General features: G+C 60.1%; 9 protein-coding genes across 12 annotated transcripts; 4 read left to right on the forward strand and 5 right to left on the reverse strand.

The window, feature by feature from the left end:
• Nucleotides 1-551: 551 nt before the first annotated feature.
• On the reverse strand, nucleotides 552-14,200 carry FAF2 (Fas associated factor family member 2). The gene is made up of 11 exons (XM_084295011.1): nucleotides 14,096-14,200; nucleotides 8,417-8,485; nucleotides 7,827-7,961; nucleotides 7,022-7,098; nucleotides 6,117-6,255; nucleotides 4,717-4,802; nucleotides 4,546-4,637; nucleotides 2,937-3,114; nucleotides 2,136-2,307; nucleotides 1,797-1,940; nucleotides 552-1,331 (listed from the first exon to the last, which is right to left on the reverse strand). The coding sequence occupies exons 1-11, from the start codon at nucleotides 14,156-14,158 to the stop codon at nucleotides 1,149-1,151; spliced, it is 1,338 nt and encodes a 445-aa protein (XP_084151137.1). The 5' UTR covers nucleotides 14,159-14,200; the 3' UTR covers nucleotides 552-1,148.
• Nucleotides 14,201-14,706: 506 nt separating this feature from the next.
• CLTB (clathrin light chain B) lies at nucleotides 14,707-18,703 on the forward strand. Of its 2 annotated transcripts, XM_084295571.1 has the most exons (6): nucleotides 14,707-15,015; nucleotides 16,537-16,583; nucleotides 17,304-17,421; nucleotides 17,613-17,724; nucleotides 18,058-18,111; nucleotides 18,427-18,703. In XM_084295571.1, exons 1-6 carry the CDS (start codon nucleotides 14,832-14,834, stop codon nucleotides 18,596-18,598), a joined length of 687 nt encoding a protein of 228 aa, XP_084151697.1. In that variant the 5' UTR covers nucleotides 14,707-14,831; the 3' UTR covers nucleotides 18,599-18,703. The 2 variants fall into 2 exon arrangements, with proteins under 2 accessions (XP_084151697.1, XP_084151698.1); XM_084295572.1 differs by lacking the exon at nucleotides 18,058-18,111 and having other exon boundaries at nucleotides 14,709-15,015.
• A 1,334-nt stretch (nucleotides 18,704-20,037) lies between these two features.
• HIGD2A (HIG1 hypoxia inducible domain family member 2A) lies at nucleotides 20,038-21,228 on the reverse strand. Its single transcript, XM_084295297.1, has 2 exons — nucleotides 21,069-21,228; nucleotides 20,038-20,264 (listed from the first exon to the last, which is right to left on the reverse strand). The coding sequence occupies exons 1-2, from the start codon at nucleotides 21,181-21,183 to the stop codon at nucleotides 20,098-20,100; spliced, it is 282 nt and encodes a 93-aa protein (XP_084151423.1). The 5' UTR covers nucleotides 21,184-21,228; the 3' UTR covers nucleotides 20,038-20,097.
• A 120-nt stretch (nucleotides 21,229-21,348) lies between these two features.
• Nucleotides 21,349-24,398, forward strand: NOP16 (NOP16 nucleolar protein). The gene is made up of 5 exons (XM_084295564.1): nucleotides 21,349-21,487; nucleotides 22,133-22,247; nucleotides 22,722-22,791; nucleotides 23,544-23,650; nucleotides 23,925-24,398. Exons 1-5 carry the CDS (start codon nucleotides 21,381-21,383, stop codon nucleotides 24,066-24,068), a joined length of 543 nt encoding a protein of 180 aa, XP_084151690.1. The 5' UTR covers nucleotides 21,349-21,380; the 3' UTR covers nucleotides 24,069-24,398.
• Nucleotides 24,399-25,554: 1,156 nt separating this feature from the next.
• ARL10 (ARF like GTPase 10) lies at nucleotides 25,555-27,181 on the reverse strand (the record flags this gene model as incomplete). The annotated part of the gene is made up of 4 exons (XM_084295041.1): nucleotides 25,555-25,731; nucleotides 26,186-26,361; nucleotides 26,465-26,627; nucleotides 26,996-27,181. 4 exons carry the CDS (start codon nucleotides 27,179-27,181, stop codon nucleotides 25,555-25,557), a joined length of 702 nt encoding a protein of 233 aa, XP_084151167.1.
• Nucleotides 27,182-28,196: 1,015 nt separating this feature from the next.
• On the forward strand, nucleotides 28,197-44,553 carry KIAA1191. Of its 3 annotated transcripts, none has more exons than XR_014618851.1 (8): nucleotides 28,197-28,321; nucleotides 28,400-28,590; nucleotides 29,488-29,614; nucleotides 31,236-31,360; nucleotides 33,354-33,460; nucleotides 33,769-33,908; nucleotides 34,125-34,823; nucleotides 44,535-44,553. XR_014618851.1 is itself a non-coding variant. In XM_084295266.1 (7 exons), exons 1-7 carry the CDS (start codon nucleotides 28,294-28,296, stop codon nucleotides 34,331-34,333), a joined length of 927 nt encoding a protein of 308 aa, XP_084151392.1. In that variant the 5' UTR covers nucleotides 28,197-28,293; the 3' UTR covers nucleotides 34,334-35,913. The 3 variants fall into 3 exon arrangements, 1 of the variants encoding a protein (XP_084151392.1); XR_014618852.1 differs by lacking the exon at nucleotides 44,535-44,553 and adding an exon at nucleotides 36,929-37,069; XM_084295266.1 differs by lacking the exon at nucleotides 44,535-44,553 and having other exon boundaries at nucleotides 34,125-35,913.
• SIMC1 (SUMO interacting motifs containing 1) lies at nucleotides 37,092-43,596 on the reverse strand. The gene is made up of 10 exons (XM_084295264.1): nucleotides 43,383-43,596; nucleotides 41,970-42,716; nucleotides 41,574-41,794; nucleotides 40,992-41,061; nucleotides 40,737-40,882; nucleotides 40,111-40,281; nucleotides 39,502-39,630; nucleotides 38,399-38,555; nucleotides 38,233-38,317; nucleotides 37,092-37,316 (listed from the first exon to the last, which is right to left on the reverse strand). The coding sequence occupies exons 1-10, from the start codon at nucleotides 43,494-43,496 to the stop codon at nucleotides 37,096-37,098; spliced, it is 2,061 nt and encodes a 686-aa protein (XP_084151390.1). The 5' UTR covers nucleotides 43,497-43,596; the 3' UTR covers nucleotides 37,092-37,095.
• Nucleotides 43,580-47,407, forward strand: THOC3 (THO complex subunit 3; the record flags this gene model as incomplete). Its single annotated transcript, XM_084295265.1, has 6 exons — nucleotides 43,580-43,762; nucleotides 44,535-44,691; nucleotides 45,563-45,767; nucleotides 46,119-46,280; nucleotides 46,370-46,470; nucleotides 46,781-47,407. 6 exons carry the CDS (start codon nucleotides 43,580-43,582, stop codon nucleotides 46,942-46,944), a joined length of 972 nt encoding a protein of 323 aa, XP_084151391.1. The 3' UTR covers nucleotides 46,945-47,407.
• A 2,320-nt stretch (nucleotides 47,408-49,727) lies between these two features.
• CPLX2 (complexin 2) lies at nucleotides 49,728-61,771 on the reverse strand. The gene is made up of 5 exons (XM_084295221.1): nucleotides 61,704-61,771; nucleotides 57,490-57,588; nucleotides 50,807-50,914; nucleotides 50,199-50,374; nucleotides 49,728-50,070 (listed from the first exon to the last, which is right to left on the reverse strand). The coding sequence occupies exons 3-5, from the start codon at nucleotides 50,835-50,837 to the stop codon at nucleotides 49,873-49,875; spliced, it is 405 nt and encodes a 134-aa protein (XP_084151347.1). The 5' UTR covers nucleotides 50,838-50,914; nucleotides 57,490-57,588; nucleotides 61,704-61,771; the 3' UTR covers nucleotides 49,728-49,872.
• Nucleotides 61,772-64,385: the final 2,614 nt, after the last annotated feature.

A 64,385-nucleotide genomic window follows, 5' to 3' on the forward strand; every position in this document is an offset into this window, starting at 1 on the left:
ATCCCACATTGGAAGGGACCCACAAGGATTATCAGGTCCAACCCTTCAGAAACACGAGCAGGACAGGGTGAAGGGGCCTCTTCTCCCCTCAGTGTTTCATGCAGGTGTTTACACAGATGTGGGTGCTGTACTTAAGCAAAAAAAAAACAACACAGCCACCTGCCCCCAAAGGTGATTGGGAGGTAGGGAAGGCAGAGGCTCCTGCCAGTTCCCCCTTCCCAGCTCCCCTGACAGAAAACTCAGGGATCAGGAACTTACACCCACCCTCCACACCACATCCTGGGTGTCCTTTCACCCCATCTACCTCGCTCCAGGAGGGTCGTCCCTGAGCAATCCCAGCCCTGCTGTACACTGTGTATTACTCCAGCAGCTCAGCTGTCACAAAATAACAAAGAGCTGGCCTCGGAGCAGGCCAGAAGTTGAGCAAATCCCCCACCAGCAGCAGCCAGAGACCCCCAGCAGCTGGAACCCCCTCCCCAGTGCTCAGTTCCAGCTGGGCAGCACGCTGTGTGTGGCACGAGCAGGAAGCAGGGGCGCAGACATGCTAGAGGCAGAGTTTATTACACTATGCAGGCTAAGAACCCTGGGCAAGATCCCACACGGGTAAGAATCGAACCAGCTCTTTATCAAAAAGTTAATACTAGAGTCAACCCCCTTCTCCTTTGGTCATTACAAAGCAAGAGAAATATTAAAAGAAAGGTATTTATACACAGAGGGAAGCTGAAGAGGTTCTGTCCAGCCCTTTCCCCCACCCCACTCCCAGCACGTTCAGGTGCCTGGTCTTCTGGCTGTCAGGAGCAGCAGAGGATCAAATCTTCACGAGATGTCAGGTTGTCGGGGTTTTATTATTATTCTTGTCAATAAAAGCAATAATTACCGAGAGCTGCCATTCCTGTTCTTCCCCAGGGAGGGCGGAGGGGCGACACCCGCTCCCCTCCCTCTCTGCCCTCCGAGTGTAGGGGATGGCTGTGTACAGGGGTGTGTGAGGACGTGCACACACTTCCTCTTGCCAGCGCGCGCCCACGGCACAGCTGGCACAGGCGATGTGGTCTCTGATCCCTTGTTTGTACGCAGTCTTTTTTAAAAAAAATATCGTATTATAATAATAATATGAATTTCTCTTCCAATCTGTGGCTTCTGGAAAAGTGTCAATCGTCCGTGAGGTCCTGCACAAAGAGGACTTCCGTGTGGCTGAGTCCGGCCTCCTGCAGCGTGGGTGGGTTGGGCCACTCCTCTGTCGGGAGGCAGGGCAGGACGCGGCGAGGGAAGTTGGCTTCGATCTGGAACTTCTCCGGGCTTTCTTTCAGGGAGAACAGGAAGTCGTGGATCACCTGGGGAAGAAGCAGAGGAATAGCTGCCAGCCCGGGGAGCGATGACACAGCCAGGCTGCACCCGTGGTATTGCACAGGGGAGGGGTTAAAGCAGCAGATTTGCACCATCACTGCCTTGTGGGCAATACAGGCATTTTATTAGTGTGCACAACGCTGGACTTGTCACAGAACACCTGGGGAGTACTGCTTCTGGCTCTTCCTATACCCCTATTTAACAGGGGGTGACAATAACCTCAGCTTTTCAGGAGAAGAGCATCTATTTTTCTTGTGATCCTCCTCTTCCAAAGTGGAGAGACCAGGTCCAAGGACACCCTTCCTCACCCAGGAAGGATTCTGCCTGCTAAGGCTCTAGGTAAAGGTCATCAAGTGGCAAAGGCCAATGCAACCAAAGCTCTGGTGAGCCACCTGTAGAGTTTCCCAACCTCTTCCACTCTGGGAAGCCCGTCAGCTCTGCCCCAAGCTCACCGTCAATGACTGTGTGAAGTGGAATCGCCGCTCCACCCTGGAATCGTTAGGCAGCTTGAAAATGATCTTAACGCTCTCTGGGTCATCGGGATGTGGCTCAGGAGGAAGGCATTCGGACTTCCGCTCCTTCTCCTCCTGCAGCGTCTGCAACGTAAAGAGGGAGCAGGAGCAATGGGTGTGCACCGGGCTGCCCTCGCAGCACGGTTGGAGGCCGTGCAAGCCCCAAGCAGGACAAGCAACTCCAGTCCGACAGGAAAACCCTACTACAGGCACCGCTCCTACACACCGCGAGCATCCAGGAGAGCACAGCAGCCTCTCCAGCGCTCAGCTTGCTCTCACCTGCCGCCGTCTCTCCTCTGCTAGCTTTTGCTGCTGTACTTCCTCCTCCTTCTTCTTCTTCCTCTCCCGTTCCTCCTTCTTCTTGCGCTCCTTTTCCTGGTCTGCACGTAAGGATGCCAGATACGCCTCGTCCTGCTGCTGCCTCAGGACTTGGGTTTGGTTTCTCTCTTCCCTATAAATGTGAGCAGGGAGTGGTCAGGGCTGGGAGGCCCCTCAGTAAAAGCAGGACAGGCTGAGGGCACACCTGAGGGTGCAGGTACAGCACACGCAGCAGGTAATGCCTCATTTAGAGCACAGACTACCACACGCTCACAGAAGGTGAGCTGAGTCTCTAGAGCCCCTACCACACAAACTGTTTCCCTAGGTTGGGTGGCAGAGAACTGAACAAAAAGACTTCTCACCCACTGCAGCCTGACGGAGAGGACAGACACCCCGTAAGCAGTGCCTGGGGTTTCAGCACCACACCTGACACTCTTCATGGCTTTATCTCCATCAGATAGCTCCTTGTATATTTTAAAAACCAGGAGCATCAAAACACGTTACAACATCCCCCACAGAGAAGGGGCAGACCAGAAGGTGCTGTGCTACCTTGGACACGGCCTGCAGATCCCTACAGAGGGATCAGGGGCAGGAGCTCCTCTTAGCAAGGCACCAGCAGCCATGCAGCAAATGCCATCAGGCTGGGAGCTGGCCTGGGAGCACCATGGACCAGCAGCTGGCTGCAGACACCAGCTCTTCTGCAGCCCCAGCACACTGCAGGTGTAAGGTTTGCTCCAGCAGTCAGCTCAGAGCCTGCCGTACCTCTCCAGGCGTTCAGACACCAGGTAGGTCTGGTTGGCATCCATGATGAATATCAGTTGATTAATGAGGTCATCAGCCTGGATGAGGCCCTCTAGCCGCCCAACGACCGTCATCCTGCGATCTTTCAGCATGATCACAGCCAGGAAGGGGTACGTGTTCTCCCGCAGAGCCTGGGAGACTGGAAGAGAGGCACAACCATCATCCCTTCCAGAAGGATCAACAAGGGTTACAGCACGGATACTTTCATCACCAAGGGCCTAGAAAAGCAGCCTCCACAGCCACCATCTCATCCACAGCAGAAAAGGCCTCTATATTGTCAAATGAAACCTAAGTTAGAGCAAGGAGAGGTGACCTGGAGCATAGACACAGAGTGGATAAAAAGCTTTCAAGTACCTAAAAAGGTTCTTGAATGCGAGCAGAAGGAAATAAATTGCTTCAAATGTCCATTCAGAATGGGACAAGAAGCCCTGGCTTTAAACTGCAGAAACACAGGTTAAACACCTGCTACTATTAAGGATGGCCAGACTCTGGAAGGTACTATCATGGGGAAAGGGTCCGTCCTGATCCAATTTTCTTCTGAAATGCTCATTTCTGCCAGAGGCAGACTCTCTCTTGAGGCAGGGAATGGAGCAGGTCAGGGGCTTTTAAGTGCACGGTTTTCATCTCCAACTAATGGCATGCAAACCCTGCCTACAGCTGACCACCACCCCCTCAAAGCATGCCCAGCACGTCGCACAACATAGAACCATCATTACTGACAGAGCCTTCTGAACTGAACCTGAGCACCCCATGGACTAAATGAGGCCCTGATCCCTCCCACCCCTTTTTTCTAGGCTGTATCTCTGCCATAACTGTAAGTATTACAGCAGCGAAACAGCATTAGGTAGAAGCATGCTGGCTTAGCAAGCCATTCTCTCAAGGTGTTGGTAGCAGAACTATGAAGAAAGGAACGATCCAAATTTAAGAGCAGAACTCCCAGTTTCTTGTCACGAACCAGGAGAGGTCAGAAAAAACACAGGAGGCATGAACAGAACTTTAGGAAAAGGCTCCATTTGGAGCAAATCCCTACCAGGCACGCTGCTGTGCCAGGTATCAGCAGCCCTGGAAAGAGAGTACTTAAGAAGACCTCACTGGGGACTTTTGAGGAGACAGAGACTGGGCGTGGAGTAAAGATGATTGTCTCACAAAGGGAAAGAATGCACCTCGCAAGTCACTCCTGGCCCCAGGCAGAATGTGAAGCAGCTTTAAGAGCCCTGCTAGTTAGATCCTTGTTTCTGCACTCTGTTTAATCCTCAGCACACACCCACCAGCTCCCATTAACAAGCCACTGAAAGCAGCCTGAATGCCCACAGCAAAGAAGGAGCAACCAGGACTGCCCAGAAACATGTGGAACAGTTGAGGTTAGGAGCAGAAGGTATTCCCCAGCTCCAAGCAGGCCCTCTGAGACATCACACACAAACCAGCATGATTTCCCCACGCAGTCTTGTGACCACCTCATCTGTTTGCACAGAAACCACCAGAACATTTGAAACATGAATTTGTCAGAGAGCATTTGGCTTGTTCCAGAACCTGAAGGGTGTAAGGTAAAGCCCAGGAGGGACACACTCACCTCGGTATCCCTCCGGTTTGTTGGTTGAGCACGCCCAGAAGAGCATTCTAGTGTTTATGAGGGTGATCACCTCAGGTACGCACAGCGTATTGCTAGGGGAGGAGAAGAGATCACATCAGTGAACCTGCACGCACAGCCCGAGGACCGTGATTTGAAAGCTCTCCTACCTACCGGCAGAATTCGTCTGTGTCTTGGTGGTCATCTCCATGCAGGTACACCAACAGGAAGCGCAGCTCCCGCTTGGCATCGTTCAGTGCCTTGGCATAAGAGCAGAGGAGGCACAGTTACAGGGGCTCTAGTCAGAGGGAAGGCAGCACCCACAAGACCTGCGTGAAACAGCTCAGCAACATTCAGCTGGGCCGTTACTCTGCTACAAACTGGTTTTAAGGAAGCAGCAAATGAAGTATGAGCCTACAGGACCTTGCGATCCAAGCCTTGTTTAAGAGGATCATGTTCTGCCCAACTCCTTTCAGGCTGTGGCTGTGGAGAGCACTGAGCTCAGAGCAGAGCCAGGTACCCCTCCACATGAGCTGACCCCCCCAGACCTCCCCACCAGGCTCAGCTGGCAGCAAAGCCTCCTTGCCTTCATCCCTCGGACTCGCAGCAGGTAAGGCTGAGCTTTCCACTGCAGCCTGTGCAGGCTGCAACCTTCAGACCACATCAAATGGAAGTGCTACTAAAAAAAGGCCAGCTCAGTAATGCTGCAGGCCCCAACAAAACAAAAACAACCAAACTTTTTGTATCCTACAGTCTCCGGATTCCACCCACCCCAGAGCATTTAACAAGACCACACAGCAAGTGCAGAATGGGCTCCCTGTTTTACTGGCACTGAGCTTTAGTAAATAACCACGGAAGGGTTAGGCTAAGTCTGGATTCTAGGCAAGACAGAGGGGCTTGGAAGAGCTGTGGGGCAGCACGCTCCATCACCATGCAGTGTGGAGCAGATACAGGCTCCACATCCTCCTCTGGCACTCGGGAAGCAGAGCTGGTCCAGCTGCCTGCCGGGACACTCGGCAGGAGGCTCTCCTCCCGGCCAGTTTCAGAGAGGCTGCAGCAGAGGTGCTGCCCAGGGAGAGGTCTCAACAGAGAGCACCGGCAGCCCAGAGCTGGCACGTGCAGTTCTCACCTCACGTTCCTTCTTCCGTGGCTCCCTCTTTCAATTTTGAGGTCTCGCACCACGTTCGGGAGTTGCGTTATGATACACGAGCCCAGGCAGTCCATCCCGATTTGGGGAACAGAAGGACAGACTTTGGCTCACCACGTCAGTTTACAAAAACAAAGGCGGGATTACAAAGAATAGCTGCTGGCTACAGAGCCACACAGACGGTCGAGGAACAGTCAGAGCAGCTTTGCTTTCCAACTTTGCAGACTTGGCGTGTCATCAAGCCTGGCAGACACTGGTTTTCTAATACACTCGCTCACTAGCTCTCCAATACCCTGCTACAGAGTTCGGAGACAAAAAACACCGGGCTGTGATGAAGAGCGGTTTTGCCACGTAGGCCCTGATACCAGCCAGCACCATCCCCACGCTTCATCTCCCCAGTACCTCGGCACCATGGCGTGACACTGACCTGGCTGTAGGTTCCCTGGTAGAAGACAGGGTGTATCCTCCCGTATTTTTCCTCAAACATATGGATAAAGGAAATAATGTCACCCACCGGGTCAGTGACCCGACTACGAGGATCGGGGCGTATAAAACGCAGAGCAAACCTAGGAAGGAAGGAAAGGAAACTGCAATTCAGCTCCCTGACTTGCTGAAGAACAGGATTTTCTTTTCCACAGACAGTCACTGGCATTCATAAGAAGGAAAAACGTCACAGACGAGACCCTTGAACGTTTGTAATTACATCCCAAATTGCCACCTGCTCCAAACCGATACTGCAACAGAAAAGCCCCTGTCAAAAGACTTTCAGGGAAGAAATAATATGGCAGAGGAAGAAGCCAAACCAACGCAGATGGCAGGACTACTTGACAGTCGCTACCTTTCAGCATTCCCTTTTCCATCAATTCTACAAGGAGACAAGATGAACTGGCCCTTTGGGGCAGCAAAGGCAGGAGCAGCTACAGACACCAGAGGGAAAAAGGCAGCTGCATCGACAGTTTAAGCTCTGCCAAGTAACGTCCAGGGATTGGGACAGGTTAACTTGGAGCCCAGCCCAACAGGATGCAGTGTGACACTGCCTTGTGTCCCCCCCTTCGCATGGCGCTCAAATTGTAAAGCCACGTGAAGTTCAAATTCCAATTAAATATTTCACTTACAAAGCCACAGAGCACTTGTTTTCTCTGCAGTAAGATTTATTTCTTGCCAAGCATTGTAGGAACTTTACAAAGCTACAGATAAAGCCAGTTGAGCAAACAAATGGGAAGAGAAATCTGTCATTAGACTCAAAGAGACTCAAGTGACAGAGGTACAGCCAGATCTAAGCTACTGTGTGCCTTGATGCAATCAATACATGAGTCAGCACAAAATACTTACCTAAATATATCAAGTAATGTGTAGTAGGTAAATCGGAATGGAAGCATCATGAAGTAGTAACCCCATCCTAGCAGGCCCTGCAATTACAAACAAAGAATCAGAACAGTCTCCAGCGCAGGAACAGGCCTGCTAAAGCAGTTTGTCCACCAGCATTAACACATGCATTCAGTGAAGTAGCAGAGGCCCTACCCATCACAAAAAAAACTCAGCAACATTTCACATCTTTGGAGAAGCCAAATCGAATTAAGTGACTGACAGGGGTCATTTGGAATTCAACGCGGCACTTCTGGAGACTGGCAGCAGTGATGAGTTCTGAAAGCAATTGTTTTTTCTCTCTGCCTATTTTTTTTTTTTTTAACTGTAGGATTAATAACACCAAGTCTCAGAAGGGCACATGCTCATATTCCACAAACAAATTTGCATAAGGAATTCAGCACTGGAGTATTCAAGCTAATACTTTTTTTTTTTTTTGGAGGGTGGGGATCTAAAAAGAATGAAAGACCATCACTGCCACCATTCTGCCTCCATTCCCACTGAACCAATCAGAAGCTTTACGAGGTCACAGGAAGATGTTCTGTGAAACAGAGAAAGTCTCATACTGCAAATTACACCACGGAGAAAATATCCGCAGTAATACTGGAGGCTGAAGGAACAGCTCTGTGCTTTATTTTTAGATGACAAAAAAAAAAAAGCTTTTTAGAAAGGAGATAACAGCACACAAAGAAAACAACGCCTTTCCCTGCATGCACACTGGTAACTCTGAACAACAAAGCAGCAAGGCAAAATCCACCGAAAGATAACTTGCCCTTGGCTGTGGCCTTGAGACAACATAGCTGTAGATCCTGTGGTCGGCTGTATTGACCTGCAACGGCCGAGATGGGGGTGGATTAAAGACACTTGGGACACCCTCCTGCTCGTTCAGTCGGTCCTGCACAGCTGCCTTTAACACAAGAAGGAGCAAAGAACATTTCAGACATTTGAGGATAGCAGTTTTGTTAGTCTTTATTATTATTATTATTTTATTTATTTTTTAAAGTTTTTTGGTACCTAACAATAGGCATTACTTATCCCCAGACTCTGAGCACCCCATAAGCATTACAAAGCTCATTAGGAACTGGAAACACCAGTGCTCATTTCTGCATGGAAAACGTCCACGGCAGCCTGCACATCGCACTGCAGGAAGGTGCAGTGCCAGGCAAGTGATTGTTTGCAGCTGTAAGAACTCTGCTGCGTATTTCCAAGCCAGCTCTCTAGCAGTATCAAGATACTCTCATAAGAAGTTACCGGTGCAAATTCGGGGGTTAACAGATGAGGTCTAACTGGGAGGAACCCTGCCCACACCACTCAGTTTAGCCCAGGCACTGGGGAAGCACCACCAGGGGTTTGAAGCAGTACCTCTATGTTCCAGTTGTGCTGCTCCAGCGTGTGACGACATTGGTCCATGGACTCTATGCCGGTCAGGTCCTACGGAAGGAGAATAAAAGCAAATGAGTGCCAGGGGAGCACGGGATTTTTATTTATTTATTTTACAATTCTGTGCTAGGCAAGAACACAGAGACTGCAACACAGGAAAAAGCAGAGCTCTTAGAAAGAAGAGCCACCACTTCAGAAGAGAGCAACCTGAGCCAGCCCAAACCTGGGGACACGCAGGTGGCCTCAAGCACGCCTTCGCACTCTTCCCACCAGCCCACTGTCAGCAGCACACCCCGAGCTCCAGCTGCACTCAGCCTGCTCAGGAAGCTAACACAGAACCACCCCGAGTTCAGCTCTGGAAGGATATGCCAGGACGTGCCCTCAAACGTCACTTCAGAACATCCCCTTAAGAACAAAGCACATTACTTCACTGGCTGCAAACACAAACAGAAACTAAAACCAAAACGAGCCAGGCACTAATAAGGCAGCACGTTCCAGAGGCACACAATACCCCACAGAACATGAGTCCTGCCCAACACAAACAGAACCTCAAACAGAAAAGATAACCCAAACATGCCCATAGACCTCAAGGCTACCGGGCTCTCAAGTTGGTGTTTGAGAAGGCAGATTTGAAGGAAACTGCTCTTATTTTGAAGTTAAAAAGAGTAAAATTTTCTTGCCTTCCCATTTACTCAATTGGAAAAAAATTACACTTTCAGAAACAATTATTTAACCCGGATACAAGACAAAAGCAGCAGTGACAGGGCTCATTTAACCCTCACAAGCAGCGTAAGAAATTCAGGAAGTGCTCACAATATAACACTGTTTAAATATGATTTAAATATGACAATTTCTCCAGCAAGGGCATTCTTGATGAGAACTCCGCAGGTCCCTAAGGCTCCATGTTCTCACCTGGTACATTTGTCTTGCCACCCTTAGCCCACGACCACATCCCTGGCCAGCTGTGCACATGACCAAGGGCACAGGAACACCAGGACAGGGAGCGGGGCTGCCAGGTGCTGTGACAGCGAGGGCTGTGTGAGCTGAGCCACATGAGAGCTGTGCCAGCTCCACGCACAGTTCTGTGCAGGACTTCAGATGTGAGCCTTGCAGGAACCCGACGAGGAGCAGGGAGTGCTGCTCCCTGCGGGATGCAGCGTGTGACAACTGAACACAAAGCAGGAGCTTCACAAAGCCTCGCGTGCAGTTTCCATTACACCTTGTGCTCCAACTCATTGTTAGCATTCCCACTTCTGCTCGGCATTCTCCCAATTCCTTGCTTCATTCTGAGCCTCTGACAAGCCAACCATTAAACACACTGCACTGGGATCTCCCTGGGGAGGACGGCGCACAGATTCCTCCCTCTCCCCTACTCCACGTGCAGCTTCCACCCAAGTCACCCCGGGTACAAGTGCCCTGCTCAGGGCCTGAGCTTCTGAGCACTTCTCGGCTACTTCCTCACCAAGCCTGCCCACATCCCTACCTGCTCCCCATCTCCTGGGCGAGTCACAGTGCTGTATGGAACCAGGCTGATCGAAGTGTTCCCGAGATAACACCGTACATGCAGGCACCGAGAAGCACTGCGGGTCAGTGCCTAGTGCCAGGTACTGATGGGAACACTCATCCTGTCCTGCAAGGCCTGGCAGGGGGCACTGCACACGAGTTTCATTCAGAATGAAGCTCCGTGCACCTGGCTGTTGCTGCCAGAGCACTTCTGTTTATAAGTCAGTTTCATTATTCAGGATTTTGGTTTAAATCTTTAAAAACACGCTTCACTTTGGCTTTTAACCTTAAAGCTCCTACAGAAGACACTTACCAGGCCTTTTAAAGGGACCCCTTGAGTAAATCCCAGGTGTCTTCTCTCGGACTCGACCATGGAGGCAGTGTGTGGAGTCTCTGCCCACTGTTCCTTAACACCCCACCAATTCTGCTGCGTTCACAAAACCTCAGCGATTCAGGAACTCCTTCACACCTGCCTCCAAGTGCCAGGAGCCCCGCCGGGCACCATTAGCAGGATTTCCCAAAGGAACAGCCCCTCCTTTTTAAGTCACACAAAGCACAGCAGCAGCTTCAGGTCAGAAAGCAGCACCCAGTAACCACAGCTCACAAGAAGCGTTCCACGAGCACCGAATCTGTGCAGCTCCCACCACTCCTGATCGATGACACTGCACAAAGAAGCACGGCAGGGCAAAAATAAGAACCCCCGGGTAAAGGCAGCGGGCATTTGGCAGACCTTGGGGCCATTCTGCTATTCAGGCACAGAGATGAGCATGTATTCAGTGTCGCTAAGGTATCTGCACTGGGCCCTAACCAACAGACTCGCTGCTAGCCTCTCATTAGCCCCCTCAGAGAGCTGACATCTTAGGCACGGTAACACAGAGATCCCTGGACATAAAACTGAAATTCATCCTATGGAACTAGTGCTCTCAAACAGAAGCCTTCAGAGAAGTGCAGGTCCAAGCCCAACAGTCACCACCACCACCTAGAAGACAAACCATCACGCACCACAAGTTCAGCGTTGCCTTCTCAAGCACCCCACGAAGCAGAAGGCTGCTCCAATACACACAAATCACTACACCCAGCAGCTTCAGCACCTCTCACCTTTGAGACGCTGCTCAGAAGGCTCAGATCTTCTTCCCCCTGTAGCAGTGAGACACAATTCCACCCCTCAGCGAGCGGAGTACCCCAAGTGGACAAAGGTTGGGCGCTGCGCTTACGAAACCGCTCCCTCAGAGCCGCTCCGATGGTGAAACAGCACGGGGCACAGCTCCACCGGGCTGCGACTGCGCTGCTCTGAGCAGCCCTCCCGCTGCCAGATTGCAGAGAGCTGCTTCCAGGGGTAAAGAACATCCGACTCAGAGCAGGAAAACGCCCCTTTTTCAAAGAGAGTTCCTCTCTGCCTGTCACAGTACGTGCATTTACGAGGGCTCTGATGCACAGCAGAGTGGGACAGGTCTGGGGAGCGCCTTGTTTCCCGCCCTCCTCCCTGAACGAAATGTTTCCAGCCCTGAGCGCTTTGTTTTCCCCATTTAAATTTGAATCCCATCACAATCGCTAACTTTTCCCTCACCAACAAGCCCACTACTCTAGATTAGCACGTTCCAAGTGCCCTAGCCCACGGGCCCAAGCTAATGGGCACGGGTCGATAAGGGCAGCCCGCAGGAGCCGCTGCGCTGTCCCCACCCCCAGCAGGGCTGCATCACACAGCCCGCTCATGCTGCTCACATCGAGCTCCCCTCCCTAGATGCAAAGAGCATCGAGCCCTGACAGATGAAGATTGAGGTACTTCTATTCGCTTACATTAGCCGAGGCTTCAGCAGCAAAGGGGAGGCTTAAAGCCTCCCAGAGCGCATTGGTGCTTTTATTCCCCGTTTCCCCCCATTCTCTCCCTACACTGGGATTTTTTAAGCTCTAACCGATCACAGCGGGTGGCAAACAACCAGGCTACCCCAGCCCTATCTGCAGGAAGCCAGCTGCCACTCACAGCGTCCCCAGCACCGGTATTTGGAGGAGGGCTATCAGGGAGCATCAGGCGAGCATCCCCAGGCTGGAGGCACCACAGCCAGGCTGACAGCAGCCAGCAGGCGCTTGCTGCCTCATGCTGGGAGCAGCATTTTGCAGCCCAAGCAGCCTCACTGAGGGACAGAGGCACCCCCGAGCACAGCAGCTGCTCGCTGGGTGACTGACAGCCCGCGGCTTTCTCCATGCTCTCCATTTAGATGCGACACCGGGGACCTTCCTCACCTGCTGCCCCACTCCCTTCTCCCCTAATCCCCCTCCTGCTTTATTCACACAGCACTGCTGTGCCTTCCGTGGCGCTACGATGCTCCTCACCCCAGAATATCGGGCAAGTTACTTGCTACGATCACGCTTCACAAAGAGAAAGTGCAGCAGCACCAATGCACCAATGGTTTTGGCAAGGCAGAGCCATCTTCTCCAAACAGCAGCTGCTATTTAATGGAACCCAGCTAAAGGAAAGAAAAAAAAAAAAGCCTGTGTGACTCCAGGTGGGTGGATTTACCCTCCCTCATTTCAAAGAAGGGAGCAGACTGCGCAGCTGAGCCCCTCTCAGCCAGGTGTGAAGGTAACAAAGGCAGCGCCGGTGAGGTCAGCCCTGGGGAAAGCTGGGCCTCTACACACTAGGAGAGGGAATAACTGGTGTTAAAGCCTTCTGGACAACATCTCGCACTCCAGGCTCTGGGCAGCAGCCATCTCCTGCCCACAAGTGCTCTCCCCTTCAAGGCAGGGCCCACCAGGAGCTGGGCTACAACAGGCTCCCTCCCCCCGAGCCCCCAGCCGGCGCAGTAGCAGGTAGCAGGAGGAAACACGCGGGATTCTTTAGGTTCACAGCTGCCCACAGGGCTTTGAAAATAGCAACAGGGAAACTGAGGAGTGCAGCTGGCCCGATCTGTCCGGATCCTGGGGGTTAATAAGGGCTGTGACAGCTTGCAGCGAGAGCTGCAGGGCAGTTTGTGCACATACACGGGACAAGGCAACGGCTTAAACATCATCCACTCACCAGGGAAGCAGCGATGCTGGGAAAGCAATCGTTAAAGCTGCTGCACCTCATCTGTCTGAGAATTAAGATCACCCAAGGAGCTTAATTTGCAGTAAAGGTTTAGAGGGGATCTCTTTAAGAGCTGACGGGATCTCCCAACACCGAGGCTACAGAGAAACACCGCCGCTGATGACTTCAGGGGCTGCTCCATCCCCTGGCTCCAAGACAAAGCAACGAGGAGCAGCTGCACCTCGCTCTGCCACGGGAGGCAGGGCTGGATGCCCCTGAAGACCCTTTAAACGCTACAAACTAGAGGCACATGGCACCAAAAAAAATATCCAAAACACATCCTTTAAGATCAATATGAACCAACAAAAGCCAGGCAGAGCGCTCGGGAAAGATGGTGCATTTAGGGAAGAAAACTGCAGCCTGGGTAACACCACAACTGGTAACGCCACACCTCACAATTCAGAGACAAAGCCAACTCACCTGCAGATAATTTTAACTGGCCAGCAACAGCTGAATTACTTCTCCACTGAGCACACCTGAGTGCTCCAACTCCGGGGCAGTCCCCTCCCCAGTACACACGTGTGGGGTTAGTTTCCTTTTACCCATTCAAGCACTGCACAGCCCCGAGACCCCGGCAAGCCAAAGACCAGGCAAGGCAGCCCACATTGTGCAGAGATCGGAGCCTTCCAGCCCCGGGGGCCTCCCCCAGCCGGCAGCACCGCACCCAGCGGGGCAGCACCAATTCCTGGGAAGCCGCAGGCCCCTGGGGAGCCCCGGAGAACCCCGCACACCCCGGGCAGGGCCCGCAGCCACCGGCGGGCAGCAGCACGGGCCGGCCCCAGCCTCCCTCCCCAAAATGGCCGGGGCGGGCCGCGGAGCCGGCAGGGGGTTACGGAGCAGCCTCCCCGGATAACGGGCACCGAGCCCAGCGCCGGCCCCTCAGCAGGCCCCGAGGGGCCCGCAGCGCCCGGGGCAGCCCCGCCAGGCCCCGGGGGCCGCCTCACGGCCGCCAGCACCGAGCGGCCCCGGCTCGGGCCAGGCCCGGCGCCCCCGCACCCGCTGCGGGCAGGGCCCGCCTGCCGCCCCCGGCCCGGTTGGGGTCCGATAGGGCCCGGTGGTGTCGGCACGGCCGCGGTGTGCCCGGCTCGGCGCACCTGGAACTGCAGCAGCTTCTCGGTCTGCTCCGCCGTCAGCTCCCGCTCCTCAGGCGCCGCCATTTTGCTGCCGCCTCTGACCCGTCGCTCCGTCACCCGCCGGAAATGACGTCGGCGGCGCTGCCTGCCTCTCTCTCCCCCCCCCTCCTCCCTCCGCGGCTCGGCAGCCGAATCGCTCCTTCGCCGACCGCCGGAAATACACGAGCGCTCGCCGGAAATAGCCGAAGCGCTCTCGGAGCTCTCCGGAAAAACCCGAAGCTCATCCACCGCCTTCGCCGGCTCGGCCCTTCCTGATTGGCTCCCGAAGAGTTCCGAAAGCCGCTCGGCCCTTTCCGGAGACGGCCGGCTGCTCCCGCAGGGCGGGGCGGGCTGCGGGCGGCCCCCAAGATGGCGGCGGCGGCGGGGGCCACACCCAAGATGGCGGCCGCCAGCCGCCCTCAGCCCCAGGGCTTCCCTCCCGGCGCCGCCTCACGCCTGAAGGAGGCACGGAACCGCCCCGAGCCGCCGGCCGCCGGCCCCTCGAGCCCGCGGGGAGGCCGAGGCGGCTCCGCAGCGGCTCCCGGCGGCGGCGGGGAGGGAAGGACGGCGGGGGGGAGGTCCCGGCGCTGATGTCAGCGCGGCCGCCCCGCCCGCCGCCGCAGTGACAGCTCCGCCCGGGCCCGGCGGGGCCGAGCCGAAGGCAGCTGGGGCTGTGGCGGCGAGGGAGGGAAGGAGGAGAGGAGGAGAGGAGCCGGCCATGGCCGACGACTTCGGTTTTTTCTCCTCGTCCGAGGCTGGCGGCGCCGAGGAGGACCCGGCCGCCGCTTTCCTGGCGCAGCAGGAGAGCGAGATCGCGGGCATCGAGAACGACGAGGCCTTCGGGCCCGCCGACGGGGAGGGGGCCTCCGCCGGCACCGGGCAGGCGGCCCCGCAGGAGCCCGGTGAGAGCCGCCGGGCTCCGGGAGGGGGGGAGGGGGGATCCGGGGGGGTTTTGGGGAACCCCAGGGGGAGTTTTGGGGGTCCACGGGGGGTTTTGTGGCCCCCACAGGGGTGAGGGGGGGCCCCGTGTGCCAGGCTGGAGGCCTGGGGGGTGTCTGTAGGGGCTGTGCTTGGGTGCCAGGCTGGGGGCTCCTTCCCCTGAGCCCCGCGGTGTGGGGTGAGCCCTGAGCCGGGCACGGGGCGCTGAGTGAGTTAGACAATGGTCAGACAATAGATAAAGGTGCTAAACCTCACCTCGTGCCTCCACATGGCCCCCAGCCCTAAAGGAAGGGCCTTCGGTAGGTAGCAGGAGCCTCCGGGTCTCCCATCCCCATGAGGACATCGCTGCCACGATCCTCCTGCCCCTAACGCAGGCAGCCCCGTGGGGTTCCCATTGCTGCCCGTGTTGCGGTGGTTTCTCCTTTCCGCCCACGGGGACCTGCAGAGCCACGGCTGGCCCAGAGAGGTGCTGCTACATGCAGGCAGACACGGGCTGGGTGTAGCTGGAGCTGCGGGGTGAGCACCACGGGGACGGTGCCGGCTTGAGCTGCTCCGGAGCCACGCCGCATCTCCTAGCGCCTGCAGGCAGCCCAGGGCCTGTGCTTAAGCCTGGTCATTGCCAGGGAGAGCTCAGGGCCTGGAGGGGGCTTCTTTTAAAGCCTCCTTGCCCAGCAGCAGGGAGCTGAGCGCCCTGGGGCTCGCCTTGTGGGGTCGGTGTGCAGCTCACGGGGCTGCACCTGAGCTGTGGGTGTCTGCAGCACCTCGTCCCCAGCCCTAACCCTGCAGCTCGCTCCCCCTGGATGGGCTCCTGAGGACCCAGATGTGCGTCCCTGCCCTCCTCCCTGCTGCTGGAGCGTGCTGTGTGCCTGTCTGTCTGTGTGTCTGTCTGTCTGTGTGTGTGGCAGCTGCTGCTTTTGACAGACCTGGGGGCGGTCAGGTTGTCTGCGTGCAGGCAGAGCGCTGCCTCCCACCCTGCTCCTGGGACAGTTGCCCTAACCTTCAGATAAGATTTAAAAAAAAAAAAAAAACAGGCAGTGAAAACACCATAAACACACAAGATGCCCGGAATGGCTTGCCTTGGGAGGGAGGTGCTGGCTGGATCCCTCCAAGGACAGGAGCCCAGAGCTGCTGGCCCAGCGCCCTCCCACATATTCCCTACAGCAGCAGCTCGGGGGGGGATTTGTAGGGCTCAGGGCTCTGACAGCAGCGTGGCAGTGCAGCACGCTGCCTTCTTCCCCTGCCTGCCCCAGGCAGGCTCTGGACCCTGCCACCTTGCTAAGCCCTAACGTAAGACCAGTGTGGGATGTTCAGCTGGTGCCCCCCACCTGTGGGGCTGTGGGGATGGGTGTGCGGGGCTGGAAACGGCACGGCCCTGTCCCCCAGGAGCTGACCTGTCACTGCTTCCTGAGCACCAGCCCTTCTGGGATCGCCTGCAGCTGCCAGAGCTCTGCTCATCTTTCTCTTCCTTTTTTTTTTAATTCTAGCTGGTTTCCAGAACGGGGGAGCCACTGTCAACGGTGATGTTTTCCAGGTGAGTCCCCAGCCCCTTGCCCTGGCCCCGTGGTGCTCATGGGGGTGATGTGAGCAGGGGCACAGCTCTCTGCTGCCCGGCCCCCGGGACTGCTTGTGCTCGCTGGCCCCAGAACAGCTCCTGGCAGCCCGTGTCTGTCCTGTGGTGGGTTCCTGGTGCTCTGTTCTCACCCCTGCTTGAAGGAGAAGGGCTGGTTCCACTGCCACAGCCCCTGAGGTTTGGAGTTAAGGCTTTGAGACTGGCCGAACCAGGAGCATAGCTGTGGCCTGGCTGCTGAGCCCCGCAGCATCTCATCTCCCACCAAACCCCCTTCCCCGTGGCCAGGAGTGGGTCGGGGCACCCCCTGCCTGGGTCTCAGCTCCCCGGGGAGCCCCAGGGCAGGCCGTGCAGGCTGCAGAAGCCATGCCAGCACCCTACAAACCCTTCCTTCACCCCATTTGGTGCCCAGCAGCGCGGCACGGGCATCTCCCCTGCCTAATCCTAATCATATCAGCGACGGGACAGCCTTAATGAGATCGGGGATCTGGGAGGAGAGCCCTAATCCCGTGGCTGAGCCGCGTCAGGCTGGGTGTCCTGGCCAGCGGGAGGCTTTAGGAGAGGGGCAGAGCACGGTGCTGTGCCCTGAGCTGCCCCGGGGCTGAACACCGGCAGCGAGGAGCCCGGCCCCGTGCTGCCCGGGGGGGGAGCTGCTGCTGAGGGTGGGCTGCTGGCATCCTGCAGGAGTCCAACGGCCCCACGGACGCCTACGCGGCCATAGCCAAGGCTGACCGGCTGACCCAGGAGCCCGAGAGCATCCGCAAGTGGAGGGAGGAGCAGAAGAAGCGCCTGGAGGAGCTGGGTGAGAGCCGAGCCCCGTGCTGGGGGCACTGGGAGCTGGAGTTCCCTTCCCTGCTGCACCCCAGGGGTGCCTTGTCCCAAAAACCAGCCCTCCTCGGAGGCGGTGATGCCTTTCTGTGGGTGTTTTAGGGGGAAAAGGGGACGGGGCGGGGGGCTGCCTGCCTGACGGGAGCTGTCGCACCCCTGCCCTAGATGCTGCCTCGAAGGTGACGGAGCAGGAGTGGCGCGAGAAGGCCAAGAAGGACCTGGAGGAGTGGAACCTGCGGCAGAACGAGCAGATGGAGAAGAACCGGGCAAACAACAGGTAGGCCGAGAGGCTGAGGCAGCCAGAACTGCCCTCCTGAGGGGCCGGGGGGGCTCTGTCAGCACGCTGGGGCTCAGCCCTGCAGAACCAGCACCTCGCCAGGCCCGGGGAGAGCCCCGAGGACACCGAGCAGCTCTGGTGGCCCTGCAGAGCCGCAGCAGGATCCCAGGGCCTCCTGTCCACGCGTGGGGCTGGGGCTCAGCACAGCTCTGGGGGATTTTCAGGATTTCCTGGTGCCGTGGGAGGCCGCTAACCCCCTTTCTGTTTCTCTCTTTCTAACCCTCTGCCTGCCTGTCTGCTCCGCGCTCTCTCTCTGTCTGCGCCTCGGGGTAGGATCGCTGACAAAGCCTTTTACCAGCAGCCGGACGCCGATGTCATCGGCTATGTGTAGGTGCCTCCTGCAGGGTCCGGGCTCCTGCCTTTTGGTTCCGCAGCCCCCAGTCAAGGGAAAGGGGTTTTGGGGGGGGTGTCAGGCTCTGGCAAGGTCCTAGAGCATCTCCGAGGGCTGGAGGCGCAGGAGGAAAGAGGAGCTCTTGGGATTGCCCCTGTGGGGCTGGCTGTGGGGTTTGGGGCCTTCTGGGGACAGCCCCGAGGGTGGAGGGTGCTGAGCTCAGGAAACCGGGGCCGGGCTGGGTTCTCTGAGGGAGGAGAGGGTCTCCTGGGCAGGGGCTGTGTCGCTGACAGCCCTCAACATCTCCGCAGGGCCTCGGAGGAAGCGTTCCTGAAGGAGTCCAAGGAGGAAAGCCCGGGCTCCGAGTGGGAGAAGGTGGCCCAGCTCTGCGACTTCAACCCCAAGAGCAGCAAGCAGAGCAAGGACGTCTCGCGGATGCGCTCGGTGCTCATCTCCCTCAAACAGACGCCCCTGTCCCGCTAGTGCCGCCCGGCAGGGCCCGGCCGGGCCTTGAGGGGGGGGTCCCTGGGTCCCTGCCCTCTGCAGTCGGTGGTTGTAACTCTCCCCGTGGTTTTCCTTTTTGCTTCAGGGTGCGTCGGTCTCTTTCTACACATATTTATTACTGTGGCATTTCCCCGGGAAGCTGTTAGCAAGGGGATCCCCCAGCCCGAGCCGTGCCCGGGGCCTGACACCCCCTGGGTGCTCCCCACCTCATTTGGGGCTGTGCGTGGAACAAACCTGCCTGCCTCGGGGGTCCCAGAGGGATCCTGGCTCCCCTCTGCCCTCCTGCGGGGTGTAGGGCAGGGCTGGGGGCACAGCCTAGACCCTGCTCCACCCCACAAGACCCCGTGGGGAGCCCAGGTGATGCCACAGAGCTGGTGGGAACTGAGGAATGTGAGTGTGGGCACCCCAAAAATCAGCAGTTGTGGTGTCTTGTGCCCTGTGGTGCCAGGTGCTGGGAAGGGGGCACGGGACAGGAGCGCAGGGTGCTCCCCGCCCCTCTCCCAACGCCCCCGACTGTTGGGGTGCCAGGTTTTGGGGGCCTGGGCTCTGCTCTGCTCCTCCCCCTGCCCGGAGGAGGGCAGCTGGAGGCCGTGTGGCTGCAGGGAAGCAGGTAGGAAGTGTGGCTGCCGCGGGGCAGGGCGAGCCTCCAGCTCCCTTAACCCGGGCAGCCGCTCTTGGGCTTCTCCCCGGCCCAGTTGCCGCTGGGTTTGCGCCCCAGAGGCAGCAGGGCAGGGTGCTGGTCCCATTCCCACCCCATAAGGCCGCTTTCTCCCCTTGCTGGCGGGACTGGTGGTGCCCCCCAGCTGCGAGGGCAGCTCTGCTCGTGCTGGGAGTGGGAGCAGGCAGCACAGCACATCAATCAGCCAGCAGAGCCTCGCTGCAGAGCCCTGCTCCCCCCCTCTCCCTGCAGAGCAGCTGAATCGCCTCTGGCTGCCTCCCGGGGATCAGGAGCCCCCTGCGACCCCGGCTGCTGCGTCCCCAGTGCTGGGCGGGGGCTTCCAGCCCTCGGGGAGCGGCGCCCACAGCTCTTCTACATCCCCTCAGCTTCGGTATCATGTGCCCGTTCGAATCACCTGTTACAATAAACCAACATCTCCAAACCGTGTGTGCTGGAAATATCAGCCAGGCAGCAGGATTTCTTCGGGGAAAGGCTTTGAGCAGGCAGTGAGGGGAAAGGGGGAGCTGCGGGGAGCAGCGTGGACTCGCCCGGCGCTGCGGTGGAGCTCACCCCTTTCCCTCAGCTGGGTCACCAAGGCATCGGGTTGCCAGCAGGTGACGCGTGACGAGTGACAAAGGGAACAAATTTTACCAGGCTGCGACAGCACCGGGATGCCTGGCGGGGCCGCAGAGCCTCGGTGAGACACCCCACTGGTGCTCCAGGAGGATAAAGGCGAGAAAGAAACACCACAGCCCCAACATCAGGTTAACGAGGGGTGTATTAACCGCACTGCCAGCACCCCAGGGCCCGCGGGAGGCTCTCACTTCCTCGCCTTCATGGCCGTCACCACCATGCCCCCCAGGAGGGCCGCGAAGGTGAAGCCCTGGGCCAGGATCCGCGCCCGCATCAGCAGCTGCGAGCGGCGCGTGTGGCCTCGCTTGAAGCTGATGAGGCCGTAGGTCAGCACGCCCACGGTGCAGAGGCAGCCTGCGGGAGGAGGGCGGAGGGACAGAGTCAGCGGGGACAGGCGGTGACTGCGTGGGATGGGGCCCGGCTGCCCCCGCAGCCTCCCCTGTCCCCGCCCGCCCCGTTACCCCAAGCCCTGCAGCCTCCCCCCAGCTCCAACCCCAAGCCCTGCAGCCTCACAGCATGACCGCAGTGGGGAGAGACCTCCAGGAGCACCTCGTCCAACCCCTCAGCTAACACAACCGCAGCCTCCCCCCTCACAGCCTCCTCTGCTGACCCCAAACCCCTGCAGCCTCCCCTCACAGCCTCCCCCCGACCCCAGCCCCTCACAGCCCTCCCCTTGCAGCCCCCCCATTACCCCAAACCCCCGTCAGCCTCCCCCCACAGCCTCCTCTCCCAAATCTAACCCCGAACTCTCACAGCCTCCCCCTTCAGCCTCCCCCCAACCCTAATCCCTCACAGCCTCCCCCTGCAGCCTCCCCCCTCACAGCCTCCTCTCCTGACCCCAAACCCCTGCAGCCTCCCCTCACAGCCTCCCCTGACCCCAAATCCCTCACAGCCTCCCCCCCAAATCTAACCCCAAATCCCCCCAGCCTTCCCCCAGCCTCCCCCAACCCTAATCCCTCACAACCTCCTCCCCTGACCCCAAATCCCTGCAGCCTCCCCCTACATCTCCCCACTAACCCCAACCCCCCGCAGCCTCCCCAGCCCCTTTTCAGCCTCCCCCCACCCCAATCCCTCACAGCCTCCCCCCGCAGCCCCCCCCCGTTACCCCAACCCCCTCACAGCCCCCCTGCGGCCCCCCCCTTGCCCGCAGCCCCTCACCCAGGGGCACCAGGGGGTTCTCGCGGGTCTTCCTCAGGAACTTGTCCCCGAAGCCCTCCTCGCGGAACACGGGCAGCCCGCTGGGCCCCAGCGGCGGGGGAGGCCCGGCCTCCATGGCTGCGGGCGCGGGGACGGCAGCAAGCTTGGCCCTCCCCGCCTACCGTAGCCGGTAGCCGCGGGGCACTCTGGGAGTTGTAGTCCACGGGTAGGGGAGCGGAAAGGCGGCGCCCCGCGGGCCGGACTCCATTTCCCGTGGTGCCCCGCGGCCGGGCCCGCCGCGCGGTGTGTGTGTGTGGGGTGGGGTGGGCAGCCATGCCGAAGGCCAAGGGGAAGAAGCGGCGGCAGAAATTCGCCTATGGCGTCAACCGCAAGCGGCTCTACCGCAGCGCCCGGCGCCGGGCAGCGCCACGCATCGAGTGGTGGGCGAGGGGGGGCCGGGGGGAGGGCGTGGGGGGCGAGTTTGGGGTGGTATGGGGGGTGTGGGGGGGGCTGGGGGGGTTGTGAGGGGTCGTAGGGGGGTGTGGGGGGGCTGAGGGGGGTGTGGGGGGGCCGTGGGGTGGGGGTTGGGAGGGTTGGGGGGCGTTGGGGGGGACGTGGGGGGGGCTAGGGGGGTGTGGGGGGTGGGTGGGGGGCTGAGGGGATCGGGGGTGGGGAGCTGAGGGGGTGTGGGGGGACGTGGGAGGGGTGGGGGGGGGACGCTGAGGGGGCGCTTGGGGGGCTGAGGGGACGTGGGGTGGGGGCACGAGGGGGTGAGAGGGTGTTGGGGGGTTTGGGGGTTGTGGGGGGGGGTGAGGGGTTGTGGGGGGGATTGAGGGGGTGTGGGGGGTGTGGGCTGGGGGTTTGGGGGGTTCGGGGGGCTTGGGGGTCCTGGGGGGGCGTGGGATGTGTGGGGAGGGGGCTGGGGGGGAGCATGGGCTCTGTGGGGGGGGTGTGGGGGGGGTGTGGGCTGTGGGGGGGTGACCTGAGGCTGGGGGAGCGAGGGCCGTGGGAGGGGGTGGCAGTGGGCCCCTGGGGTTACTGCTCGTGGGGACACCCGCGGTGAGCCGCTGCCCGTTCCCTCCCAGCTCGCACATCCGCCATGCGTGGGACGCCACCAAGTCCGTGGCACAGAACCTGGCCGAGATGGGCCTGGCCGGGGACCCCAACAAGGCCGTGCCCATCGCCAAGAGGGGGCTGCTGGTGAGTGCGGGCGGGACGGGGAGCGGGGGCTGCCGGGGTGGCCGTCCTCATCAATATCTAAGGCATTGCTGGGGGTAACGGGACAGGGGACGAGGCTGAGGACTGGCACTCAGCCTCCCGGGACGTGCCTGAGCAGGGAGCGCTGGGATTGGGAGCACTGCAGGCTGGCTGCGTAACAAAATACCAATACCAAAATGCCAGCCTGGCTGGCGTTGGTGGGTACAGGTGGCCTTGGGAAATGTCACGCAGGTGAAAGGGGGCTCGTTGGCTGCAGGCGCTTCTCTCTGCTCAGGTGAGGAGCCGTGCTGTGCCACCTGGGCTTGCCTGTGTGCCGAGTGTGCAAAGAAAAGGCTCTGGTTAAGCCAGGGGAGATGCCGTGGTTCGTGGTGCTGTTAAGACTTCTGGGAGCAATTTGTGGGGTGAGCTGTTTTCCAAATGGCCTGTGTTTGAGTTGCTTTCTCTCATCCAACACAGGGAATGGAGGTGGATAGCAGTGGGCAGGCGGAAGGGAAGAAGATTGTGCGAAAGCCCTACGTCCTGAACGGTCAGTGCTGCTTCCGTCCCCTTGGGGGCTGCCTTGCCTTCCTTAGCAGGTTTTGTGCTGAACCTTGCTGCTCTCACTGCGGTTAGGGCTCTCCCGGGGCCCCATGAATTGTTCTGTCTCTCAGCATCGTGTTGCAGGACTGTCCTTAGTGCCTGTCCCGTGCTGGGGCAGGGAAGGTTTTTAATTCTTGCGCAGTCCTCGCTGCAGAGGTTTTAAGATGTGAGTGTGCACAGGGTGCCCCCGGCAGCAGTCAGCCAGGCTGGAGCAGAGCTGGGAGCCAGAGGAGCAGCTTGGCCTTCCCAGCGTGTCCTCAGCCTCATGGATTCCCTTTCCCTCCCGTGCTGCTTTTTTGTAGTACCTGCAGCCCCAGCAGGACTCTTGTCACTGCTAAACTCACTGGTGTCTCACACCAATGGGACAAAAAACTGCAGTGCCCTGCTCTGAGTGCTTTAGTGGTGGTTTAGGGGCAGCAACAGCTCAGCTTCTTCCTCACCATGTGAGCTGGGGAGCAGCAGCAGCACTGACTGGGTGCCCGCAGCATGCCCAGAGAGCTCTCACACTCCTTTTCCTGCCCGGGCAAGCACAGAGCTGTGCGGCAGGAGCTGTGCGGCAGGAGCTGTGCGGCAGGAGCTGCCTCCTTCCTGCAGGACTGGCAGGGTTTGATCATGGGAGCAGGCTGGCTGCTGCCCTTTGAGGCGCTGCTGGCGTTGCTGCCCTGCCTGCCTGCATCACGGTGTCTGTCCTGTGCCTAGAGATGGAATATGAGGCCAGCCTCCCCGAGAAGAAGTCCAACACGCTCTCACGGGACCTCATCGACTACGTGCGCTACATGATTCAGAACCACGGGGAGAACTACAAGGTGAGCATCGGCTGCCCTGGAGCCTGGGGCGCCTGCAGCAGCTCGCTCCTGGCTCTTCTGTGGAGCAGGAGTCACCAAACGTCCCCGCTCGGGTCCTGTTGTGTGGGCAGCTGATGGCTGAGGGGATGCGGTGCTTGGAAACTCATCCAGATCCGTGTCTGGCAGCGGTTGCAGCCTCCTGGGAGGGCCCTCAGGACGTGGCTGCCACGGCTGCTGTGCTGGTTTGGTGTTTGCTCACCGGGCTGTTCCCTGACCTGCCCTCCCCTTGTCGCAGGAAATGGCTCGCGATGAGAAGAACTACTACCAGGACACGCCCAAGCAGATCAAGAGAAAGATCAACGTGTACAAGAACTTCTATCCCGAGGAGTACAAGGCTTTCGTTGCATCGCTCAAGCAGGAGAAGATGGATGTGCAGTGACTGCCCCTGATTTTCCCTCGGGTCTGCCTGCCAGCACAGGCCTGGTGCCACCGTTTTATGAACGGAGAGGGCACGGCCGGGCAGGTGACGGCTGCTGCCAGGCTGTTGTTCCTGGGGCCGGGGCAGGCTGAGCTATGCAAAGCCTCTGGTGGAGGAGGAAGAACCTTCGTTAGGCAATTAAAACCTTCGTTAGACAATTATAACCAGGCACAGACGGCTCCTGGCTGCGGCTCGTGGCATTGGGATTGAATGTGCTGCGCTGCTCCCTTTCTGAGTGGGAGCCAGCGTTGCTTTTGCCTTTTTTAAATAAATTACTCTCCCATGCTGGTAGGAATGTCTCTTGTGGGCTTTCATTGCTGCTCTCACTGGGCACAGTCCTGCTTTGAGAGCTGGTGGTGCCGACGTGCAGGACAGGCACCAGATGTGCCGTGCTCTGCGGGGCTGGGGGTGGGCAGTGCTGGGGGCTCTGCCCTGTCCCTGTGAGCAGCAGGGCTGGATGTGTGTGCTCTGTGCTCCCCCCAGAGCAATCTCCGGGCTGGGGACCCCTTCCCTGCCAAGGAACGAGGGCAAAGCAGAGAGATTGACCTCTTTTATTGGCAAGAGGAAGGAGCAGCCGTACAGAGGGTGTCCCAGCAGACTGGCCAGCACGTAGTCCCTTCCCCAAAGCACTCCCCAACTTCTAACAGTTTTCCAGGGCCCAGCACTGCCTGGCAGCAGCCCTCCCACCCGCAGGCACGGCTCTCTGCGGCTCCTGAGCCCTGAGGAAGGAGAAGAGCAGCGGGGCAACTTCCTACCCAGCAGTAGCACATCCTCGGCCCATGTTCATAGCGGGGCTGCGCAGCGCCTGCTTTCACCTGCTCAACAGGGCTTTATTTTAAAACAGAGGTTGAGGAAGGGCGAGCTGCGTGCAGCCCGAGCTGGTTATTCCCACAGGCGTGCTTTTTGGGCAGGAGAGCCCACGCAGCCTTCATCAGCACGGGAAAGCTGCGAGCAGGGGGTGTTTTTACTCCCCTTGTTTAGGGCTCCATCAGCCACATCAGCTCCAGGGAGGCCAGGGGTGGTGTGAGCGGTGCTGCCTGGGTCCTTGTTGCCATCACAGCAGGACCAGGGACTTGCTCCTGCCCCCCGAGAGCTTCCTGGTGGCTGCTGCACTGCTCTGTGCCTCTCGCCTGCCCTAGGGGAGCCTGCGGGGCAGCTAGCTCGGTATTTGAGCCCCGCTATCCCACAGGGCTGCGCGTAGCTGCAGGGCCCTGCCCTGTGCTGTGTTCCCTGCTCACCAGGAGGTAACGGTGCTGCTGCTGCCTCCCAAAGGAGGCTTCCCCCCTTGATTTAGGGGGGCGGCTGCCCTCTCCCCTGCTGCTCGTGTCCCTGAGGGCAGCCGCACATCAGTTCAACCCCAAACCCTGTGGGGCGTGTGCCGTGGGTCCTGCCAGCGAGCCCCAGCTCCAGCAGCTCCCAGCACGTCCCAGTAGGAGCCGTTCTGGGCTCAGGACTGGGACAGCAGGCTGACCAGCAGGCTCCTGAGGTGCAGCACGCTGGTGGCTGTGCTCAGGCTGGCCCAGGTCGCGCTGGTGGGCAGGAGGAAGAGCTCCCGCTGGCCGCCCAGCGCCTGCAGCGCCAGCTCCTCCCGCAGCTCCTCCGCGCTCAGGGCGTCGCTCTTATCCTGCGGGGGGACAGGAGGAGGCTGGGGGGGGGCTGCGTGGCCCCGAGCCCGCGGGCTGGGAGCCCCACGGGTGGCTGCCAGGCGTGCTGGGGGCTGCCAGGAGCCCTTTGCTGGTGGCTGGCCGGGAGCGCTTTGCTCTTGCAGGGCGGTCACTTGGATGGGGGTTAATGGGAAGCGGCCGCAGGCACGCGTTTGGCTGCCTGCCTGGGCAATCTGTCACCCCTTGGGGATTCTGGACGCTGGTGCTCTCCGGGAACTCGTTAGCTGGGACATGGGGAGGTGCCCAAACAAGGACTGGCAGCTGCGCATTGGGACAGGCTGTGGGAGACGGCCCCGCGAGCGAGGGTTTTGCAAGAGCTGGGGGATTTGGGGCGCTCAGATTTCCCCTTAGAGTCCCACAAGAGAGGCAATTTGGCTGGAAACACCCCCCGGGGAGCTGCAGGGGGGCACCCACCTGCTTGTTGGCCAGCACCACCAGCGGCAGCCGGGGCTCCTGGGCCAGCAGCGCGTGCAGCTCCTGGCGGGCCGTCAGCAGGCGAGCCCTGTCCACGGAGTCCACCACGAAGACCAGCACGTGGGCCCCGCTCAGGTAATGGGACCAGTACGCTCGCAGGTTCTGGCTGCCGCCGACTGCAAGAAATGGGTAGGATCAGTGCCAGTACGTAGGGGTGAGTAAGGTGGCCGTGTCCCCTGTGTCCCCACAGCCTCCCCCAGGGAAAACGGGCAGCCTTACCCTCCAGCAGGTCCATCTCCAGCCCCTCGACCTGCAGCTGGGCAGAGTTGAAGCCCAGGGTGGGGGGGATGCGTTTCCTGGCCGTCTGGCTGCAGATGTAGTGCAGGACGCTGCTCTTCCCCGCTCCGTCCAGCCCCAGCACCAGCACCTGCTTCCACTCCACCTGGGGGGCAGCGGCACAGGGGGGCTGCTTTAGGGGCTGGCTTGAAACAAGGGGCTCCCCCCAGCCCCCTGTGCCCCCATTCCCAGCCAGGGGTGTCCATACAGCTCCCTTGCTCAGCCGGGAGTGCCGGGGGGGTCCCGGTGCTTCCCCCCCCCACCCTACACACCCTTCTCCAGCTGGGTGGGCTCCGAGGGGGCTTCGGACACCCCAGGGTGGGAGGTGGAGGTGTCCTGGGGAACACCCTGAGGGAACCCAGACCCCGTGCACCTTCCCCACCCTGCTGGGCTCAGCACTTCGGGATCTCCCTGCTCCTTCCCCATCCTCGGGGGGGATCCCGGTGGGCGACCGTCCCCGCTGCTCGTCCTCACCGTGCTGCCGGGGGGGGCTCGGTCCCGCAGCTCCTTCACCTCCCGCTCCCACCAGCTGTCCCAGCTGGCTCCCAGCTCGGTGTCGCGGAAGTAGAGCTTCCAGGCGATGAAGAGGAGGGAGCCCAGCGCGACCACGGCGGCCCCCAAAGCCAAGGTCAGGTCGCGGAGAGCTCTGGGGGGAGCCATGCGGCGCCGTGCGGCCCAGATGTGCAACCTGCCGGCCCTGCAACCTGCCAGATGTGCAACCCCGCCACCACCGCCGTGACGTCCGCCCCCAGCGTCACCGCCGAGCTTAAAGGGGAACGATGGGAGCCCGCCGGTGGGGTGGGTGGGGGGGCTGGGAGGCTTGGGAGAGGGTCCCGGGGTGGGTGGGTGGGTGGTGGGGGGATGGAGGGAGGGAAGAGGGAGGAGGGAGGGGTGGCGGGGAGGTGAAGGGGGCACGGGGAGATGGGGAGATTGGGAGGAGGAGGGTGGGAGGCGATGGTGTGGCTGATGTTGGAGCTGCTCCGAGCCGCCCCCAGCCCCACAGCGGGTCTGGCAGCCTGGTACGCTGTGTCCATATTGCCCAGCACCGTGCCCACTGCCCTCGGGCTGCTTCGTCCCGCTAAAAACACACAGCACGCGATGGCCCCGGGACAGCCCAGCTGCAGGCAGCCGTGTGCCCTCATCCTATGCCAGATCCCAGCCATGGGGTGGCTGCGGTGGGGTGGCAGGAGACCCCCAACCCCGCTGAGGTGGGGGGACGTGGACATGGCCTGAGAGGTGCTGCTGGTGGAGGTGGCACAGAGAGGGGCAGGGGATGGCGGCGGGTGGCAGGGCAGCACCCACAGCAGGGCTGTGCAGGCGGTGAGGGCTGGGGGGGGACATGGGGGGGCATGGGGGACATGGGGGCTGTGGGGGACATAATGGATCAGCCCCATGTCTCCCCCACCCCCTGCAGCATCCTCGAGCCTCATCTCAGCCCCAGCACCTCCAGCAGTGCCCACCCACAGCCCCTCATAGCCCCTCATAGCCCCTCATCGCCCCTCACCCCCCTCATCCCCTCACACCCCTCACACCCCCCAATCCCCCATATCCCCCCATATTCCCCCATACCCCCAGCACCCCCCACCCGAACTACAACTCCCAGCACCCCCCGCGCCTCCCGCCGCGCGCCGCCCGCCTATAAAACCCCTCCCGGCGGGAGGCGGCGCCATTTGCCCGGCGCCTCAGGCGGCGCCGCTTCCTCCCCCGCCATGCCGCCGCCCTCCCCGCCGCCCCGGGCCCGGTAACGGCTCCCTACCACCACCACCACCACCATGAGCTCCCGGCCACCGGCCGCTCCCGGTAAGCCTCTCCCCGTCCCCACGTTCCCCGGAGATCCGGGTTGGCGGCGGCGCTGAGCCCCGGTGCGTGTGTTGGCAGCGCTGGAGCGGGGCGGTGGGGCCGTGGCCGGGAAGATGTCGCTGCCCCTCGGGGTGCCCCGGCGGGCCTTCAGCTACGACGACGCCCTGGAGGACACGGCCCCCATGACGCCGCCGCCCGCCGACCTGTGCGCCGGGGTGCTGTGGAAGCAGCCCGTCATCCCCGAGCGCAAGTACCAGGAGCTCTCGAAGGTATGGAGTTTCGCTGGAAATCTCCCTAAAAAGCAGGCCCGGGGCGCCCGGTTTCACTAAAAACCTCCTAAAAAATACCCTTCTGGCATTAATGAGGTGGAATTAAGCCCCTGTGGGGGTGCTTCAGTGGTAGAGCAGCTCTTAGGGGCTGTTCCCTGAGTCGTGAAGCTCCTTGCTCTTGAATGGAACTGAATAGCCGTGAGCCTACCCTCTGCTTTTCATCTCTTCCTTTAATTTTTTTTTTTTTTTTTTTTTTTTTTGTGGAAAAAACCCTGAAGTTGTGGTTTGGCACAAAAAGTAAACTGTCCAGTCATGGAACAGTAACCTCAGTGTTAGGGGGAGGAGGTCACTGCTTCACTGGAGTTGTTATTTTGGAGCATTTGCTGCCTGGCTGCTAGGGCCTTGCAGCCACTGGTAGCTCTGTAAGTGTGAAGTGCTTCCAGTAAGGCACTGGAAACATAAGGAATGAGGCAAGGGAAAGCTAATCAGCAGCCTCTCATCTGTGAGACTGTCGTTTTGCAAACAGCTGTTGCTTCTGAGCTGTCTGTGGAGAAGTTCCTGCCCGCCTGACCTTGCAGTCCAGCGTGTGGCTGTGCGAATTGCCGTGGATGTGTTCTAGCTTTGTTCCTATTGACCTTTTCGAACTTAAACTTAATGACTTGTTGGCTCTGAGCCCAGCGTGTTTTCGAATGTTGAATGAAAGTTGCTTGCTCATTACTAAGAATAAGGTTCAGACGATAAGTGTTCCCTGGTTGTGGATAGAACAGCGTTTTTTTCCGTGTGATAAAGTCTTGCTGCTAGTGCAACTCGGCCTTGTTTCTTTTGGGGTAGTTGAGATGTGTTGTGACGAAGAGCTGAGGTACTTTCTCACCATAACCTACACCTTCTTCTGCACAGGTGGAGGAGGGGGATGCTCATGTGAATGCACCTGTCATAACTCCTTCATCTTCCACCGAAAGCGTCAACAAGGTACCTGTGGTAAAGGCCAAGGCCACTCATATCATCATGAACTCTCTCATCACAAGTAAGAGCTCAGCTTTCTGTAAGATCTCTGCTTTCTGTAGTTTGGTGGCTGATGGGTGTGGGCACGGGAGTGTGGTCCGGCTTGGTAGTGCCTCGAGGTAACTGTAAGTGTTCCTGGATGGTCTGTGCGTTCAGAGAAACTCTGTTTTTAATCAACACGGTCATTAGAGGACGTTTCTAGAAGGAAGCAGGGAATTAGGGGATAGGCCACCTTACAGCCTCCGTGTTTCCTGGCGCAGGAGTTGAGCAGTGAGGGGGAGTGCAGGGAATGTGCTGTGCTGATAGGGCGCTGCAGTCCACACCGCCTTACGCTGGAGCTCAGAGGCTGCTGCTGGGTGTTTGCTCATTAACTTGGCATTTCTTGCTGTTAGGTAGAGTTCTGCAATTACCTGAAGTTGTGTGGACAGGTGATGTGCTGAGCTAATGGAGCACTTCATGGCATTTATGGTAACAGCAGCAGGTGTCTCGCTAACAGCCAGACTTTAAAAAAAACTCATGAATCATGAAGCTTTAAAATGAAATTGGGCCAGTTATGTTTGCACAGAGAATGTGTTCATTTGCAGCAAGGGAAATTAAATGTGTTACTCTGTGCCTGCTGCCTCTTCTTTTAACAGCTGGGATTATTTTTTTCCTACAAGCAATGTTGCTAAAGACCCCTAGGTAGGTTTTAGGCCAGCATTTTGGAATAGCTTTATGCTTGTTCCTTGTTGTGGCTCAAAAATGACCTGCATATTGGAAGGTGCTGTGCAGGAGTAGGGACTTCCTGCTGGAAAGCAGCTTTTGTTTTAGTACAATGATAAAATAACTATCTAGATAAAAGTATGACGGCCTAAAATGCTCTAATGCAGTAAGAAGTCAGGAACTCTGAATTGCTCCTCCCAGGAGAGAAGTTCAGATGCAAATTGGAAATAGACAAAAACCTTCTAGATCTCTTGTACAATGCACTATCACTGCAAATAACTTTAACATTAAAATGGAAGTTATTTTTTAAAAAAGACAATAACTTTTTGTGTACTAATTCCTTTTAACTTTGATTCACTAGTCAAACTAAGAACAGTTTCCTATGCTGATAGTAAAAAGGTGCTCGCTTCAAGAACTGAACTGGTATCAATCTATTGGCTGGTGGCTCTGTGGTTGGCTGAAGTAACTTATTTTACCTAAGCTAGAATTGCTGTGGGAGTCTTTACCACCTGCTCTGCAAGGCTGTGACTGTCAGATCAGCTGGTGTGGGCAGTCTTTCAGAAATCTTACTCTTTCATTGGCAAAAAAGTTGAAAAATCAAGGGGGCCACTTAAAATATCCAGCTTGTTGTGGGGTCTTCTAGACTTGGAAATTGTAATTAGAAGTGATGCGGCTTGTTGGATTAAACGTGTTTAAATACAAGTGTTACATCTGCAATGCATCCTGTGATTTGGGACAAAGCACTGCCTATCTGACTCGCTTAGCCCTGTGACTCAGGATAGCCTCCTGGTCAGAACAGCTCCTTAGTTTCATCTTGCAGCCTCTGTCAACTCGTCACAGTAGGTATGAACGATGAAGTTACCTGTGGTCACTCGAGTTGCCTTTTCTAGAACTGCTTGTGGCGGCTCTTTTGTGTGAACGTGTGCTCTTGTCCATTCCAGAGCAGACTCAGGAGAGCATTCAGCGCTTTGAGCAGCAGGCAGGGCTGCGAGAAGCTGGCTACACTCCCCACAAAGGCCTCACCACGGAGGAGACCAAGTATCACCGAGTGGCTGAGGCAGTGCATGTAAGACTTCTTTTCCTTGTGTTTTTTTTGTGTTGGTTGTGTACTAGCCCGACACCTGTCTGACATAACTTTGGGAACGTGTTGCTGGGACTATTTAAACTGCTTACTCTGAAGGCGTTTAGTGTATTGTGTAAAAAGATTACCCACCTATGTTAAACTTGCTGTTGGCCTGTATAGTTTTGAAACAGTTTGTTCTGAAAACTGCAATATTGCCCAGTCACTTCCAGCTGGGGACATCTCTGTACAGAGCCTAGCTTCTTGCTGTACCTCCCAGAGGTGCCCTGCAGTGAACATTAAGTGTTTGTCCCAGCATTATCTCTCCGGGGATAGCTGACACGAAATGCCAGCCTTCTGGGTATTGAGGGCAGAGCTTGGCATCCATTCTCTCTGCAAACGCTCGTCTCTGTTGTGGTTCTTCTGTTCAAGAACTGGAAGAGACTTGCCAACTCACATTTTTTAAAGAAAGTATAATTTGAAGTTCAATATGTTTTTATGTGCAAATGCAATTTTGAAGGAGCTCAGCTGTGTGGTAAGTGGATGAGGCACTCCCAGATCTTACTGTGCTGAGTAACACTAATCTGAGGGTAGGGCAGAGAAGGCCTTTGACACCTGAAATAAACATGCTTGGTGAGTTTTGGCCTTCAGTCTTATCCCTAAATCCAAGTAACTTCTCCAATTTTAAAGGTCCTGTTTACATTTTCCAGCTTGATGCTTATTTTGATGATCTTGAATTACCCTCATCTCTTCCAATGCTACTTTTCCATAGCATTAAGATGCCAAGTGCAGAAGGTACTTATCAGGTGTTTGTGGTGGTTAAGCGTTGAACGGACTGAACTTAGAACTCTACTCGCTGCTGCCTTAGTGATGCCAAGCCTCATTTGAGTCCTGTAATGAACCCAGGAACTCCTGGTGCACTGGGACAGCAGTGCTGAAGCTCTGGACCTTTGTTTTGACTTTGTACTGAGCTAACTTTGCAGTACAAATCAGCAGTCTCTGAATAAGCACTGTTCTAGTTGGGTTACCTATTCCTTGAAACAAGCCAGAACCAGATTACTTGTAAACCACGCGTTTCTAACGTTAAAAGTTAGAAAATGAAATCGGGCTTGCTTCTTACTGGAAATAAAGACAAAGGTCTCCAGCCAACATGTTTCTGGTGAGCTCAGCTGCCCACAGTGATCTTGCAGTTGGATTTCAATAGCGAGCCTTCCAGGCGTACCCTTGCAAGGTCAAAGTTTCAGCAGCAGCGTCAGTGAGTTGTGTTGGTGTGGCTTGGATAACCACAGGCAATGTTCTGAGAAGGTGCCTGTGCAGTCAGCGTTTGAACTATAACTGTCCTTCAAGTGACTTCTTTCAAGTTCTGTTTGTACAGAATGGCTTGTAATCGCCTGGGTCACACGCCCCCAGCTCCTGATTGCTGTGTGACCGGACGTATTCTTCACGTGCAGTCCAAATTGTTGTTCTAGTGCAGTGCTTTCACCTTGTTTGTGAATTACTTCTCAGTGTCTCATGCTCCTAGGCTTCTGCGCAAGGCCTTGTCTCACCTTCGTTAGAGAACTTGTGGGGCTGAAGCCTCTGCTCTGAGCAGTGCTCCAGACACACGGCTGCTGTGGCACTTGGACTTGTTGCCCTGCAGCCAGCAGTTCAGCCAGCTCTGCTGCACTGGAGGCAACCTTCCTGGGAGCGCTGGTATTTCAGCAGTGTGCTGCTGTTGAGCAGTGACTGACCTGCAGTGAGCTACGTGGTTTTCTTCCATTAGCTTGGAGGGTGTCCACTTGCATGAGCATAGTGATGAAATGTTTGTATGCGACCTGGAAAGAAGCTTAAGGGGTGTATGCAAGTATTGTAATACTGAGTATAACCAGGTTAAAATAACACTTAAAATCCCTTGTCTGTGATACAAACAGCTGTCCAGTTTTGACAGTAAAACTGGCTGCATTCCATATGCCTTGTACTTAAGGTCTGTTGCTTGTGTTTCTCTTGCCTTTCCCAACAGAAGCTAAAAATGCAGAGTGGAGAAATGACAAAAGACGACAAACAGACTTCTTCTGCTCAGTCCACTCCAAGCAGCACTCCCCACTCCTCTCCCAAGCATAAAAACAGGTACCCTGCCCCTGGCAGATCACTGCCTCTGTGGTTTCCTGCAGGCTGCTGAGGTGGGATGTGCTGCAAATATCCCCTTTATGCTGTGAGGGACTCTCTGAGGGGTGGAGCTCAGGGACTGCTGTGGATTTGCATCAGAACCAAATATATTGGAAGCTTATGGGACTTCTGTCAAATCAAGGCAAATTCAAGGCAAATCTGTTAAGATCTTTCAGGTTTTCCCTGGTAACTACATGTAAAGTTTCTGGTGCGGTGGGGCCCACCTGAAGTGGTGTCTTTTCATACATCCCGGTAATTTTTTTCCATAGGAGTTGGTTCAGTCAGGGATCCTCTGCTTCTATCACTGGCCCAGACTTTGTTGCCATGGAAGCTGGTGGGGACAGATTGCCATCTGAAAGATGGAGTTTTTTTGGACCCAAAGCCATCCAGAAATCCACCAATGATCCAGGTATGTCCTCTAAAATCTCCTGCATTGCAGGAGGTGGGGAGAAATGTTAAACAGCAAAAATGCCAGCTGTTTCTGTTCACCTTGGGGGAATGTGTGCTACTCGTATTGTTTCTGTGCCAAACAGGATGGTACAGCACTCAGTACTGGCAGGAGTGGAGAAAGGACTTGGCTAGTTTTCCTAGCCCTTACTTGCTGGGATTTTTATTTTTTTACCAGGAGGATTTACCATCCAATCCTATAAGGGTGCCCAGAAGCCATCCCCAATGGAGCTGATGCGTGCTCAGGCTACTAGAATGTCAGAGGATCCGGTCACCTTCAAGCCACCCAAAATGGACATTCCAGTCACAGAAGGGAGGAAACAATCTCCGCGTTCCCATAACATCAAACCGCGGGATCTGAATGTGCTCACTCCAACTGGGTTCTAGGAAAAGTGCTGCTGGTATCCCTAGTACCTACCTACAAGGTGTCCCTGTGCCGTTGTGCTGCAGTAAAATAGGAATGTCTCCCTTCCAGCTCCTCATCTCAGAAAAGGAAATAGCTGTGACTGTCCTCCTAATGCCAGCCTTGAATCAGTCCTGGAAAAAACTCCTGCACTCGTGCTAACTGATTGCAAACCATCTTCTCTGCTGTGCTGCACCAGCTCTGTCTGCTAGGCTGCACTGCGAGACACGCTTCCCGGTATGCTGTGCTAAAGTAAAACCTTGAGCCACGTCCTGTGGGAGAGGACTGCGTGGGCGTGCAGATAGGCTGGCGTGTCTGCGTGTGGTCTGGCTGGCTTGTCCTGCTCAGTGTTGAGGTACCCTCAGGAGGACTGGTTCTGTCACGTACAGAACAGCAGAAAATGATGAAAACAAGCAAGGAGCAAAAGCTGGACCGTTAGCTGCCAGGAGGGAAGAAAACTGCTCTGGGAACGTGGTAGGTCAGCTTTAAACGTGCAGCTCCCTTACTGTCTGCTGTGACCTTATAGTTCAGTGTCTAGTAACTTGCTTCTTCCTGGGCTAACTTCAAAGGAAGAACGTAGCCCTGCCTGTTATAAGATACTCTTGTTATAAAGGTAGGGGAAGGATCTAACGAGGCTTGGCAGTAATGAGAGAACTGCTTCTCTCCTAGCTCTCTGGGTTCCTCCAGAAATGGTAGAAATGACCAGAGCTGGTGTGGCTTGAACCAAGTAAATCCTCTTTTCTTTCTGCAAAGCAACGCTGTCCATGCTCGTCCTAGACAGGCGTGCAGTAGTTCTGGCACTCTGGTTGCTGCTTCATTGGTTTTCTGGCATCTTGTGTGAATCATGCAGAAGTGTACTGGGCACCAGTGGCACTTCTCAAAAGGGTCTTTTGTTTCATCAGCATTAAACAGATTTTCCAGGGCTGGGGGAAGACTAAGTGGAAGATAAGGCTAAACGTTCCTCCTCCGTGCTGTGACACAGTGACGTGTAGTTTTTTTGGCCTAGTTTTTACCAGTTACTGCAAACAGTTAACACTTGCTTTCATGAAAAGTGGAAGAACCTCCTAGCTGCCATCTAATCCTTTGATCTGTAGACAGCACTGCTGTGTAATTGTCACCCGTCCTGTGGCAATCAGGACTCTTCTTGATCTCGTGATTGTGCTGCGGAGCTCCCTCAGCCAGAAGACAGCTCTGTGGTGCTGAGGTGGGAGTGGCAGCCTTGCATCTGTCGTTAGAAGTTTTTCTGTTACAAGGACTTTTTACAGAGGTGACTTCAGGTTGTGGTCTGGAGCTTCTGCCTGCTCCAACTGTTCAGGAACTGGCTCACTTGGTTAGCTGCCCTCTGAGGAATATATTCTGTGGCTCTGCTTCATCTCAAGCTTCAGCAGCACTGCCAGCAGTGTTAGGTTGAAAGCCTCCCACCCAGCCGAGCAGTTACCGCTGTCACCAGTCATTTGCACCTTGATGATCAGAATCTCTCATTTGACATTAATTTATTGTCTGTATTCATGTCTTAAATGTGTATGATTTTTGTTACAAGAAAATAAAACCCTTGTGAATGGAGGTCCTTGGTTTTTAGTGTTGGTAAAGCACCTGTGGAAGAAATGTGGGGCTGTGCAGTGTCTACCAGGCTGCTTGCTGCTGGCCAACAAGTGTGGGGCCAAGGTTTTGCCTACAAAGGCTGAGAGCACTCATTGTGGCAAATACTTGCTGTGTAAAACTCCCCTTTGACAGGAAGACTAGGTTTAAAGCCACATTAAGTCCTGTTTTAGGCCTTTTGCTGATGAAACCTTGTAGTTTCTTGAGCTGTTCAGATGAATGTTTGCACCTGGACCAAGGAGCTGGGCACAGATGTGGGAACCAGGCTGGTGTTTGCCTAGTGATGCCCAGCTCCTGGCTTTGCCTTCCTCCTTTGGGTTTGAGTGCTCCTGATAGAGCACACAGTTCTGGGTGTTGGGCATGACTGAGCTGAACACTGCCTTGTTTTTCTTTGAATGTTTGCAGAGCTGAAAGTGGTGGAATGGATCCTGAAGCACCTACATGCTCTTGTACTGTCTGCTGCTGCAGGTCCTGGTTACATCTCAGTTTAGTTCCAAAGGCTGCTGTTAAGGGGTGGTCTCTTGGTGGGATGCTCTCATTCTGCTTGCTGTATCCTGCTCAGGTTTTGTTCTTGGGATATGATCAAAGTATCAGAAAACAACATCTAACTGTGGACCTGCTGAATTACCATTCTGGAAGAAGTGCTGCCCTTCCAGCTGAGGCTGCTATCCATGCCTTTCCTGATGTGGCTAGCTGCCTTGCTCCAAGTCACATCGGTGGGATTGTTTAGGGAAAGGTTCATCCCCTGAGTGTCCTGGAGATCTTGACACTGTGAACCTCCTCGCTGTTATCTACAGCTGTGTTTTGATAAGTTCATCAACTTCCCTAGATATTGAACAGGTATTAGGGCGTTTTGCCATGCAAACTATTGCCAGTTCATGGCTGCTTCAGACTAATGCTATCCCAAGGTACAGCTAGCAGAGCTGTGGGTACCAAGAAGGAAGAGGCTCAACAAATACAAAATTTTTTTTTTTTCACAGGTGTACAAAGTGCTCTGGAAAACTGTAGGATGAGGCAGATTTGGAAGGAAATTCTGACACTGTAAACAAAAGATTTTCCAAATATATTAAACATGACATGACACTTGAGACTGCAGCATGAGACAGAGTTTTAAGTTCACAGTTTTTAAAGGAAACACGAAGCTGCATCAGGTAGCAGTGAAGATGAGAAACAGCTGCTGGATCATGCACACTTTCTCCTTGATCTGCAGCGGGAAGGGCTGCCCCAGGAGCTGCTGCATTCGGCTGAGGAAGTCCTCTGTCTTCAGGTAGATGTCCAGGTGGCTGATCTCATCGTCATCCTGGAGCCTGGGCTTGGCTTTCTGAATGATCAAGTCCATCCGCTCATAGAGTGAGCTCCGTAAGTGGTCTGCAAGAGGAAATGCTGTTGGGAAGAGGTGCCAATGGGCCAGCTGACCTCCTAGGGACCAATTGCAGCATCCCCCGGCAGTGCTGTGCAGCAGCAGAGCAGCTGGGAACTGTGCAGGCTCCCTCCTGGTTATCCTTGGCACTCCTGCACAAGACTAGCCTGGTGGAAGAAGGCACTGTCCCCTTCTGGAGCTGTCTGTGCGTGGAGAGAGACTGAGACATGGAGAGGGGCAGGCAGGGCTGTAGCGTCCCTTCTGCCAGTGCTAGTGGCAGACTGGACAGCTGTCCAGCTGCAAAGATGGTCTCCAAAGAGCTTAATGGTGCTCTTCTGAGGTTTCAGGGACATCAGCACACTATGCACATGTGGCTGTGGTTTTCTCTGTGTTTATCTGAGCGCCTTAACTCCGGTAAAGCAGATTTGGTAAGGGACTTTAGGAAATTTTGGATAAAATGGGAGCGTTTTGTGACTGTGACAATCTGCAGGGGTCAGAAATAGTGCTCCTTCCAGGGCTGCTGGTGGTGCTCCCTGCCCAGTGTAAGTGCTTGGTGTGTCCTGGCTTTACCACCCCCTTTGCCTTCTGCTTTTCCTCCTAAGCCACTGAATTCTGCCCGCTGTGCCCCCAGCTTAAGAGTGGGTGCACAGCGCTCCGCTGCCTACTTCCCAGGGCTGGCACTGCTACTTCAGGCAATTTCTTGGCAGCTAAACTTGGCAAAGCAGGTGGTGCTCCCTGCTTGATGCAGTAGCACTTTTTTTTTGCTCTGACTGCTGAGAATAGTTCCCAGGAAGGATGGAAGCACATCATCTTTCTAAGCCTTTGTGGCTGTGAGCTCAAGAGTGGTGAGGTGAAGTATTTGGGCTGTTCCACTGCAGCCTCTTGATGAGTTTGTGTTTATCAAAGCCAGAACAGGCTGCTTACCCAGTATTACGTTTTGGTAACTTATTAGCAGCAAACTCAAGTATTCCAGCATTTCGTCCCATCTCTGCCACGTTGCTACGTCATCCTAGGACAGGAGACAGGGTTTGGTTAGTAGGAGAGGTTTTCTCAGGAGAAAGCAATGCAAGGGGGAGGACGGACAGGATACCTGGTACTGAAGCAGCACAGAGGAGTGGCCCAGAAAATACAGGATCTTGGACAGAGACAAGGGCAAGGTTGTGGGCACGTCACAACTGTGATGGAACATCATCTCCAGCAGTTTGCAGCGCAGGAGGTGGCTATCCATGCTGTTTAACAGAGCTTCCCTGAAAGACAAAGGCGTTTATTGTGGGGGAGACAGCACAGCCTGGCCAGGAGCAGCTGCTTCAGCATGTTTCTGGTGTCTTGCTGGTGCTGATCTGGTGTGAGAGCGGGGTGACTGGAGGGGCTGCCCACAAGGACAGCGGAAGCAAGCCCACCAGATGGGACAAACCTTTGTCAGGCGGCTTGGCCATGGGTGTGCTTACAGTATTTGGGTCTGATCTGTGGCAACCTGAGTTGGGTATGGCCTGTGGAACAAGCTGAGTTGCTTCACTTGCCCCTGCCCAGCAGCCTGTGCAGCAGTTAGCCATTCCTGCTGACTCGCAGGGAGCAGAGCCAAGCAAGTGTGGAGTGGTGTCAGCTGCCAGCTGGATCTAGGAGATCTGCCTTGAATGAGTGATAGCTTGGCTAGAGTCGATTTGGCTTGCTTAGACCCAGTCTGTGCTCAGAGTTCTGCTAAAAGGATCTGAAAGGGTTTGAAACATCTGTGCCTTGTGGTCTCACGTCTATGCCAGAGCCGCTCAGGCCCTGTGCCTTGGCTTCAGGCACTGCACTTCTTACAGAAGCAAACAAAAGCTTGTCCAGGCAGAGCTGCAGGAAGTGTCACTTCTGAGGAGCTTCTCAGTAGTGCCTGGGAATCAGTGCTGTCTGCTGGGACTCGACTGTGCTCGTGCAGAGCTGCTTTTTAGACCCTCTGTGCGTTTGTAAGGTTATGCAACTTTAACAAGTAGGAGAATCGATTGTTCTCAGCATCACACTGGGGAGATGGGTGCAGTTGGTGATGCTGATGGCCTCTGTTAGTCCCATAGCTGTGCTCTTGCTGGCTGGGTCACAAATGGGCCCGTCTTTCTATAATACCTTCTATTCCTTTATGCATTCAGATTTAGATGCAAGTTGGGAATAAGACCACTGACCGGTAAGGAGATGCTGCTTTGCACACATTTGTCTCACCTTTGGCTTCTCACAGGAATATTCAGAATGAATGGGAATATTAAATCAGCGATCTTGTAGGAGTTGCAGTTGGGAGATCTGTCCACTTCCACCGCCATGGACAGCATCCGCTGGAGCAGGAACATTGCCCTAGGTCAGAGAGAGTCAACGTTAGGAGACAGCACCCCTCGTTCTGCACAGCTCTGGGGGTGGGATCACTGTGCCTCGCAGCGAGGGGTGTCAGGGAAAGTAGCAGGTTAGATTGGATTTGCTTCCTGCGAAGCCCTGTGGTGTCCCTTGGTGTCTGTTGAATCTGATGCTCTTGGAAGCAGTTAATCCCCAGAGGGGCCTTAGGAAAGTCTCCGGGGCTGTACTGAGCATTGGAGGAACAGCATGGGGCAGCCTGGGCTGTGGGCTCCAGCCCTGATGCAGGAGGAAGGTGCTCACTGAGCCAGTTTTCCACCAAGTGAGGGAGCCTCTTGTTCCCTGAGCCCCTCTACCCCAGAGGAAACAGCAGTAAAGCTGTGTGCAGGTACAGCCTGGCTTCCCTCAATTGGCAGGGACACGGTCTTGCTTCTCCCTGCCCCTAGCCCCGCGTTACGGCAGTGGGAAGCCAGGCCCTGGGCTTACTTCTGGGCGAAGACGGTTGATGGGAGCGCCTCTGCCCCGCCAGTGCTGCACGGCCTCGCTGCGGGTGAGCTGCATTCAGCCTGTGCTGCTGCCGAGTGCGTCCCCTCCGCCTCCTGGGGCTGGGAGAACCCGATTCCTGTCACTGCTGCCACCAACCATTCGACCACCTCCCTGGGAGAGAAACAGGAGCGTTAGTGGGGATGGGCCTGGCCTTGCTGTGTCCTGACCTCCAGCTCTGCTTGGAGGCTGAGGAAAGACCCGAAGGAGGGAGGAGATGTCCCACCTGCGTGGGCAGGCTGGGGAATAGTTCTGCTGAGCAGCAGCTTTAGGTGCTTGACAAGAGGATTGCCTCCTCATTCCTGTACTGAGCTAGGTAAATCTGATCTCATTCCTGAAAAAAAGCCTGCTAGGCTGTGGTTTGGAAATGCCTTGCATCATTTTTGCAGGTTTGCTGTCATAAACCTGTCATAAACCTGCTACTATTCCTTACACTTGGTCCCTATAGTTTCCTCTCTTTCCTAAGCTTGTTTCTTGAAAAATGTGACCTGGATTCTGAAGAAGTGTCCCCTAAGCCCCTGCCCCTCCCCATCTGGTCGGAGTAGAGGGGAGGAAGAGGCATCCCTTACTTCACATTGCTGAAGCACTCGTTACAGGAAAGCACTTTCTTGGCAATTGACCTCTGCAGCAGGCGCAGCTGCAGGTTCTTCTGGAAGTCATCCTGCAGGGTCTGCACCACGTACTGCAGGAAGAGCAGGCGGCCAGGGGGCTTCTCCTGGGGGCAGACAGAGATGGTGTGAGGCTGGCGGAGCCCCAGGGCAAGGAGCGTCAGGGAATTTGGCTGTGTTGGGAACGGGCTCGTATACGTGGCTGAGGAATAGTACCTGGTCCTCCATGATGTACTTCAGCAGCGCCCAGTCCCATCCCACGGTGCTGGTGGTGGCTGGATGGAGCCTGCAAGGACAGTGTTGTCTGCTGGCACTCACCCACCTTGGGGTCAGGCAGCCCTCACCCCAGGCCCTCCCCTGTCCCTGCTGCTCCGGTGCCCATGCTGCCTCCTCTCTAGCTCTGCCCTCTCCCTTTCCCCTCTCACCACATCTGCTCATCGCCTCTTTAGGAAAAAGGTGAGCACTCCTCTGTCCTACAGGACTTCTGGTGTCACAGGCTGTCCCTGCAGCTACCTTGCTACTCAAGGATTAACGCGTGCTTCTGGTATTTTCCTTTTTGTCTCAGCATCCCCTGCCTCCCTCATCCCCACGTCCTCCATCCAGTTGGGTGTTCAGTGGCTGCTGTCTATGCCAGCCGTGGTTCCGACCTGCCCCCGTGGTGCCTGCATCAGTTCTGATAACAGGGAGCAGGGGAAGGATCATCCTGAGGAAATCGTTCCCTTCTCCGTGGGTGAGGACCACAGAGGATAACCTGTCTGCTGGGCAGCCCCAGGGTGTGGTGGCAAAGGGAACACGTACATTTGGATCTTCATCAGCAGCACGTAGGTGTCCTTCAGCACTTCCCCCTGGTGGGGGTTCAGCAGGATGTGCCTGACCAGGTGGGAGATGGTTTCTTTGGGAGGGTAGTGCTGGCCGGAGACGAAGTCGTTCAGTAAATGCAAGGTGCCCTCCAGGAAATTCTCCTCTATGGTGGTCTGCACCATGCTCATCCTCCTGCTGGGGATGAGCTCGGCTTTCTGCTGCGTGCAAGGCAAAGGCAACGGGTGAAAAAACAGCTCCCTGTGGTGCAGAGGAACCCAGCTGTGTTTGGGGCCCACTGCTAAGGAACAGCAATAACCAGAAATCCCGATCGCCGGGCAAAGCTTCCCCTGAAAGGGCAGAGCAGCGGCTGCCCCTGCTCCGAACCCCATTTACCTGCAGCTTTTCCCTGTTGCGTGTTAAGCCGTGGAAGGGGAGGTGGTGGACTCCGCTCCTCCTGAAATAGCGCAGTTTGTTCAGCCAGACCGTGCTGTCAGCCGTGGTCCTGTCTGGGGTCGAGGTCGCTTGCTGGGTTGCTGTTTTTAGTGCTGAGTCCCCCTCTTCCAGCAAAGGCTCTTTGGCCTTCCCTGGGCTTGTGGCGATGCTGCATGGGACAGGGCTTGGACTTGTGGGGAGCTCCTCTAGCTGGGAGGTGTGGGGAGTCTCCTCCTCTGTGCCACAGTTTCCACAGCTGCTGCTGCTGCTGTGCAGACTGGAGGGGGACAGGGAGAAAAGGTCTGGGTCCAGCAGCATGCTGGCCAGGGAGCCCAAGTCGCTGTTAAACGTGGTGGTGCTGCAGTTCTGCTCCGGGCTGCAGAAGGAGCTGTGGTGGCTGGAGGCAGGAGAGCAGCAGCCCTCGTTCTCCACCGTTCCTGCCGTGTCCGCGGCAGCACAGGGGTACACAGGAGCGTCGCGCTGGGGTGCTGCGGGCCTCAGCCCCTTCACCGCCTCCCTTTCTTGCTTTGTGGTGAAGCAAAGCCTGGGATGGGACGCGTGTCTGGCTGGGCCAGCAGGCTCCCAGTCGGCACAGTCCGTGGGCGGAGGAGGGCTGCACGAGTCTTCATTCGTCAGGTCGATGACGGTGACGCTGCTCCACGGCGTCGCCTCTGTGCTTGTGTCCTCATGGGTCAGATCGATAATCTCCTGCGGGGACAGAGAGGTGTCAGCAGTGGTGACACCTGAGGAACATCTACAGCGGCACCAGCACCACATTGTCCCTGCTCAGCCGGGACAGCCCTGGGGATGTGGGAACTCGCTCCTCAGCGGCTGGGGACAGAAACATGGAGCAAATCCCCCGCTGCTTGGCCCGGGGGCTGGGGCAGGCTGCGGGTAGCAGCCCCCAGCCCTACTCTTGGCCTCCCATGGTCAGGGAGTGCCAGGAGCTCCTCGTCCCAGTGCTACCTCCACATCCATGGCGGGGCGTGCGGTGATGCCGAAGCGTTGGCGAGCGGTTGCCCCAAAATCAGGCGAACCCCACGCATCTCCCGGCCGGGGGCCGCTGCCTTTCCCCGGGGGGGGCACACATCGCCGTGGCGAGGCGACCGGGGGGGGGGGGACGGACGGACGACAACCGCTTGCCACCGGGCTACCGGCTTCCAACAGCCCCAACCCACCTCAGAACGGGGTCGGGGGGCAACGAGCGGCCCCTCAGCCCCCCGCCCTGTGAGGAACCGGCTACCGGGGGGCACCCCCTGAGGCGTGGGGGCGGCAAAACCCTCAGGGACGGGGCTGTACCGGGGATGCACCGGGGATGCAGCGGGGCCGCCCCGCGTGGCGCCTCCCTCCCTTCCTCCTCCCTCCCTCCCTCACCGCGGGGCTCTCCCGGTGGTGGTGGTGGCGGCGGAGGAGGAGGCGGTGGCGGCGTTGTTGCGGGGAGCGGCCGCCGTCGGTTGCCGCCTCTGTGAGGAACGGGGCGGCCGCCATCTTAGCGGCGGGAAGCGCGTCAGGGGCCGGCGGGGCGGGCTCGGGGGCGGCCCTGAGGCGGCGGCGGCGGCCCCGGCCCCGCCATGGCGGTGTCGCCCTACGTGCAGGCCATGCAGGAGCTGTTCCGGGCCAACACGCGGAGCCGCGAGTTCCCGGCTCACGGCGCCAAGGTGCACTCGGTGGCCTGGAGCTGCTGCGGCCGCCGCCTGGCCTCCGGCTCTTTCGATAAGACGGCCAGCGTCTTCCTGCTCGAGAAGGACCGGCTGGTGAGGCGGCGGTGGAGGGGAGGGGGGGAGGCCGCTGGGGAGGGGGGGGGGAGCAGCGGAGGGACCCCGGTTGGGGTAGGGAGCGACCGTGGGGGTCGGTACTGGGGTATGGGGGGAGGTACCGGGGTGTGTGGGGTCGGTACCGGGATCAGGGAGCTGGTACTGGGGTATGGGGGAGGTACCGGGGTGTGCGGGGGAGGTACTGGGGTCAGGGGGCCTGTACCGGGGTGTGGGGGCTGGTACCCGGATCAGGGAGCTGGTACTGGGACATAGGGACCAGTACCGGGGCGTGGGGGCCGGTACTGTGGTCATAGGACCAGTACTGGGGTCAGGGGGCCGGTACTGGGATATGGGGGTTGTTACTGGGATGTGTGGGGGCTGGTACTGGGATCAGGGAGCTGGTACTGGGACACAGGGGCCAGTACTGGGGTGTGGGGGCTGGTACCAGGATCTGATGTCCAGTACTGGGGTGTGTGGGGGAGGTACCGGGGCCTGGAGGCCGATACTGCGGTGTGGGAGCTGGTACCGGAATCAGGGAGCTGGTGCTAGGGCATACAGGCCAGTACTGGGGTGTGGAGGCCGGTACTGGGATCAGGGACTCAGTACTGGGATATGGGGGCTGGTACCGGGGTTGGTGTCTGTTAGGGGAGGCTGGGGATGGTGACTGAAGCAGTGGTGGAGGTGCTGGGATCAGTAACTGGCAGTGCCCCCGGGGATGGGCTGACCTTGCTGGGGCTCTTTTCCCCGTCGGATAACCGTCCTCTTCCCCCAGGTAAAGGAGAACAACTACCGGGGGCACGGGGACAGCGTGGATCAGCTCTGCTGGCACCCCAGCAACCCCGACCTCTTTGTCACAGCGTCTGGGGACAAGACCATCCGCATCTGGGACGTCCGCACCACCAAGTGCATCGCCACCGTCAACACCAAAGGTGGGTCCCTGCCTTCTGGGGGCTGCTGGGCCCCACAGCACCCCCGCTGCGTGGGACCCCTCTGCAATGATCCTGCTCCCTGGCCTCGTGTGTTGGGTTTGGCAATCAGGGCAGCTTTGTTGCTGCTTCTGGTTTCGTGACGCCCTCATCTAACTTGAGCTGGGGTGAGGGGCAGCAGTGACCACGAGGGCTGGCTCCCGCAGGCGCCAGGACTGGAGGAGCTGCTGAAATATGCAGCTGACTGTTAAAGCATCCTGTGTGCTCGTCCCTACAGTCTGGGGGCTACAAGGCTGGAGGCTGGGGAAGGCGTGTTTGCAGAGACAAAAGGTGGAAGTCAAAGTTTACATGGATTTAGAAAGCGATTCTTCAAATGTATGGCTTGATTGACGCAGATACCATCTCTGGCCTAAGAAATCTCTGACTTCTAATTGTCAGAGCTGGAAACAATGTTGTAAGGTGGCATAACTGCAGCCTGCCTTGTTCCTACCCTTGTTCATGGGTGTTCATTGGCTGCTGCTTTTTCTGGATATTGAAGATTGCCGAGTTAAGGGGGTCTTTGATTTGACCTTGTTTGGTGGTTGCTGTGGCTAAAACAGAAACGGTAGTGGTGCAGTCATGTTGACTTGAAACTATGGTTCTGCGAAGTTTAATTTTCAGTCCTTGTGCATGTTGCTGGACAGTTACTGTGCAGAGTGTGAATGTTAAATTGCAGACCTGGCAGTCTGTCTCATCTGGGAGTTGGTCAGAGTTAGTGGAGCAGATTGGGGCCTTGGATCAGGAATAAAAGCAGCCTACCTGCTTAATGCTCTGGGGCTTCTGCAGGCTCCTCATATGTGTGGAAATGAGACCTGTTGTCTTTCTGCCCCTCTAGGGGAGAACATCAACATCTGCTGGAGCCCTGATGGGCAGACCATCGCAGTGGGGAACAAGGATGATGTTGTCACCTTCATCGATGCCAAGACACATCGTTCCAAAGCGGAGGAACAGTTCAAGTTTGAGGTGAATGAGATCTCCTGGAACAACGATAACAACATGTTCTTCCTCACTAACGGGAACGGCTGCATCAACATCCTCAGGTGGGTGCCAGGACAATGAGTGGGCCGGGTTCCTGGGCTGGCTGTCCTGGTGCGTTTCTGTCATCCAAGGCAGTCTGCAACCCCCCGTGCTGCTTTTGGGAGGTCCCACACCCCAGAAATCCCCAGTCCTGTGGTGGGAACAAGCTTGTCTGGAATGAGGCCGCCCCATTTCTGGGCTGGGCCCCCTGTGCGTGACCCAGAGGTTTTGTCTCCTTCACCCAGCCCTCGAGGCTTCCAGCGGTGTCGCCCTGCACTGTCCTGCTTCACTCAGAGTCCCCGCGTGTTTTACACTCTCACACAACCACCGCCCTTCTCTCACTGCTTCCTAACCCTCTCCCTTCATCTCCGCAGCTACCCGGAGCTGAAACCCATTCAGTCCATCAACGCCCATCCCTCCAACTGCATCTGCATCAAGTTTGACCCCATGGGGAAGTACTTTGCCACGGGCAGCGCTGATGCGCTCGTCAGCCTGTGGGATGTGGACGAGCTGGTGTGCGTGAGGTGCTTCTCCAGGTAGGTGCTGCTGGCCCGACGCTCTCTGCCTCCTCCCTCTCGTGGCCGTGGGGGGATCGCTCACTCTCTGCTTTGCCCTCCCGCTGCAGGCTGGACTGGCCCGTGCGAACGCTGAGCTTCAGCCACGACGGGAAGATGCTGGCGTCGGCATCGGAGGATCACTTCATTGACATTGCGGAGGTGGAGACAGGTAACGGCTGAATTTTGGGGAACAGCAAGGGGGGAATCGGGTGGAGAAGCGCTGGTGGAGCTGGGAGGGCGCTGGAGGAGCTTGGTGTGCGCAGCAGAGCGCCAGAAGAGGGAGCCTCTGCCTCGCTAATCCCTCGTAGATCTGCGTGTCGTGCCTGAGCCTTGTCACCAGGTGATTAAAAGGCGCTGAAGCAGCGTTTGCTCCTCCGCTGCCCTGCGTGGGAGGGAGGAGGCAGGTGCTCGGCCCTGCTGCGCGCCACGGGGCAGCGTGCAGCGCGGGGCTGCGCTGACGTGGGCCCTTTTCCGTGCAGGAGAGAAGCTCTGGGAGGTGCAGTGCGAGTCCCCCACCTTCACAGTGGCCTGGCACCCGAAGAGGCCGCTGCTGGCCTTCGCCTGCGACGACAAAGACGGCAAATACGACAGCAGCCGGGAGGCGGGCACTGTCAAGCTCTTTGGGCTCCCCAATGACTCCTAAGGAAACGGCAGCGGGGCAGGGTGGCGGGGAGGCGACGCTGCCCTGCCCCCGGGGTTGGGAGGGTGCTCGGGTAGCGCAGGACGGGGTGAGGAGGGGCTGAGGGGGTCGCTCCCCTCCTCACCCGCTCGGCAGTGCCCTCGTGTTGTTGTCCCAGCTCCTCGTGTGCCGCTCTCGAGAGCGTTTGTAAACAGCAGCTGGTGGGCTGGTGAGGCTGGGGGTGCCAGCACAACCCCCCCCCTCACTATCTCAGGGCTGCCTTGTCTCCAGGCCACGCAGGGCCTGTTCCGAAGGCACGTGGCCAAAGAGAATCACTGAAGAGAATCACCCTCGTGGCCTGGGGGTGAGGGCAGCCCCGGAGCTCGGCCTGCTCCTTCCCCTCCCACACGTCCCCCGTCTCTTCCCCGCGTGGGGCAGCACGGGGAGGGTGGGGGGGACGCGTGGGCTGGGGGATGTTTCCCCCCCGCTGGGGCTTTTTTTTTTTTTTTTTTTTTTTTTGTATGTGTGGTTGTTTTTATAATTTTGATAAATCCTCTTCCGTAACGAAGGCGCCTGTGGCTGTTGTGGGGGCAGGAGGAGGTGAGTGGGGGAAAAAGGGAGGTGCTGAGCTGCTGGCCCCTTCCCTCTCCCTGTCCCCATCCCCGTGTCCCCATCTCCTGTGCTGTCACCGCACCAGAGGGCGCTGCGCCCCCAACGGCTGGAGCACCGGGGACACCGCACAGAGGATGGGGACAGCTCCGTGGGGCCATCCCCATCCTGTTTCCCCCCGCCCTGCCCTCCCTGCTGCGCTCTGGCAGCACCCCCATGGCTGGAGCAGGGCCGTGCTGGCAGCAGGTGACCCCAGCCCGTACCCGTGTCCCCATCCTTGCACCCCCAGCAGGGCAGAGCCAATTTTCCCACCCCAAGACCCGCTCACAGTTGCAGCTGGGCACGGCGAGGCGGCGCTGGCGCAGCCTGCCTGCGATGGAGACCTTCCCTGCGTGATCTTTATCATTCCCTCACCCGATATTTCCTCCTGACAGAGGCTTTTCCAGGTGACTGCTCCGCTGATGCCGCCTGGGTAACAGCTGAGCTCTTCGCTCTTAAACGATGGCAAATCGGTCGAGGCTGAGGCTGGCTGCGAGCAGAGCCCTGCAGGGCTGGGGGCCCTGCCTGGCTGGGGGGGTGCACAAGGCACCCCGCTGCACAGGGCCTCCTGTTTTTGGGGAACCGGACTTGGGGTGTCCCCAACCTCAACGGCAGGAGAGCAAAAAGAGCCCTCGTACCCCGTGGGTGTCCCCACTCATTCTGTGGGGGGGAGTCCCAGAGCCCGGGGGAAGGGCAGGAGCCCCCCTGCCATACCCGTGGGTTTGTAGGATGGTCCCAAAAGCCTTTTCCCCTGTCCCCAGCCCACAGAGGGTGCTTTCAGGGTAGGCACTGGGGAATGGGAGCCAGGGAGGCCTTCCCCTTCCCCTGTGGCCCAGCCTGGGTGCTTTTTGGGTGCCCCACAGGGTGACAATGAGCCCTGTGGCATCCCGTAGCGTGACGAGCAGCCAGCTTTCAGCCCTAATGGGGGCACGGAGGGGTGGGAGATGTCGGTGCGGGGCAGTGAGAGCCGAGCGAAGGCCGGAGCAATGTACAAATCCCTTTATTTTATTCGTTTGTCAAAGACTAGTTCGAGCAGGATGGTCACAGCATGACTGCGGCGCCCCGAGCTGCCCTCCGCCTCCCTAAAAGGGCCGGGGCGAGCGGCTGGGGGCTGTGGCAGAGGAAGCACGGGGGGGGTCAAGGGGGTGGCAGCACGGCAAGGGACAGGCCGGGGCGGTGGCGTGCCCCCCGTCCCCCCCATCGGGGGCGCGAGCGGTGGCACCTGGGACGTGCCCGGGCTGCCTCGCCCGGGGTCCCTTCCCAGGCCCCGGGGGGACCCGTGTGTGTCCAGCGCCGGGGAGGGGGGGGGGGCAGCCCCCAGCCCCGCGCTGGGTTTATTGCAGCCCGTGGGCACGGGGGCTCTCGGGCGGCCCCCCGGGGACAGCGGGGGGCTTTGGGGGAGGGGGGTGGCGGAGGCGTGAGCAGCGGACACGAGGACGCACGGAGCAACGGGGGGCGCACCCTGGCACACGGACACCGATGCGAGAACGGGGGGGTAAAAGGGGAAAGGGGGGGGGTGAGGGGGCAGCGGGGCCGAGACACGGACGAGCGAGCGGTGTTGGGGGGGGACGGCGGGGATGGGACGGGGCAGGGGGGGACGGGGCAGGGGGGGTCCCTGCCCCGCACGCGCCTTTGTACACGGTCGGCGGAGCGCGGCGCCCGCTCCTCCCGGTGCTGAAGTATTGCAGTCTAACTGATATGGCTTTAACTATGGGGCCAGAGATGCGGGGAGAAGGGGAGGGAGAAGGGGGGGGGGGGTCCCCTCCAACCCCTCCCCCCCCCAACCCGATGCTGGGGTGCACCGGGCAGCCCCGGGGGACCCCAGCAGGGAGCGGGGATGGGGGAGCTGCGGGCAGGGCGCCTGGCTTTGTGCTTTGGGCATGGCCCAGGGTGGGGCAGGGCAGGGTGGCAGTGCTGGGGGCGAGGGCGGGCGCACAGAGGCCTGCCCGGGCCCCCCCCCGGGTGGGTGGGAGGGCGGTGGGGGGCAGAGGGGCAGGGCCGGGGGCACGGGGAGCCGCCCCGGGGTCCGGTGGGGCCTGGGGTGCCCCCAGCCTGCCGCGAGGTCACATCAGTGCATTTGGTCCCGGGTCGCCCTGTCCGGCCAGGGAAGCTCCCCTTTGGCACAACGTGGTCGGGGGGGGCCCTGCCTGGCCGGGACGGGGCGGGTGGTCGGGGGAAGGGGGTGGAGGGAGGGCGGGGAGGGGGTGCGGGGACCCCCCCGGGGCCAAGGGAACTGATGGAGGAGTCGGAGGGAGGAGGAGGGCGCCTGTGCCCCAGCACCCCATGGCAGGGTTGGCGGTGCCGTTACTTCTTGAACATATCCTGCAGCGGGCCGGGCAGGTACTTGAGCACGGTGTCCAGGATGCTCTCCTCCTCCTCCTCTTCCTCGTCCCCGCAGCCCGCCGGGATGGCTTTCTTGGGGCGCGTCAGGCTGCCCTCACACGGCTGCTCCAGCGCCGCTTTCTCCTCCGCCTCCTTCTCCTCCTTCTTCTTCAGCCCGTACTGCGGGGACACGGGCCCTGAGCAGGGCGGGGAAGGGGCACTGCCCGCCCTGCGCCCCCTGCCTCTCGCTGCCCATCGGTCCCAGCCCCCGGGGCAGGGAGCCGTGGGGCAGGGAGCCGTGCGCCCACCTTGTCGCGGATCTGCTGCCGGACTTTCTCCCGCTCGGCCTCCATGCGGGCGTGCTTGGCTTTCCGCTCCTCCTCCTGCTGGCGCAGCGCTTCCTGCCTCTCCTCCTCCTTCTTCTGCGCGTCGGGGTCCTTCTCCTCCTCGCCCCCCAGCATCTTCCCCATGTCCTTGGTGGCCCCTGTGCGGGACGAGACCCTCAGCTGTGCGATACAAGACCCCGGGGCTGGCTACCGGAGCCACATGGGGCACGGAGCCAGCCTGCAAGGACAACCCGGGGTCCCCTTGTCCCCAGTGCCACCGGAGCCGGCTGCAGACAGGCTCTGGAGGCTGCGGGGACGGGAGCGCCGCGGGCTGCCTGCGCTGCCCTAGTTGAGCGTCAGCCCGGGGAGACGCCTGCAGCTCCTCCGGCGCTGGCACCCAGGGGAGCCGCCGGGGAATCCCACCTCGCGGCAGGAGAGCCGGGAATCCCCCGCCAGGCGCTGCCGGCGCCGGGAACCCCGGAGGACTCCAGCGGCTGCTGGATCCCCTGCAGTGGCCCTCCCCGACTGCCTGCACCGCGTTCCCAGGGGTGCTGAGCGTGCTGTCACCCCATGGCATCGCCCCCACTCACCGCCCAGCGCTTGCTTCATGACGAAGTCCATGGTGCCGGTGTGCGCGTGTGGCTAGGCTGGTGCCCAGCGCTCATCCACTGCTGTCCGCGCTCGCCGACCAGGGCCACCTGGGCAGGGAGAGAGGGACAGCGTTGGGGACACCGAGCATGGGGTCCCCGCTGCCCCAGCACCGTGCCAGTCCCTTGGGCTGCAGGGTGCACCCCTGCAGACTCAGCTCCAGAGGGGCTTCCACCGTGGCACTGCGCTCAGTGGGTGGCACGGAACTGGGAGCACCGCAACCCACCGTGCCACCACCGTGTCCCTGTGCACGGCGGGGACAGAGCCAGCCTGGGGAGGACAACGCGCCCCGGTGCTGCAATGCCTGTGCTCTGCGGAGGGAAGGAGCCACAGCTGCCGGCAGGTTGTGACTTTTTGGGGTTTGCAGGCGCGTGGCACGCCGTCAGTGCGCCCTGGGCACATCGCAGCGCTGCCCGCGTGTTTGCTCAGGAGGGGTGTTTGCGGGCCGTGTTTACACGCCGGGCATGCGTGTGTGTGTGTGTGTGTACAAATTTGTGGGGCCGGAGGCTGCGCGTGCCCACACGGCGTGGGGGTGTGCAGCCTGTTTGCAAGCTCCGTGCGCGACTTTGGGGCTTTGCAAGCTGTGCGGGTAGGGGCAGGCGGGCGGCGGGTGTGTGCGCGCGCACGGGCTCGCAGGCTGCGCGCCGCCGTGCCACTGAGCGTGTTTGCACGCCGGGGGGGGGGGGCTGCGGGCTAGATTTGGGCGTGCGTGTGTGTGTGCGGGGCTGGGGGCGTGCGGGTGGCTCCGGGGGGTGCGTGCACGGCGCTTTGCAGAGCGAGCTGCGCGTGTGGGGGTGTTGCAGGCTGCTCGTGGGGGGTGCGTGGGGGGGCCAGGCATGCGTGTGTGTGCTCCCCCCGTGTGCCCTGTGCGTGCTGGGGGTGCAGGCAGTGCTGGCACCGTGCGTGCGGTTGGTGGTGTGCGTGTGCACCCCGTGGTGCCGCAGCCTCGTGGATCCCCCCCCTCGTTCAGCAGGCAGCGGGGGGGCCCCCACCAACTGGTGCCAGGGAAGTTTGTTGGTCCCTGCACTGGGGAACCCCACAGCACCGGGATGGGGACAGGGACAGGGAGGGGGACGGGGGGGTCTGTTCCACCCGGGGCTCCGCGGTGGTGCCAGCCGCGGGGGGGCTCAGGGGACACCGGAGACGCGGTGATACCGGACGGCGAGGACAGAGGGGGGGGGGGAAGGAAACCAGGGGCACCCGGGACAGCAGGACCACAGAGCGGGGTGCACGGACACCGCAGGGGGGGGGGGGACACCCGAAAGGGGGGGGTCACAGGCAGGGACACGGGGCCAGCCCCCACGGGAGGGCACAGCGGGCATGCAGGCACCACCGGGAGGAGGTGGGGGGGGGTGACACGGCGGGGGGACGCGACGGACGCGGGACGGGGCCACGGCGAGGGGATGGCAGCGGTGGCGCGGGGACCCTCGGGGGGGTGCCCTCCCCCTCCCCAACCCTTCCCCTCCCCGGGGGCTGCGGCGCGGGGCCCTCCCGGTGCCGCCCGGTGCCGCAGCGGCGGCGCTGTCCGTTCAGCACCGTTCAGCACTCACCGGCTCCGCCGCGGCTCTCGGCTGCCGCCGCCCCGCCCCGCCCCGCCCCGATCACGCCCCCCCCCCCACTCCCCGGACACGCCTGGATCCCCCCCCCCCCAAAGCACCGGGAGCCACCCCCAGCTCCGCTCCGCTCCCCGCCGGTACCGGGCAGTGCGGGTGTGCGCCTAGGGGGTGGCACGGGAGCGGGCCGGGACCCCCCCCCCTAAACACACAGACACCGGGACCCCCCCGGGGAATGTTGCTGGGACCGGGCAGTGCCGCCCCGCTGCTCCCCCCCCCCCCCGCTGCAATGATTCAATGATTCACCTCCGCCGCAATGAGCGGCCCGAGTGAGGCGGTGGTGGGGAGCTGACCCCCCCCCGGACACCCCGAGCGGCACCAATTTGTCACCCTGACCCTAATTCATCGCCCTGACCACAATTCATCCCCCTGACCCCCAACCCATGCTTGTGCCCCCCACCCTGATCCGTCCCCCTGACCTCCAGCCCATGCTTGTCCCCGGGACCCCTCGGTCCCTGGGGATCAGAGCCCCCCATGAGCCCTCACGAGCCTCCGGCCAGGCCTCAGTAACTCTGTGGCTCTCCAGGAGCAGCCGCGCTTAATTGCAGAGGCGCAGGGCGGCTGCGGGAGCTATTAAAGTCCCCGATAAATCACTGCAGCCACGCGGAGCCCCCAGCTCGGAATTTTTGGCGCTGACGCCCAGGGGGAGACCACGGCAGGCAAGGGGTGCCCAGACACGAGGTGCTGGGGACACGAGGTGGCTTTGGGGTGCTGGGGACACGCGGTGGCCTCGCAGCCCCAACACCCACGTGGCTGCGGTGGAGCTCGGGGTGCGGAGGCGCTGGGCTGGGTGCGCACCCCGTGCCCCACCGGCACCTGCGAATGAATCCAGCCCTGCGCGGGTAGAGACCAGGCGAGCTCTTTGCAAATCAGATTAGCGGAGCTCCGAGCACGGCTTTGGGGCTATCTGGTGGTTGCTGGCGAGGCCCCGGAGCCGCAGCCCTGCGGGGATGCTCGCGGCTCCATCCCACAGCCCCGCACCTCCGTGGGGCACGCGGCACCGACGGAGCCACGCGGGCGCACGCAGCACAACGACGCGTGGCTGCGGGGGCAGACGGCTCTCAGCACGGAGATAACACACAGAGGACACGTTCCTCCTGCTCCCCCCCTGCTCACCGCACCCCAAAACACCCCCCCGAGCCCAGCACGCTCCTCCGCCAGCCCCAAGCTCTCCGCCTCCTCCCACCCCGACCGACAACTCAATTTTCCACCTCCTTGCAAAAATTCCTCCTGCCCCGGCACCCGCTGCGGGATGGGCTTGGGGGCGGTGGGACAGGCTCACATTTGGCCTGTCCGTCTGTCTGTCCGTCCGTCCACCCGTCCGTCCGTCCCGCAGCAGCCCCGCTCCGGGCGCTGACGTCAGCACTCCCGGCAGCCGGGCGGTGGGCGGGCGGCACCGCTCCTATTGTATTAAAAATAATACAGCGGAGCACAAATTCATTACAGATAAGTGTGACAGCCAGGAGGAATTAACGAGCCCGTCTCTCAGCGCCTGACAAACGCCTCCTTTTGTTCCTGGGATGGGTCCTGGAGTCTTTCAATCTTTGGAGACGCCTCGGCTCATTAAGCGCATCCTCCCCCAGTAGCTCCCAGCGTGCCCAAGGACTGGTCCCAGTAGGAGCTCTGGCCACGCCAGCGGGGCCAATCCTTCATGCAGCGGGGCTCGGTGGTGCATGGGCTGCCCGGGGAGCTGTCCCCGAGCGTGGGACCCCAGGCAGGGTGTTGATGGCAGGGGGAGGTGGGCGAAGCAGCACGAGGCTCCCGGCAGCCGCGGCCAACCGCCCCGGCGCTCCAGCTGCCAGCAGCGCACCCGCAGCCAGCAGGCACCCAGCTCTGCCCCGCGGAGATGGTTGCAGGATGCTGGTGGCACTGGGAGCTGCTGGTGGGTTTGGGGAGGCCCTTGGGTGCAGTTGGTTCCTGGCATTGTGCTGGGTGAGCTGCCCGGTGGGTTTTTGCTGCTGGCTGGGGGGAGAAGGAAGGGAAGGGCTGGGGAGGGAAGGGGGAGCAGCGCCGTGGCCAGATGGAGGAGGAAGCTCCCGGTGCTGCCAAGTCCTGCTCCTCACCGCTCTCCTGTGCTGCTGGGGAACGGGCACGGGGCTGGCTGCTGCTGCATCAGCCACCATATGGGGTCAGCAATGCCCCAGCATCATCCCCAGGCCCTGCAGCTGCACGGGGACCCTGCAAGGTCACAGCATCCGCGGGCACTCCCAGGGCTCCTGGGCACAGCCGAGGTGCCTGAATGCCTGCACCCATCCTGCTGCACCGCCACCAACCCGGCCTGCTGCAACCCCTCGGCAGCACAGGGCCGTTATTTTATTTATTCCCCCCCCCCCCTCATCTCTGCAGAAAATAATTGTTGGCCCTCCTCATCGCACCAAGGGATTAAAAGTGGTTAACTCCATTTCCAGAGGCTTTGTTACGTCGGTTTTCCCTCGGCTGCTGCACAAGGCGATTTCCACAGTGCCACTTAGGCAGCTTTTATCAGGTTGTCTTCTGGAGGTAATTGGGTTTTTCAGGAGCCTGTTTAAAATTCGTAACCCGGCCTCTTAAACAAAACAAAAACAGCAGCGGGGAGAAGGGGAAGAGGCAGCACAAAACAGGCAGCAGCTGCAGCTCTGAAGAGCAGCCCTGGCCCCCTTGGGGCTGGCACCGGGCAGTGACGGGGACAGGGACAGGGACAGGGATGGGGACAGGGATGGGGACAGAGATGGGAGCAGCCACCCAAGTCCTGCAGAATCAGCTCAGAGCCGACCCTCCTGAGCAAGGTCAGGGCACGCAGAGGTCAGGGACAGCCCCTGCCACCCGCTGTCCTTCCCGCGGTGACACCATGCACGTGCCAGGGGGGACCCGGGCTCACCACCACGCTCGGGGCCAGCACCGCAGCTTTCCCTGCTCCCTGCCCCACCAGCACGGCCCCACCAGCACCAGAACTGCAGCCCCGGCTGCGCCCCTACCACGACCCCTCCGCAGTGCTCTCGCCGATGGGCTGGCCCCGAGCGTTGGGCTCCTGCCTGCCCGTGGGGTGTGGGTGCACGGGGTGCCCCCAGCCCGTCCGTGGCAGCGGTTTGGGTGCTGGCGGCTCTGTGCCACGGCAGATGGGTGGCGGGGCCGGGTGGTGGCACTGCACACAATTAGGGCCACGTGTGCCCCCCCGGGTGTTGGCAGGAGCTGTGTGTACACCGTGCCTGCAGGGCTGCCTGTATGCCTGCTCGTGCCAGCTGGGGTGGCTGCACACGAAGGAGCTGGGGGGCAAGGAGGGGACCGAGCCTGCTGCCTCCAGCCTTTCCCAGCACAGCTGGGAAAAAAAAAAAAAAAAAAACAACAAAAAACACAAGAAGGTGCTGGAGAGGGGGAGAAGTGCTCCCACTGCAGCCCCAAAAGGCAGCCCCCACAATGCGCACGGGGCTGAATTTCCCCCTGGGGCAGGGACCCAGCCACAGCCACAGCCAAGAGCCTGCTCTGCGCCCTGCGGTGGGGAGCTCAGCTCGCCCAGCCCTCCCCACAGCTGGTGGCCCCACGGAGCCCCGAGGTGGCCACGTCCCCACGGCTTTTCCATCACCACAGCACATGACCCCGCTGCGGCCACCCTGTGAGCACCGGGGCTGCCGGATCGACCCTCTGGGCCGCAGGCTGCAGCGGCAGCTCCTGGTCCCCGTGGCTGCCGGGAGCAGCGTGCGGCCAGTGCCTCTGTGCCGTGCATTATTAAGCAGAGGCACTGCAGCCCCTCGCTGTTTATCCTGCCTGGGCTGCGCGGGAAGCGGGCTGGGGGAGCAGCGGCCGCTCTCTGCAGTCCCTGGCGGAAGGTTTGGGGCTTGCTGCGGGTTCGCCCAGCGCCTTTGTGACCCCCGGGGTTATTCCCCCAGCCCCTTCCCACCTCCAGCGGGATGAATTCCCTCTATAAAGCCCCCCTGCACTCGGCCTGGGTGCTTTCACGCAGCTTTCCCCAGCCCAGGCAGCAGGTACCCGGTGCGTTTACATCCCAAACGCCGTACGGAAAGGCACCCTCGCACCGAGTCCCCCCCATCAATATTTATGGCAGGCACGCACACCCGCACAGCTCTGCAGGGGCCGGCGTGGAGCAGAGCTGGGCGCAGCGCACCCGGCACCACGCGGGCAGCCAACAAAAGCCCCCCCCGAGCCCCCACGGTGCCTCCCCAGCACTCCCTACCCCAACAGCCCCAGTGATTGCCTTTGAGGAAGGAGCCAGGCTGTGCACGTCCCCATTTCCATCCCTTTGCCCTGGCAGGGGACATCGAGGGGCAGTGATGGTGGAGGTGGCCGGGGCTGGGTGGAGAGCAGATGCCTGGGCCCCCCCCCAACCCCTCTCAGCCCCTCTCCTGGGTTCTGTGCTGGGATGGGAGAACCTAAAAAGGAGGGTGAGCACCTTCCTCCCTGGGGGGCGGCCCAACAGAGGGCAGGTTTGGGAGCTGAGAGCCACCAAGGAGGGTCACAGTGCTGGGGACACCCTGTCCTCCGCCAGCAGCAGATGGTGGCACAGTGGGGGGCTCAGCAGCGGCAGGGGGGGGACATCTGGGTGTCGGGGCTCCAGCCAAGCTGCGGCTCAGTGGGAGTGGGATGAGCCTGGATCAGGGCACGGGGAAGGTGAGACCCTCGTGCTGGGGGGCAGCTCGGGGTGGGGGGGGAGAAAACGAAGCCGCCCCCAGCCCGCCTGCGCTCGGGGTTTCCGCTGCGGTGTGACGCTGGCTGGGCACGGCGCCGCTCCAAGAGCTGCTGGGGCTCTGGCCAAAAAATCATTCTTGGCTGCTTCCAGCAGGGTTTGGCTCCTACCTTGCCCATCTGGGGGCTTTCAGAGGAAAAAAAAAAAAAGGGAGAAAAAAAAAAAAAGGAAAAAAAAAATCCCCATTCCCCACACCACCTCCACGATCACCGTCACCTGCCGGGGTCCCAAGGCAGGACCGTGCCTCGTGTCCACCCCAGAGCTGCTGGCCCCCCCCGGGGGTCTCGTGAGGATGCCCGCGGTGCTGAGCCCCCAGCGGGGCCGTGCTGCCTACCTTGGTGCGTGCAGCGCCGGGCGTCCGCGGGCTTCGGCACCTAACGCAGCGCGCAGGGGGCCTCGCGGGGGCGGGTGGGCATCGCAGGGAGAGCGGGGCCTGCGGGAGACACCACGGCAGGAGGATCAGTGCTGGAGGGGGCACCCCACACAGCACGGGACACCCCACACAGCACAGGACCAAGTGAGTGTGGCCACCGAGCCAGCTGGGGCACGGGTATATGAGGGCTGGTGGTGGGCTCCTTCATCCCCCAGAGGAGGAGGAGGAGGATGGAGCTGCTGTCTTTATCCACGGGCGATGGAGAGCGCAGCCCACTGCCTGGTTTTTGGACCCCCCCAACCCCTCGCACCCTGAGCTCTGAGGACCAAAGGAGGAGCCCAGTGGGGACACGGGTGGGCAGCAGCCAGCAGGAGGTGGCAGCCCCTGGGGGGTTTTGCCCCTCCTGGACCCAGGACACCAGCACCGCTGCTGGCCGAGGGCTCCTGGCCGAGGGCTCCGCTCTCTCCGCAGGCACCCGGCAGTTTGGCTGCCTGCATGAATTATTTAGCGGGCTCTCGCTCTTTGAGGGTTTTAAAATTTCGCATTAACTCCGCATTCCTCGGCTTCCAGATGATGAATTTCTGCTTTGGAGAAGGTAACGGCCAGTTAAAACAAGCAGGCAAACCAAAGCCCTTAACAAAGGCTGCAGGCTGAGGACGCCTTTCCCTCCTCGGGCTCCCAACTTGGGCTGAACTTCGGGAAGCTTCTGCCTGGGATTTTTCCTTCTCCCTACCCCGAATGCCCTTGAGATGCCCCTGGCGGGCCGGGGAGGCTCAGGGGATGCTCCCAGGGGATGCTGCGTGGGACGGGGCCGTGCAGACACCCGGGCACCCTGCTGCTGGCAGCGTGTCGGGGTGGCACCGTGCCCTGTCCCCACGGAGCAGCTGGTGCCACCCCGGTGCCTGTTGGGCACAGTGTGGGCTGTGTGATTTAGGGAGCAGGTTCCTGGGGAAGTCAGGTATTTATCCTAACGCAGAGCCAGCTCCTTTCCTGTGCCCCGGGGAATTTCCAGGGCAAATCGTATATAAACGCCCAGGGGAGCCAGGGGAAAACACACTCAGATGGTGACACCGGGGGACGGGGGGCTGCCGGGGATAACGCCTGCCTTTTATTTAAAAAGAGATTAAACACCCTCCTGCACTGGGGAGCAGGGAAGCGGGTCCCAGCCCCAGGGGTAGGGGACACCCCGAGCCCCCAGGCGCAGCGCTGGGTTTGGGGACAGGGCACCGTGCGGGCAGCCAGCCCCTGCACCCTGCTGGGACCCCCGTGGAGACCCCCGAAATGCGGCTGCTTCCCTGGGAAACGCGGCGCTGAGAGCTCAGCCTGGAAAGGGCTCGGCGGCAGCGTGAAGGTGACCTTTGCTGGGGACAGGCGCTGCCTCCTGCGGGATGTGGGAAGGTTCGGAGCGGGGTAGGACGGGCTGCAGGGCCACCCTGGGGCTGGGGGCTGGGGGCGGCCGGGTTTTCAGGCAGCTCAGCACCTGGGAGAGGAGCTGAGCCGGGACAGGATCAGCCCCTGCTGTGCCGGCCACGTCCTGGGGTGTAAATCAGCTGCTGGCCTTTGCTGAAACCCCACAGCCTGCTCAGAAAGGGGGAACTCCCTGCGTGGAGACCCGAGGAGGTGCAGAGGGTCCTGGGGGGCTGCGCCGGTCGGGTCCCTGCAGGGCGCTGCTTTTCTGGGCCAGAGCAGCGCGGGGTTGCTTTGTTTATGTATTTATTTATTTATGTCCTGCCTTTGCAACCGGCAGAGCCTGCCAGGAGCGCAGAGCTGCCTCTCACCTGGGCAGCTCAAGGGGAGAACTGCAGCAGCTCTGTCCGTCTGTCTGCCTGTCCGTCCAGACACCGACCTCAGCCAAAGGCAGAGGAAGGGGAGAGCAGAGCGGGGGCGCCCGGTGGGTGCTTGTGGGGCTGCTTTTACCCAGCTGAGGGTCTGCCCACAGGGCAGAGTCCCCAGCCCCTCTGCTTGGCACCTCCAGCTCTCAGCACCCCGCGTGCAGAGCTCAGCTCCTCCAGCTGCCGTGGTGTCTGAGGCACCCGGGGGTGGGCTGGGAATGGGAAGGAGTGGGAGTGTGGGGTGGGAAATGCGGGGACGCATCTCAAAGCTTTTCTTCTGTGTCAGGAGATGCTCTGGTGACCTGCTCGGGGCTGGCAGCAGCTTTGTGGCCAGGCACTGGGTGCTGGGGAGAGGCACAGAGCCTCTGCGCTCGGGGGAAATATCGTCAGGGCAGCAGCACCCGAACTGCCTGCCACAGGGGGCTGAGAAATCGCAGGTGTCACGTTGTGCCCTGCCCCTGAGCCACCCTGCGTGCCTCAACCCCAAACCTTCAGCCTTAAAAACCTCACTGCTTCCTGCACATCTGTCCCTGGGCCGGGGCAGGCTTGGGTCCTACCTGCCGGGCTGAGATGAAAAATGATCCTGAGCGTTCGTGCAGCAGCACGGGTAGGGTGACACGGGTAGGGTGACACGGGCAGGGTGACAGAGGCTCCTGGGGACCAACGGGAAGACCAGGGCCAGGTGGCACAGCTCGGAGAGCCCAGGTCGGGCACGAGGTCTGGGCCTCCGTGGAGCCAGGAGAGGCGGAGGGGAAAGCTCGTGGGACGAGCAGCAGGAGCGCTGAGGCGAGAGCAGCCCGCAGGAGCACAGCTTGTTTACCCGGGCTGAGCAGGCCTGATTGCTCTCTATAAATACACCCGGCGAGTAAACACCGGGGAGGGAGAGGGCTCGGTTAAACTCGGGGATAATGCCGGCGGAGGAACAAACGGGAAGATCTGCCCAGGAGGCTGTGGGCAGGAGGAGCTCGTGCGGTCCCGTGCCCGCACAGCCTCGGGGACAGCGGGGTCCCCGTGGTGGGGCCGGTGCCACGTTGGCTGCCACCAGCTTGGCTAGGTGGGTGCCCAGCGGTGGGATTGGAGCGGGGCCACGCTCCTGTGAACCCGACCTCTGCTGGGACTCGGTGCTAAAATGGTGATGGGGAACTCGGCGCACGGCTCCCGGGGAGCAGCAGCGGGCCTGGCGGGCTGCGCCTGGCAGCAGGAGGCTGCGGAGAGCCGGGGATGAGCCAAGGTGCGAACCGCAACCGTCCTCCGGGCGCTGCGAGGTGTTAATAGCTCTGCCTGCTTGGGGTCATCTCAGCACTAATGTTAGCGCGCGAGAAGCGATCGAAGAAACAAACGCTCAGCCCACGGCCAAGGGAGACTTTGAGACATTTTCCTGGGCCGGATTGCCCCGGCAGAGCTCTCTCCGGTGTCCGTAGGCTGGCAGCGAAGCCCCGAGCCACGAGCCCTGTCCGGAGCAAAAGCACCAGCCCTGCTTTGCTGCTCCCACTCCCTGCGCCGCCTGCCTGGGGGCAGCGGCCACCCGGTCACGCTCCTGCCATGCGGGTGGCACTGCCACCGCGTGCTGCCAGGCCCGGGTCCCTGCAGCCACCTGCCCTGCGTGCCACAGCCCCGGGGACACAGCAGGGGGACGGGGATGGAGCCTTGGGGGTGCTGGGGCGCAGGAGGGGTGCTGCGGTGGGGAAAGGGGCTGGATGGCACCCCGGGGAGCGGAGCTGCCATGCAGCAGGGGTGGCCCACGAGCGGCTGAGCCTTCCCGGGAGGAATTCAGGGATGGGGATGTGTAGGGAGACCCTGGCAGGGCACCGGGAGCTGCCCCCGGGGGACAAGCAGAGGGTGGCAGGGGGTGCGGGTCGCCTCTCCGTGCCCGCAGGGACAAATCCCCGTGCGCCACATCCCCGTGTGATGATGGGGAGGGGGGGACACACGGACACACAGCCCTTCCCCGGTCCCCCCGCCCGACCTGCGGGGCGGAGGGCAGGGAGAGGATGGGCTGCAGAAGTGGGGGCAGCCGGGGAAGAGGTGATGGTGATGCTGGGGGGGGGGGGGGGGGGGGACCCCGCCGAGCGCTGCCTCCCGCAGCCGCAGCGCGCCCCGCAGCCCGCATGCCGCAGCCCGCAGCCCCGCGGCCGCCGCCCCGTTACATAAGCCGGCGGCCCCGGGAGGCTCGGCGGGCCGGTCCCCGGCCCCATCCCCATCCCCATCTCCATCCCCATCCCCGTTCTCCACCCCCCCCCCCTCCTCCCTCCCCACACCTCCGCCCATCCCCGGGCTCTGCGGCACGGCGGGGCCCGCCCCCGGCTGCCGGTGCCCGGTGCCCGGTGCCGGCCCCGCACCCACCTGGCTCGGCTCGGCTCGGTGCGGCTCCGGTGCGCCCGGTCCGCCCCCGGCGCAGGGAAGGAGCCGCCGCCGGAAGGGAGGCGGGAGCCGGAGCGGTCCGGGGGGGGGGACTCCCGTTGCTGGCTCCCCCTCCGCCGCTCGGCCTCCCGGGCGGGGCCGGCTCCGTGCCCGCCCCCGGCCCGCCCCGCGCCCCCGCCGGTGGCGAGTCCCCTGCGGTACCCGGCGCTGAGTGCGTGTCCCCCCCCCCGCCGTGCCCAAGCATCGCCCCCGCTGCGCATCCCTCCCTGCGTCCCCGCTCCCTGCAGTGCCCCCAGTAGACCCCCCCCGGTACCTGGACGCGACCCCGGTACCCCCAGTTCTTGGCCACCCCGGTTCCTGCCCATCCTTCCCGAGCTGTCGCCCCCCCCGCAGGAATCCCCCCCCCAGTATCCATCCCATCAGCAGGGCCCTGCACTTCTCTCCCCCCGGCTCAGCCATTCCCCCTCCTGTGGGGTTGGAGCCGGTCTCTGGCTGTGGGGCTGTGCGGGTGCCACCCGGAGACGTGGGGTCCTCTGAGCATGGGGGTGCCGGGTGTCTCCCCCCGGTGTGCAAAGGGTCTCCAAAAACCAAGGCTGGGGAGGTGAAGTGGTCTGAGCAAGGGGAGCAGGGTGAGTGGAGGGGCAGGGGACAGGGACTTTTTGTCCCTTTTTTTGCTCTTTGTCCCTGCAATAGGTCTGCCCCTCAGTGTTGCTGATCCTCTGAAAAAGGGGTTCCTGCTTCTCCATCCCGGCCCCTTCCAGGGGGTTCAGGATGGAGCTGCTTTAACACCCCACAGCCCCGAGGCAGTGCGATGCTCATGTTTCCCTCCCCAGCGTGTCCCTCATCCCCTTGGCACGGTGTCAGGGGGTCTTAGGGGGTGTCAGGCCAGCCAGGAGCCCCCCACGGGGTCCGCCAGCCCCGCTGCCTTGCGTGCCGCTCGTCACATCACCCGCGGCTCGTGGCGCCGCTGCTGCCCAGCACGCAGGGCTGCTGCGGGATGGAGCAGCTGATGAATAAATCAATCCCCCCCGGTGCTGAGGCTGCAAAACGCGGCTGCAAACAGCCGAGCAGCGCTGGGGCCGCGGGCCCGATGGCTGGGGAGGAGCGGCTGAGGGTGTCCCCCCCCCCCACCCCGCGCAGCCGCCGCATCCCACGCAGCCCGCGGCCGAGTGGGCAGCTCTGATTGCCTCCCCCCATGTTTTATTTATCTACGTGCTCGATAGGCAGGCTCGTGCGCTCCGTCCCACATTCCTCCCCGATGCTCCTGCCTGCAGACGGGAGCAGCAGTCGGAATAAGGACCGGGTGGCAGCGTTTGGGGACACCGATTCCCCTCTGCCTGCCCGCTGCGGGCTCCGGTGACCCGCTGCTGTCACCCTGCCACGTGGCCGCCACTCAGCTGCCACCTCCGTGCCGAGGAGCTTGTGTCCCTCCCTGCAAGCAGAAGCACAGCGCCGTGCCTCTGACCTTTCCCCAGCACTTTGAAGGCTCAGCCAGGCTCTCGCTGTTTCCCCTGCGCTTTGCCAAGAGCGGCCGTGTCCCGTGGCCTGGGCTGACGTGAGCCACGGGAGGAGGCTGCTGTGACACCTCCCTGCTAGAACCGTGGCCGTGCTCGCTGCTGGTGGCCCTGTCGCTGCCGGTGGCCCTGCCGTGGCCCCGGCTCGCCTCCCTCCATCGCCTCCAGCTGCCTGTGCCAGAGGAGAGGGAGCCGCAGGGTGCGCTGCTGCTGCCTCGCTGCTAATAAATAAGCCCCAGCAATGAGTTGGGCTCAGGCGGATGGGCAGGTAGGGCAATAATCCCCCGATTAAGTGGACGAGGCAGGCAGTTAAGTGCAGAAAAACCACAAATAAATAATAATCAGAATAATTTAGGAGCAGGGAGGAGCTGGTGGCTGGGTCCCTTAGCCTTTCCCCGGGGCGGCAGGCAGGGCCAGGAGCACTCTGGGAAGTGTAGTCCTGCCTTCTCTGCCCACATCCTCCCCTGGCAGGACGGAAATCTCAGCTTTTCACCCCATTCTTCCCATTGGCCCAAGGCTGGGTGCCCTGCGGGTGGTGGGGCAGCTGGCCTTGAGGCTGGTGAGTGGGCTGGAAACCTCGCTGCCACCTCCGTGCGTGGGGACGAGAAGGGACCCACGGGGAGCTGGGGCAGGGGCTGAGCTCCCGAGGGTGGGCTGCCCACTGGGTCCCTTGGCAGAGGGTCCCTGGGGCTGTCTCTGTGCCACCAGGGTGGGAAGCTGTGGCCAAGGGATGGCTGCTTTGCTCGCTTGCCCCTGCTGTGCCCAAGCACACATCCCTGCTCTCCTCCTCCTCAGGTTGGAAACATGGGCACAGGGAGCCCGGGGGGGCTGCACGGTGGGGGCTGCACCCTGCAGGGCTGTGCTGGGTGCTGCCAGGGTTTGGGCTTTGTCCCTACACCCCAGGCAGATGCAGAACCCCTAGCGAGCCCAGCACCTCTCCAGTGCTATTGATCGTGGCCATGCGAGCCTCGCTGCTGAACTCGCAGGGCGATCAATAGTCGTTTTTCTCCCCAGCCTTCACCCTGCTACGGGGAGCTGCTGGTTTTGCCATTCCTCCTAGCAGGAGAAGCCATCCAGGTGCTGTCCGGGGGGGCTCCCGCTTTGCCATGATCTATACCAGACCATCAGCTCCAAAACTGCACGCTGGAGC

The sequence above is a fragment of the Netta rufina genome, assembly GCF_964035555.1.
Source record: "Netta rufina genome assembly, chromosome: 14".
Taxonomy (NCBI): domain Eukaryota; kingdom Metazoa; phylum Chordata; class Aves; order Anseriformes; family Anatidae; genus Netta; species Netta rufina.

Bases quoted from the DNA above. Each gene is read 5' to 3' on its own strand.
- NOP16 (XM_084295564.1), top strand. From the start codon at position 21,381: ATGCCGAAGGCCAAGGGGAAGAAGCGGCGGCAGAAATTCGCCTATGGC. The intron at 22,248-22,721 runs GTGAGTGCGGGC...CATCCAACACAG, and splicing joins TCGCCAAGAGGGGGCTGCTG to GGAATGGAGGTGGATAGCAG. The intron at 23,651-23,924 runs GTGAGCATCGGC...CCCTTGTCGCAG, and splicing joins ACCACGGGGAGAACTACAAG to GAAATGGCTCGCGATGAGAA.
- FAF2 (XM_084295011.1), bottom strand. From the start codon at position 14,158: ATGGCGGCGCCTGAGGAGCGGGAGCTGACGGCGGAGCAGACCGAGAAG. The intron at 2,308-2,936 runs GTACGGCAGGCT...TCACATTTATAG, and splicing joins GTGTCTGAACGCCTGGAGAG to GGAAGAGAGAAACCAAACCC. The intron at 1,332-1,796 runs GTGAGCTTGGGG...CTTCTTCCCCAG, and splicing joins ACTTCACACAGTCATTGACG to GTGATCCACGACTTCCTGTT.
- KIAA1191 (XM_084295266.1), top strand. From the start codon at position 28,294: ATGAGCTCCCGGCCACCGGCCGCTCCCG. The intron at 33,461-33,768 runs GTACCCTGCCCC...TTTTTTCCATAG, and splicing joins TCTCCCAAGCATAAAAACAG to GAGTTGGTTCAGTCAGGGAT. The intron at 33,909-34,124 runs GTATGTCCTCTA...TTTTTTTACCAG, and splicing joins GAAATCCACCAATGATCCAG to GAGGATTTACCATCCAATCC.
- HIGD2A (XM_084295297.1), bottom strand. From the start codon at position 21,183: ATGGAGGCCGGGCCTCCCCCGCCGCTGGGGCCCAGCGGGCTGCCCGTG. The intron at 20,265-21,068 runs GTGAGGGGCTGC...CTCCTCCCGCAG, and splicing joins GAACCCCCTGGTGCCCCTGG to GCTGCCTCTGCACCGTGGGC.
- SIMC1 (XM_084295264.1), bottom strand. From the start codon at position 43,496: ATGGCGGCCGCCCCGTTCCTCACAGAGGCGGCAACCGACGGCGGCCGC. The intron at 40,883-40,991 runs GTACTATTCCTC...GTCTGCCCCCAG, and splicing joins AGTACATCATGGAGGACCAG to GAGAAGCCCCCTGGCCGCCT. The intron at 37,317-38,232 runs GTAAGCAGCCTG...TTCCTCTTGCAG, and splicing joins TTACCAAAACGTAATACTGG to ACCACTTACGGAGCTCACTC.
- CPLX2 (XM_084295221.1), bottom strand. From the start codon at position 50,837: ATGGACTTCGTCATGAAGCAAGCGCTGGGCG. The intron at 50,375-50,806 runs GTGAGTGGGGGC...CGTCCCGCACAG, and splicing joins CATGAAGCAAGCGCTGGGCG to GGGCCACCAAGGACATGGGG. The intron at 50,071-50,198 runs GTGGGCGCACGG...GTGTCCCCGCAG, and splicing joins GGCAGCAGATCCGCGACAAG to TACGGGCTGAAGAAGAAGGA.
- CLTB (XM_084295571.1), top strand. From the start codon at position 14,832: ATGGCCGACGACTTCGGTTTTTTCTCCTCGTCCGAGGCTGGCGGCGCC. The intron at 15,016-16,536 runs GTGAGAGCCGCC...TTTTAATTCTAG, and splicing joins GGCGGCCCCGCAGGAGCCCG to CTGGTTTCCAGAACGGGGGA. The intron at 17,725-18,057 runs GTAGGCCGAGAG...GCCTCGGGGTAG, and splicing joins AAGAACCGGGCAAACAACAG to GATCGCTGACAAAGCCTTTT.